Consider the following 64,349-nt stretch of genomic DNA (forward strand, 5'->3'; position numbering starts at 1 on the left):
AAGGAAACTGTCCCTGTACAGTGTGGGTGGGGTCCTCTCGATGGGATCCTGAAGGTACTTGTATGTTTCAAGCTTCTATTTGTAGATGGCCTTCTTGGACCGAAGACCAGAGGTGGCCTCATACTCTCCACTTGGCCTCATTTTTGATGTGGCACAGATTTCACGACTGAATTGAGCCGTGCCCACTGAGACCTTCTTTAAGATGTGGATAAATATGCAGGACATACTTGTCAACAGAGTTTGATCACTAACGTCACACATCGCTCAGTTTAGCATATATCCTCATGGCCATCCGACACTTCAGAAAACAGCATGTGTAGTAAGATTACTATACTCTAGCAGTGATATTGAATGGAGGACACTATTGGACACTTTACCAACCAAATGAGAGTGCACTGAGAATGCTTTATTTGTGAGAGAATAAAAGATGTCAATCTGCTGCTGGGTTAAAAGGCTGGTACTGTTGGTTAACAAACCAGACAATTCACCAGCAGTAAAGAGTAAAACAGTAAAACACCATCTAACCATGAGCTGATAACATGACCCTACTGTGCTCTTTGGTGGTAAAGCCTTCTTGTTCTGCTGTTGAAAGGAGTTCTTTGCAATGTCTTACTTGGAACCTTCCCTTCAGGGTGTCGTCAAGACACTATGGCCAGCAGAGTCAGAATAAAGCCCACATCTGGAAGGGAACTGAGCAGGTAGGTTGGCGGAGCACTGCATTATTAATCTGCATTATCAGATTTGAACCTGAAAAGAAGTGGCTTGATCTGCTAATACTCCTCTGTGAACTGAGGCACTGCACTGCAGAGGAATGCAAATGTCCTTCGGGCGCTGAGAGGCCATTCGAAAATGCCAAAGGAAAAGCCAAATTAGGACGTTTCAAATGTGCTCTAATACAGCATTTGTCGAATCCATAATAATAGATTGAATGGCACAAAATGAATGAGTGACTAAGCCGATTAACATGTGTCTAGCGTTTTCAGAACAAGTTCGAATATATAGCACATGTCAAAATCTCCATAATTAAGAGCACTTTGATAAAAGGCTCAAGACCGCAATCCAGAAATAACGACAAAGCCGATTAGCATGTTTACATTAGAAGTTTAGAGATGGAACTGTTCGAATCTGTCAGAATACTGATGACGCTCGCCTTGAAAAATCATTAGAAATGCTTTGTTTATCTGAACTGCCATTTGCAAGAAACTAACCAAAGATCTACCAAAAATAATGACTTACCATAATATTGTACACTAAATTACAGCTTCCTAGAGTTGCTTTAATTCGTCCAGCCCCAAAAGCCATCACAGACCATTTTTACAGAGCGTCATGGTCAGAGCTGCAGGCGTTAGAAAACATTATATTTAATAATAACATTCAGCAATGACTCAGCAACTGCCAGAACTGCAGTGACACTGACGTGGTGGTGTTGTGTGTGTTGTGTTGATACATGTGGATCAGACACAGCAGTGCTGCTGGAGTTTCTAAACCTCTCAGTGACACTGAACTAAGAATAGTGCACCAGCCAAAAACATCCAGTCGACAGCGTCCTGTGTCACTGATAAAGGACTAGGGGATGAGCAACACAAACTGTAGAGCAACATATGAGTTACTGTCTCTGACATTACTTCTACAAGGTGATATAACACAAAAATAATGATTATAAACTGCTGTGTGGGATTCTGCTTTAAAAGCTTATGTTCCTCAAAGCATTCCATAATAAAAGTCACATGTTATTGTTCTGTAACACATAGTGAAGTCAGAGCAATTCTAGTGGAGCGCTGGATCAATAGTAAGCCCTGTTCTTCTTATCAGATTTCTGATTATGTTTTTAATAACCGCAGTCAATGGGTGGGTGCGTTGTGGCTGTTTAGTTTTTGTCTGCTTCGTCTCACTAAAGCAGTTTTGTATCGATGTTGTTTTGCTCTGTTTTGTGTTGTTGGCTGAGTCTGTGCCACTGACAGAAGCGAACAGTGGAGTGAAGAGTGTTCATTAGTGTTATTAAACATGATGTGATGGCAATGCGATAGAAGCCAACGCTGGTCGTATTGTTTTCCAAGAAACTGAAAATAATTATCTGTATATAACAGAAGTGATATCAGTACACATCCACAGACCCCCACTTAATAGCAACTGCAGTGGTGGTGTTTTAATTTCTAATGGTAAATTTGGTCAGTTCTGTCTGCTCCATTTTTAAATGGTGCATTTATGTATTTGTAACATTTATTCATCTTTTCATCAGCTGCCGAATGGTGTAAACATTCCATGATGAACTGAGCAAAATGTAAAGACTAAGTAAATAAGAACATACGGGTACTGAGTATATATAAAGCCTATATAAGCATGGAATAATATGTTTATTAGGCATATAATAGTAATTAATTACATATTAATAAAGCATGCATAAGCATGGGATAATATAATCATGTATTTGTAACAAATAGCATATTATAAAGCATTTATTAGTAATGAATAGCAAAATTAATAAAGCATGCATAAGCATGGAATTAAATATTTATAAAGCGTATCTAAGTAAATTAATAAAGAGTGTAATAGTAACAAATAACACAATAAAGCCTGCTTTAGTAATAAATAAGTAATAATTAAGAAAACACAAAAAAGCTACCTACTGACCCTCACCTGGTCTTAAACTTACAGGACCTGAGAGAGAACCTGAGAAACCAGATCATTGCACCCTTTATTATATTCCCTCATGCTAATGTCTGTTAAACATGAATTAATGTGGATAGTTTAACACCGGAGAGCAGCTTGTGAAAAGCAGCTCTGTAGAAGCATTCACCCTCTGTCATTTTCTGAGCTACTGCTCCCTTTCGATATTTATTGGTTGGTGATGAATGCGTGTGAGCAAAGGCCTGAGGTTTTTCCGAATGTGAAACACTTATTGATGTGGTGGGGAGCAGGGGACAAGGCCTGAGAACATGAAACCAGTGGAGAGTGGACTGAGACATACTTTTGAAAATGTCTTTAATTGATTTAAATGTCGTTTTATGGATTTAAAGCTCCTTTCCAGGACTGGACAAGCTGTTTGTAAAGCTCTGCAACAAAAAAGGTCAGCAATGATCAACAACCCCAATTACAGGGCCTTGGAACGCTTACCTTGTCAATCTGCACCAGGACCATTATGGAGCTCCTACCCTGCACTTTTCATGTATGTTATTTTCCATTTGTGAATGTGGTTCACGCCACATCCGTACTCTTTTTATATGAGCATTTTCTGGCCTCTCCTTTGGGCCTAGAGAGCTGTTATATGTAAAATAGCTTCATATTGTGCTTCATTCATGATGTAGTCCAGTCTGAAACACTCCTTATAACTTCATCACAAATGAGCGAAGTTGAGCTGCTAATGGCTAAGCAGAACAATCTGATCTCGATTGGATTTCAGACATCCAAAGGTCCGTTATTAGGATTCATACAATGTGTACAAAATACCTACCCAGCCTATACAATCAGCCTTAACCCTAACCCTTTATTTTATTAGCCTAACTTATTCTTATTTAAGGGTTTTAAAAATAGTGGGATATAATGTATTGTGTATGATTTAATTCTTAATTGCATGCTACAAATCTTTGATCCTTGTGGTATATTTACTGAAGCATGTGAAGACCTCAGAAACTCATTCATTCATTCATTCATTATCTGTAACCGCTTATCCAATTAGGGGTCGCGGTGGGTCCAGAGCATACCTGGAATCATTGGGCGCAAGGCGGGAATACACCCTGGAGGGGGCACCAGTCCTTCACAGGGCAACACACACACACACACACATTCGGACACTTTGGAGTCGTCAATCCACCTACCAACGTGTGTTTTTGGACTGTGGGAGGAAACCAGAGCACCTGGAGGAAACCCACGCGGACACGGGGAGAACACACCAACTCCTCACAGACAGTCACCCGGAGCGGGAATCGAACCCACAACCTCCAGGTCCCTGGAGCTGTGTGACTGCGACACAACCTGCTGCGCCACCATGCCGCCCACCTCAGAAACTCGTGAGTGTCATATTAATAATGAACTGCTACACCTTGCTTTTTGGAAAATATAACACACACCATACTAAATGCTTCAAGACCATTTAAAGGTACTCCACATTTGTTATGTGTACTGTATATTGACACCTCGGGCGAAGGCTAGTGGAAGAAAACTGTTTGTAAGGTGAATTCCTGGGTAAATAATGGGATGTGACCTTCGCTGTGGCATTGATAAATAGTGAAGCTGTGGATAGCATTGGCGTGAGGGAAGTACCTTGTGGGACCCATCCAAACATTCATCCAGCTGATCTGCCCATAATGTCCTGCTTCTGAATGGGCCCTGGGATGGACGAAGGAGGGAGGGATGGAGGGAAGAAGGGAATGTGAGAGCTTGTATTTCATGTCCGAAGGCAGTGGTGTGTGGTGGCCTCCTTGATTGTTTCTCCCATTCCCTTCCCATTGCCGGCTGGCCCCATAGCACAGAATTTAAATGTAAATAGATAAGTCATTTCAAGCCAAGGAAGTGGAACCACAGATGCACTCGCTCAGATCGAGAACTCCGAGAGTTCCCAGGGGCCAGGAGACTAATGTCCTCACATACTGTACAGGAACAGGGCTCGGGACTGAGAAGTAATTTGGTCTAATTACTAAAACTGCCCTCAGCCTTAAGCCAGAGAAAGGGTCCTTGTTATCTTTGCCCTGCAGAGGAAATTCATTTGGAATCTCAGGCAGAGCTGGAGCCATTGATTCTACTTAAAGAAAGGCAAGCAGCTCCTTAATTTGGGTTCATTATGTTTTGTTTGGCAACCTCAGCTTGGCCAGGTTCAAGTGCAGCACTCCTCACACTCTAAAGCTCATTTGCCTTGGTGTTTTTTTACCTACAGACTCAGCTCCAGCTTCTACTCTGGACTGCATTTCAACACAAAGACTTCAAACATATTATAGTGGACTATGCCCAATTTACAGTGATGAGACTCTCCCAAGGCTGGTGAATGCCTAATGTCCCACAGGATCTTTCCATTCTGATTAATTGCTCATAATATATGACTTTCGTTCAAGCATCTGTGTCCTACAGAGCTCTGATAGATGTGCTGCATTGTCATGTGTTCCCAAAGCATCACCTGCCTTCGTTAGAGACAGAAACATCGGAATAATTTTCTCCTTCCACATATACATCAACCAAGCCACTTGCCAGGGGACACTGCCTGTCCTGTAAACGTATAAGCCTTTATTAGACCTGTTGTCCTTACTTTTTAATCAGGTGTTCTGAAAGCCATGTGTTCTCAAAGATTCTGCATAATTAAGGCTTAAGGTATAAACAACAGATTTCACTGGAGTTTTGCTTCTTGAATTCTGGTTCATCATGCACTTGGGGTGTTTTCTCTTTTGAGTTTTAGTCCCTCAATGCTTTTTCCTTTTGAGAAGTCTTGGTTCCTGTTATTGCCTTTTTCCACCAATATGGAATAGGTTCAGTTCCTGTTCGCAAACCTAATTTGAAGGCATTCTATTCATTTCCACCAACATAAATAGGTTCCTGAGCAAGAAAATCTGTTGCCAGCTGGAACCAAAAATAGACAGTTATTTAATGTGAAATGTGATGGCGCCTGGGAGCATGTCGAGTTTAAGGAAATCAAGAAAGAGCACAGAGCCTCAAATAAAGCATTATTGTGCAGTGAAGCGGAATGGGTCTTTTCCAGCATGTTATTTTGCTGTCAATGCTGTGCTGGTCAAAAGGCCATTGAACCAGATGGTCTTTGTTTTTTAAATGGAAAATAAATGGAAGGTGGGAAAAGGTGGGCACTGTTCACCAGCTCAGCCAAACCATATTCTAAAATACTCAGACATTAACAGACAGAAGTCTACATAATTTCCATGTGTATCATATCATACTCTGATCTGACCATGCTGTAAACAATGGATAAACCATGACCTTGACTCTATCAATTTATCTATGGCTCTGGCATTGAATTCAGCAACAGGAACTGAGGGACCCTACAATGATGATGATGTACCCTTGGTTTACATCAAAACTGGTGGAAATATGGGACCAGAGTCCTGGTAGAAATGGGTTATATGAGAGCCTTGGTTCTTCTTAGTGGTGGTTCTTCCTCATGTTTTAAGGGAGTCTTGGTTCCATACAGTGTTTAATCCGTAGTCTCTCTTCATTTTAATGAAGCATACTCTTCATTCATTAATTCATTATCTGTAAGCGCTTATCCAGTTCAGGGTCACGGTGGGTCCAGAGCCTACCTGGAATCATTGGGCACAAGGCGGGGAATACACCCTGGAGGGGGCGCCAGTCCTTCACAGGGCAACACACACACACACACACACATTTACTCACACACTCACACCTACAGACTCTTTGGAGTCACCAATCCACCTGCAACGTGTGTTTTTGGACTGTGGGAGGAAACCGAAGCACCCTGAGGAAACCCACGCGGACACAGGAAGAACACTGAAGCATAATCTTGGATAAAATAATTAGATACGATACTAAAAAAGCCAAGCTGTTCCTCATGGCAAAATGCACACTGAAGGGCTACAGAGACCACACCCCCTGCACTGTTCATTCCTCCATCACATGTACAGCATATGTCCAAATGATTTTTAGAAACCTGACACTCAGCACTACTGAAAGCACACATTTGGGTTCATATATTTATTGACAGTAATAGCATTGAAACATTTAAGCAACAATTAATGCTCACAGTTGCTTGCTATCTAATAAATCAGAAAAGCTTAATGAGCAATTACATTTAAGACAATAGTTTATTTATTTATTTATTTTTTGCCTCAATGTGTTTTTGTAACCCATCATTGATAATGTATTGGGGTTAACCGAGGTTAAGGAAGAAGCCTGAAACTATTATTAAGAAACTATTATTAAGAAAAAAAATGCAGAGGCCAGGCTTCAGAAGCTTGTGGGAAAATACCTTATATTTATAAAGTTCTGTATGCAACTAACTATGTGTCATGGTTATTATTTGTATTGTTATAACGTCATGTCTGATGTTGACAAAAAAGTGTAAACTGGTGATAGTATATGATATAGTCCCTAAATTATCCAACATTTCCTATTAATTCCAATAAATTCCCAAAGTTCCCAAAATTTTCAAGGAAAGTTTATATTTTGGAATATTTCCAAAGTTCCCAATCTAAAGTTCCCATGGAAAGTTAACAGTAATTTACTGAAAATTTACTGGAAGTTTATCCACGCCTTCGCAACCCTAGCCATAATCCTCTGAGAGATAGAGATGATGACTTATACCTATGATTTGCACACCCCACTGCAGAGTGGCTAGGCCTTCCATTGACTGCAGTCATAGGCACAGTGAATATTAGCTGTGATGCGAAGGACGGAACTCTATAAACAGGGCCTAACAGCCCATAAGCCCATAAACATAGAGAGAAGCCTGTCAAGGCAATGAGGGGGTAATATATGTTCAAGCATTATGGTGTGTATGTGAGGAGTATTCCTGAGACTGGGCGCCTGCCTTTCTCACCACTTTCTGCTTTCTGAAGTGCATTTACACCAGAGGCACATGTGCTGTGGACCTGTCAAACAGCTCTCTTCAAAGCAAGTACCTTTCGCTTTCCCAAGCTCCTTGTTCATCCTGCCACCGCGGTTCACCAAGTCATATTCCACACTGTGCATTTAGGACTCCAGTGTTCGTCTGACAAGTCATGTAAGTAGCAGAGGGCTTGATGGATGACTCTTATTTTCTTGTCAGCCTTGAACTACTTTTATGTTTATCTTGATATGTCTCAGATGGGCTTTCATTTGTCTCGTACAGTGCTGGAAAGAGGAGATTTCAGAGCTGAGGGAAAGGGAAGAACAGCATCTCAATAAATAGACTCGGAGAAAGAGAGTTCTCTGAGTGATAGCCGTGCATTGGGAGGATGCCACTTCAGCACAGACACCCAAATACAAATGAGAAATTGCCTGGGACGAGGACAATTTATCAAAACCTGAAACACAAAGGGTTCATCCAGAACCTGAACAAAACAGAAGGAGTCAGGTAACACTGTTTGTTTAGATATTAACCCCGCAATGTTATCCAGCAGGCAATGTTTTCTTTTTCTCAAGTTGGTTATCTTTGGAATTAGTCAAGACACACATTGAGCTTGAAGCAAAGGAAGTGCCCAGGTGGCCTTCTCAGTTCAGTCCAGACTGCTGTGAGTGGACAGTGTCCTGTGGCTAAAGTGACAAAATCGTTCCCCTGAAATTGTTTTTCAGTGCTTTCTCTTGGAATTAACCTCATGCTCAAGCAGTGCAGACACCAGACAATAGTGGATCTCGCCTTCAAGGTGGTTCATTGCTGATACGCTGGAGTTTTCAACGGTCTGAAGGTATACACCTAAAGATTCTCCACAGTCATATTTGGATCCAATCCTTCAGTGTTTCACATTTTAACGATTTGTTCCAATTTCAAAAGTGTGTTTCTCAGGTTCTGGGTGAAGGCCGTTCAGTCTTACTGCCCATTTGTCACGTTTGTTTGTAAGACTCTGCTGTAAGATCAGGATTATTTTTATTTAGATTAGTTTTATCAAATATGGCGGTGAACCGTGATGATTAATGTTTTCCAGTTAACCACAGTCCATCCTCAGTCTAAGAAGATAATACAGTACAACATCCCCAAACTCAGGATTGTTGATTTGAAGCAGAGAAACAATTCAAAATTAGTCAATATTCATGTGTGCAAAAACATCGTACAAATTTTGGCAAAGGTCTTTCATGTCTGGCCCACAGTACAGGAATGAAAAAATTCTGACATTTTTCACTGATTTATTTATTTATTTATTTATTTATTTATTTATTTATTTATTTTTGTTCTTGATCGTTGGTCCCCACATTACATGATCCACCCTCAATCAAACACCACAGATTTGTAGATTTGACTCACTCCCAACAGACTGCTACATTGTAAGAACAGGCAGGAGATTCTCTCACTACATATAAACGAACACAGCGGATAGTTGTGGAACCATAAACCCAGCTTGGCTCTCATTGTGTTATGGTCTTTTAGGCCTGATGGTAATGTCCTGTTTCACACCTGAGAGAGAGTCACCATCCACCCCACACTAATTTGAATCGTAAATATTGAACATATTTTAAAAGTAAAAATCACAATCAGAGGCATCAACGTTGGATTACGTACTCCACACTCTACAGGATCATCTGGGAAGATTATAGTTTACGATCAGACTTTTTTCGCAGTTTTAGAGAGCAGCAAATTGGCCTCAAAATCAGCCAGATTGTCACGTAGTGTGGGCCATCAGAAAATCTCTATATTTGGCCTGCAGTTGGCAAACAAGAGAAAGAAACATCCTGATAAAGCCTGAGTAGACTGATAAATCAATGTGAAAAGTTGGTTATTTAGATAAGAATTTGAGTTCTTAACAAGAATAATAGGGGCTTATAATCTCCTCAGTAAGTTGTGAATGGTAAGCATCAGTGTTGAAGAACTCACCAGTAAAAATGGAAAAGAGTGGATGAAGTGAAGTTACAACAGCAGTATTTGTGTTGGTGCTTGATCGATATGTTTTTTATTCTGATAGTATGTATGAGAGTACGTTATGTTTTTAAACACGCTAACAGTTCACCAGCTTTCAGCTGCCACTTATTATTCAGAGTAATTTCCGGCTGTGTTCAGCTACACGACAGATTTCCATTTATTTAGTGAGTTCACATAAAAGAAAGAGTGCTGTTCTCGTTTTTCACCTGAGTCTGAGCATATGCAGGAACACAATTACCGCCCACCCCGTCTCTTACTGCGAGAAAATCTTATGCCTCATTTATCTAATGTCATCACCTGGGTTCTTCATGACAAGGCACTCAGATGCTAATGAGCTGGACCGGAGGAGATGGAGAACGGCCGTATGGGGGCCACAACTCATGCCACAGAAAAACAGCTCAAATCAGCACCTGGGAATGAGACAGATGTAGAACACAGCAGATGGGTTTAGAGAGTTGTGACTGTGTTATCATTTAAATATGAAAAAAAAAATAAACTTCCTGAAGTTCTGAAGAAACATTTCTGCAAGCTGTAGGTTTCTCATAAAGATAGGTTTATCTCAAGCTCCAGACTCCTATTTCTCCCCTTGTATCAATTGGTTTTGTTGGTTTGCATCATATAGATCCTCAAACTATTTCTCTAGAGGTGGATTTTGATCTACAGATTGGAAAAAAATCTCCTCAGAAAGCAAAGATGAAAAACAAAGTTTTCAGAAGTTCACTTTGTGGACTAGCTGTGGGAGGTAAATATACTTTGTGGACATTCAACATTTCTTCTGAAGTTAGGGGAAGGCTTTAGACTGCTGGAACCTTTCTGTGAGGACTGAATGGCATTTGCCTCAAAGAAAAGTGATGAGGAATAGCACTGATGTTTAATGATTAGTCCTGGATCACTGGATTAATCCTGGATGACTTCAACCAGTCACAAGGTTTGATCACATGATCAGTGACTCTCGAGGGCTAATGATAAGGGTATTGGCAAACTTTGGGAAATGCAGTGCCATTCGTCTGCGTTGCTAAGTGTAAAATATCCTTCATGCCTCGATATGGTGTTAATCTACATATTATTCTCTGATATGAACCAATAAATATCTGTCTGAGGAAGTGAATAATCAATAACTGCAGCCACCTTCTATTTTTTGTGGCTTGCAGTACATGCATTACAAGAGACGTAGCAAAACTTTTCAATTCGAACTTTACAGCATATTAACTTCTGTAAAACTGTGTAAGTGCCTAAGCTGGTTGTTCAGAACTAATTCTGCTCAAGCCAAAATAACTTCACTACTGCCCTATTTCCCAAGCGACATGGAACAAGGCGTCTAGCTGTGGAAGACTGCTTCAGTTCCCAAAGATCAGGGATCAGTTTCCCGTACCCATTCTTAGCTTAAACCACTGTGAGCTAAATCACAACAGTGTTTTCTCAGATCACCATGGAAAGCAGATTTTACACACTCCTGGGTTTAATCGGGTGGTGTGTTATACAGCGCAAACAGCTGCATCGTCTGGAACGACCTTGTCTCGGGAGGCGGCGGTTCGCTGCTCCCACCACAACAGGAACATCAATTCTGGGTAGCCGTCTGTGTCTGTTGTCTCCACATCTGCACACTCTGAGCCTTACAAATCTGACTGTTAACAGCTAACACTCTGCTTACTCTGTTTAACCTGAGGCTTCTACTTTGGTGGAAGTTTCACTCACTGGGCAGAGACTGAGAGGAGATATGGAACATAAGTTAAAGAGGCATGCCAGCTAGAGGTGGTATGGTACAATTCCTCTTTTTCAGTATCAGATTGCTTCCTTCTCTAAAACCCACTACAATTGAAGTTCACTTAATATGATCATCTAGAGACAGACCGCCTTGCCGAAACAGTCTGGTCACAACATGAGTTGGTATATTTTTAAATAAAAGGCCATTCCCATTCCCAGTATTTGTAAAATGTGCCCACTTGATGATCTACATGTGAATTTCTGATAGCTAATGGCCCAATGATAAGCTGCCTTTAGCCATAACCCTAACACTAAACCTCTACCTAAGGCCAATCTTAAATGCTAACAGGTTAGAAGCAGAAGGATTTTCTCATGCAACATCCTCGCACAACACATTTACAGCACTGTTTCTTTGATTGTAACTAGAACTAGAAATATATATATATTTTTAAATGTTACGAATAGCTGGGTGGCTCCTTTTACTAGTATATGTACCAATTCTTGGATAAAACTCAGATTAAAATATCCTACAATACCTCACAGGAAGAACATGCGCACAGCTAACCACGACACACCACACAGTGACAGGCTGTGCTATTTCAGAACAGATTTGTTATAGGAAGGACTGGATCATAAGACATAAGAATAGACATCTGAAATGTCCAAAGTACTGTCTGTGCACGATGCATGAAAAGTGACCTATAAAATGTTTTATTCATCCTAATGAATGGTTAATAAATAGCCTGCTCTCAAGGTGGCTTCATACACATTAGTCTATAATTCCCAGAATTCATACAATGTGTGCTAAATCTGTTTGGTCCTGTATGAAGTGTGCTATTCGTAATTGTGAATATTCACTTTTAGTTTCTTAGAACACCTTAGAACGTTTTTTGAGTTTCTGATTACACGATGTGAGAAATCAATCTTTCCCTAAACCTAACACTAAAAGCCAATGTAAAAATAAACCCAACCCTAACCCTACAGCTAAATTTAAACCATAAACAATAAGCTCCAAAAGGTTAGAGACTGTGATGCTTTGTGCTTTGTGCCCTAAACGTAATCAAAACCCTAAATTTAATTGTAAGTTCCAAACAATTAGAAATAAAATGCTTCTAAATTAGTGCAATACAGTTACCAACAGGAAACAGATGTTTGACTGAATATGGCACAACAACTGGAGCACTCTCTTTAGTAAATCTTGCACATTTTTTGAAGATTTTTTTTTGTAATAATAACATGCAGCCAAACAGTTATGGCAGTTATGGATGAATATTAATAAAACAATTATAAAGGTTTCACAATGCCCCTCTAAACTGAAGTTTCACCTTCTGTTTTACTGAAATCAAATGAAAAATGATTTTATTTAATTAATTTGAAATTAAATCATAACAGTTCATAACCCCTACACATTTGTGATTTCCGGTTAGAGTCAGACCACCGTACAAGATTCACTGGATATGTTTAGACTGCCTTCCTTCTTGCAGCTGAGCGCACAATAAACCTTTCCCTCTCCTCCTAACCATGCAGGAAAATGCTACATAGGAAAGAGCCTCATGCTTTTGTCTTTGCTTACGAAGGGTTTGTTGCTCTCTGTGTCATATCCAATACTGTGCTGTCCACTAGCATTTTTTCCACTTTGTTTATCAGAATGTGTTTTCATTATCAGACTCCCTTACCTCTGAGCAGCTATTGTTTTTCTTCTCTTTGTCTTCTCCCTGGGCATGACAAGCTCGGCAACTAATAAAAGTTTAAACGTGCACATAAACTTTTAAATATTTAAGGTGTGCAAAGGTTAGCCTTCAAAACAAGATCAGATATGAAGAGGAGGGTGCCTGATGAATACTGATTAAAGATAGTATGCATCCAGTCTCCTACAGATCACATAATAGACACAGTGGAGTATCTTGGCTTCCTGTGCAACAAAGGTAACTGTCTTCTAGTGGAAAGTACAAGAGAAAGTAAGATGACACAAGAATACTGTTCTCAGGTTTCAGCTTTGTTTTTTGTTTTTCTGGTTTGGTATGAACTGAATACTGCTGTAAACGGTTGATAGTGAGCAGCCCTTGTAAGCTTCTTCCAGGTGAGAGCATTCTGGGGAAGGTGATACAATGCCCAATTGCTTCTGAAGAATCAAATCTATTAAGTGGCCTGTAAAACTCAACAAAATCACTGAGCTGTGATGAAAACGTTTGTTTTGGTGCACTGATTAATCCCTCAAATGCTGGAATAAGCCATGCATCTCCAAAGCACTGGCAGAGTGCTAACCGGCACCTGATTCATTCATTCCTTTAGAGGCCAGCTGATGTATTGTTGCCCAAGCGAGTGCTACTCAAGGACAGGTAGGTTCAAGGGAAAGCAAACCCCACTGTTCCTCAGACAGATTTCAGAGCTGCAGCCAGAGTTTCACAAGAACACACTGTAAGATCAGGAAGTGAAGTATGAAGTATTGTGCGAACTTCTGTAACTTTATCCAGCCATGGTGCACATCTCTGTTTATGTAGTCATCATAAGAAGTGTCCTCTTCAAGGCCTTGGATGGCTCTTTTAACTCACAGGGTCACGGCAGAGACATATGCCAAACGTCACATCTGAAAGAAATGAAACATCAGGGCTGAAGTTTTTCTTCTGAGATATTGCTTTGCAGTCAGACTGCAGCTGCCAATCATCACTCCAATCACTTCAATACTTGAACAGTATCAGCTGTTTGTGGAGAATTTCCTCAAACTTTGGATTATAGTGGTAAGGCAGTTAAAAAAATATATCACCTCGCTCATACATATCACTATTGATTTGAGGATTGAGTGTTTCAGGTAAGGCTGGTAATATTTCATGCAGGACTTTACACATCTTACACATATTCCCTTCTTTTTCAGGAGAAGAGAATGTAATGTACCTTTAGGGAACACAACTGGATTTTAAAGGTACATTTATTCTGTTTGAAACTTTAGTGACAAATAATGTACCTCTACTGTACCTTTTTTTCTGAGAGTGTATAATTCCATCTGCAAACACCAAGTGGTCCTTGCCAAGGTGTAAGTGCCAAGAAAATAACTCCCTCAGAAGATAAAGAAAATATCTTGAGAGCAATGGAAACTCAGAAGGGGTCTTATTCACCTCTGATAGACACCAAAGCAAATCAAACAAAGAGCAGTGTATAAACACTGAGCAGTATAAACAAAGAGTTAATTGTTAGATTAGTTAATTGTCTCAAGTTCACAAGATTGCTTCTTAAGAATGCTGAGTGAATATAATCATACACACACTAGTAGTCATTTCAGGAGGTCAAAACATTAACATATTTAAACATTACCCTCTTCTATTCTGTATCAAAAAGGTATTGAAATGCAATCTGTAGAGCACTGTGTACTGGCACCACCATGCATACAATTGAGCTTAACAAAACAAAAAATACAGGGCAAAAGAATTGCCAAATGCCATATGCCAAACGTCAGATCTGAAAGAAAAGAAACATCAGGGCTGAAGTTTTTCTTCAGAGATATTGCTTTGCAGTCAGACTTCAGCTGCCAATCATCACTCCAATCACTTCAATACATAATCACGGATGGTATCAACTGTTTGTGGAGAATTTCCTCAAACTTTGGAGTATAGTGGTAAGGCAGTTAAAAAAATATATCACCTCGCTCATACATATCACTATTGATTTGAGGATTGAGTGTTTCAGGTAATGCTGGTAATATTTAGAGACTACCACCAAAGATTTTGCATGTCTCTTCAATTCAGCTTTATTTATAGAGTGCTTTTGTCTCAAGCATGGCCAAAAAAGGAGCTTTATACACTGTCAGAACAGCACTGTACCCTCAAGTCCTCATATGCAGTACCTTTAGTTGGAGAATGTAATTGTACCTTATACTGTTATAACTGTAGATATTAAATTTGTGTTGATTTCACATGCCCCTTTTCATGCAGGACTCTACACATCTTACACACATTCCCTTCTTTTTCAGGAGAAGAGAATGTAATGTACCTTTAGGGAACACAACTGGATTTTAAAGGTACATTTATTCTGTTTGAAACTTTAGTGACAAATAATGTACCTCTACTGTACCTTTTTTTCTGAGAGTGCATAATTCCATCTGCAAACACCAAGTGGTCCTTGCCAAGGTGAAAGCGGCAAGAAAATAACTCCCTCAGAAGATAAAGAAAATATCTTGAGAGCAATGGAAACTCAGAAGTGGGTCTTATTCACCTCTGATAGACACAAAAGCAAATCAAACGAAGAGCAGTGTATAAACACTGAGCAGTATAAACAAAGAGTTAATTGTTAGATTAGTTAATTGTCTCAAGTTCACAAGATCGCTTCTTAAGAATGCTGAGTGAATATAATCATACACTAGTAGTCATTTCAGGAGGTCAAAACATTAACATATTTAAACATTACCCTCTTCTATTCTGTATCAAAAAGGTATTGAAATGCAATCTGTAGAGCACTGTGTATTGGCACCACCATGCATACAATTGAGCTTAACAAAACAAAAAATACAGGGTAAAATAATTGCCTATCTACACTTAAAACTACACCACTGAAATGCAAAAATAAGAATGTATCCATTTGAAAAGGAACAGGTTGCCATGTGTTGTAACATATACTCAGAATTGTATTTGGGTCTAATGATCTAGCTGACCTTAGCCAGCTAAGGCAGTAAGGTACAAATGTGGAATATAATGATGCTGAGGTCATGCTGCCTGTATTGTTTGGGGAGCAAAACAGCAAAGTGAGGTGCATCCCAAATGACCCATAATTGCAGTGTCTGTGATCTCAACCTATGCAAAGGTCTGCCCTTCACACTGCACAAAGCATAGTGGCTCATCTTTTTCTTTGGCCCTGGACTGCCTGATTTCATCAGCCCACAGCTGTGCTGACAGCCAGAGCCTGAATAAACACAGCACACGTGGCTGCGATAATAAATGAGACGTCAGCACCTAGCCACGACTTTGGAGAATAAACTCGCAGCTGTAGCTCTGCTCGTAGAGAATGACTCCTAGCTTGCAATATCAGAAGGTAAGGTCTTACCCCCCCTCTCCCGCTTTTCAATGCCTCATCCCATTTTCCAAGAATGAAAAATGAGTGAGCATCCATTTGAGCTCTGGGGGCGTACCAAGCGAATTCCTCGGCCGGCCGCTGATGCTTTATGATACGCTCAGCCGGGCTAGTCATTGCTTTTATCGCCTCTCATTTGAGTTGCTGTTGTTGCATTTCCTTGCCCCTGTATCTTTGCTGTCACCTGCCCCAGAGCACCCCCACTTTCCTGCTTCCTTTACTCTCTGACTTCTTGTCTCCCACCAAAGCTCCTCTGATACCGGCCCAGGCTTGCTGCTCCAAAGTGCAGTGAACTTAAACAGTATTGATGAGTCCTTAAAGAGCTGCAGATTAAGCAGTACACCGGGATTGCTCAGCGTTATGGACAATGCCACAGACTCGGTATGTTAGGATGGTCCTCCAGTGGCAGATCATTTGAGGGCTGAACCATCCATCAACTGACTATGAGTTGACTTGTTTTTCTGGGTTATTTGTTTGGTACTGCAGTGCAATAATGGAGTGGAGGCCATTTTGTTATTGAGCAGAACCAGTTTCAAGCTAGTTCTGTAATATACTGGTGATGCAAATTAAAAGTGTACAGATTTTATGCCCAAGTCTGAATGTATTATGCCAAATAACCCTGGGAGTGACTCCGCCAATGTGGTATAAATCAGACTAGACACATTGTAGTATTTTGTTTCCCTGAGCTTCACTTCATATGACATTTGTATGGTTTTATGTTCCAAAAGCAGTCACCATTCATTTTTACAAGACTTCTTTTATCACCTTGGAGATAAACACACTGCTTTTGTTACTGTGTCTTTGCTCTGTTCTCTGTCAGGAAAAAAAAGTCCTATAAAGGTACATTCCTGTTTGCTGAAGGTGCAATCAATGTAAATGTACCCTCAAAGGAGCAAAAGAGGTCTGTCTTGTACAAAACATGCTCAGTGAGAGGGTGAAGGTCTGCCAGCTTCCCAATCAGAACTGCTTTAAACAGTACGACAAAATAAAGGTGCGCAGCTGAAAGGGTGTGTATGCAATCAATGCAGCTTAGAATTCTTAGAGTAAAAGTGATTTAAAACTGTACTATTATTCTCCCTCACTGAAAGTACTGAAGACAGGCACTTGAGGGTTTCACCACAACGACAGTTTTTTGATAATTTATGAAAAAAATGTCTTGGTTTCAGTGTAAACAGACAGGGCTCAACCGCCAGTTTAGTTGTTTATTGTGACATCACAAAGACAATTCAACACAAGGTGGTTTGCAGCTGAGTTTCCATATTTGTACTGCGAGTGAACTGTACCTTATTGTAACATCAACAACTCAGCCAGCACCCACATGGGTTCAAGCTGGGCTTGGGTTTGGGGTTGGAAAATTATCTATTTTGTGGGACCCAGGTGGGCTGCCTTCATCAGATGAATGTGGGCAGCCCAGTAACACTGGACATATGAGCCCCATAATAGGTTGTCCTAATTTAGAAAGACTGTGTTTTCAGTGTCCAGCCAACCTTAACTCATCCTGGTCTTTTCAGCCAAAGAACATGTAAATGTAAATGTTAATCTCTGCACAATTTGACAGGACCCAGCTGAACTGCCCATGGGGGGTGTTGGCTATACCTGCTGTGTCCCAATATTTTAGAAAAAGGGATTGCATCCATGATATTTCTTGCATTTTTATGCAACAACATTTAATAACTTGACAGATTGCAGATCACATGTTTGAATTTCAACAATGAATTTGGCTCATATTGGGTGTACATATTTATTACAAACACAAAATTGTGTCAAAAGCTGCCTCAACAGCCAGTCAGATATGGATCATGTCTATGGGGTTTAATATTCCTTAAGAGGACTGAGATTGCACAAGAGTTCAGCACTGATCCAGTCATTGACTCAGTTGCAGCTTTGGCATTAATATCGTAAGACAATATTGTCTTGGGATTTATTGTATCTTAAGATTTATTGCTTTCATTCTTTCTGTCATATGCTGTTGGGGGGCAGTGGTGTGGGGGGAGACACGTTGGCTCGTCCTATCCAACATGCCAATACTATATTTGATATTACCTTCGACCTCAGATTTAATGAGCGTCCCTCAAGAGGAATGGGGCGAGTCTTTGCTGAAACCAACTGAGTTTGATTAAATATGAGTTAGATGAGGAATTAAACATAACACAAATATTATTTTGTCCTCTGGGTAAATCTGCAAGTGAGATAAACAGCATGGCTATAAGAAAAAACATTAGGTGTAGGTCTCAGGCAACAATGATCAATGTATTGAGCTCTTGAAATAATTTAGTGGGAAAGACATCTTTATACATGTAAGACGGATGATAAAGTTGTGACATTACTGTCTATTGAGAGTCCCTCCAAAAATGTTGGTATATTTGTGGTTAGATGGAGTATCTTGCAAAAAATTACAATACCTTGGTAATGGTTTTCATTATCAAATTGCTGTACAGATTTTATGAGCAGATTTATCTTGTTTTCACATGTATGACTTGATGTGTATAAAATGTCTAATTCTACTAGTGGATAATATTGCTTTTTAGATGTGAAGCACCTCGGTGATCTGGCTTTCTTTCTTTCTTTCTATCTATCTATCTATCTATCTATCTATCTATCTATCTATCTATCTATCTATCTATCTAATCACTCACTCACTCACTCACTCACTCACTCATGTTTAGCAGGCTGAAGATTCCCCACAAGAGGGTGCTATTATCCCAGTAGTTTTTGGTGCTTACATTTACATTAAACTTTGGCCTTATCATTTGAAGTTTCGCAGGTGTGATCCAGTTGATGCATCAGCTGTCCAAGGCTGGATATCTAGAGTGCCTCAAGCTCTGAGTCTGTAATATGGTGCCCTTGTCCCCTATCACTGCCCAGAGTGCTGCTTAGCACAGATGTCTTGTCAGCTGATCTGACAGATGTGCATCAAGACTCAGTGATGGAGGAATTAGAGATGACTATTTGATTCATTAGGAAGTATGAATATGAGCTATAATCACTAGATCTATTTTTTTTTTTTTTGTTTGTGCCAGTTGCTGATATTTTGAAATAATTCAAGTGGCCACCCAGCATGTGGGAGTACAAGGTCAATAGTTTTATTAAAGTGGGTTTTATGTCACTGAGGGACACTTATTTTTGGGCAGTTTGGCTGATTAGTCTGTATCGTAAGGACATGTTCTGGAAAGAAGAGCAGAAAGCAGAGAAGATGAATGTCAGTTTTGTTTATCAATTCACGGCAGGGATTGGTGAATTGAGGGCGGTCAAGGGGACATGATTACTGCCGTAGCCCCAGAGGTCCAGTGGCTGGCCCGGGTCACTGAGGCATGTCTCTCTCGTCAGCGACAGTGTCAACTCCACAGTCCACCACAGGCCCAGGGCACGCATCAATGACTTTGTTGACTAAATGGAAGTGTTTGGTGATTGGCTCAGAGGCCAGATTGGGAAGTGCTTTTAAGACGACATCATTTAGGAGGGGTCTACAAATGTGCAGCCGGCTTGAAGGGGGCTTTTGTGGAGCTGGTCTGGTGGCAGATGATAACCCTCTGTAAAACATCAAGAGTGTTTACTTGGATGTGCACTCACCAGAGACATTTATGTCCATTTTAGATGAACTCCAACCTGTTGTAGCAGCCCCCCACTGTCCCCCACACATACACTGGCCAATTTATTAGAAACACTTATTTTACGGGCTCACTAGTGCTATGAAGTGTATATCTTTTGCTGCACAATATAGCATTGTAATCATTGTTCTGTTTCTGACAGCTGTTGTCAAGATATTCTTTGGGAGGTGGACCATTCTCAGAACAGCCGCGACAGTGACATCTCGATTTATCTGATTGTTATTCGAGCCCAGCTCATCTCAAGGGTGTTTACACCCCCAAAAGTGAAATCCGAACGTCATCCGATTACCAAAAAGTGCATGTTAAAGCCAGGTGTAAACAAACCCTTAGTAAACAAGACAAGACGTTGTATGCACATCTGTTAGCACAACATTAGAAGCCATAACAAAATATAACACAGTAGAGTCTGGAAAATATCCAGATATATCTAGCTGCCAGCAAATATCCTCCAACTACTAAAAGCAGAATGAGTGTATATTTCAGCTCAGACTTGTGTAAATGTGTTATTAATGAACAGTCATCAGTTGCTTTGTGTTGAGCCACAGGCTTTTGTATGGTTTAAGGGAAGCTTTGCATGTCTTCACACCAGCTTGTCTCTCCAGGGTAAACTCTGGGATTGTTGGTGTTTTTCCATTTTATGTTATGGCAAATTATTAAAGTCATTAAAAATGCATGGGGAAAAAATGTGAAAGTGAAGCCACATGATATTTCCCCGTAAGTAAAAGTCTGATGGAGGTTATTAAATCCACTTAACATTCCGCCTGCTTTGCATCCAACCTCTGTCAATCTCTCTTTCTCAAAACAATGTGGTAAACTCCATTTCTATACTCCTTGTAAATTGCATTTGGTGGGCCTCTAACCTCCCCTCTCTTTGTTATGGTGATATCAGAAGGGTGTGTTAATTAGTAAGTCGGGGGGCAGCCCAGGTTCACTGCTTACCCTTATGTGTAAATTAAGCACTACATTACACTCCTGTGTGCTTTAATGAACACACGGAGATCATGGAGCTTGGCTCACTGTGCCATCGCTACTGTTGAGTGTGTGTTTAGTCCAGGGGTGGACAATCTTGTGGCTGCTGGATTTTAGTCCATTAAGCCAGAGCACCCCTGATTTCACTCCTTTAATTAGTTGGTCTCAGTAAAACAGCTGATCAGGTGACCTCCTGCCTGGTTGGAACAAAAACCAGCAGCCACTCCGGCCCTTTGCGGATAAGATTGTTCACCCCTGGTTTAGGCAGATGTTGGAGCATAAAGCATGGCGAGGAAGACCTCTTCCATCTTCAATATACAATCACACAACTCCAAATCAGGCTTCGTGTTGGTTTGATTACTGAAAAACACAGTGAAGGAGGTTGACAAAGTGTGCAGAGCAACAGATTGGCTACAATGTGAAATTGTAGAACTACTACAGTTACACATGCTTCTGTATGGCCAGTGGAGCGGTGAAAATGGACAGTGAATGTTTTGTAGAAACACAGAGGTGGTTGAGAAGTGTACACTTCTGTTTTTGGAGTTCTCATTCACAAATAAGTTGCTGCTCTCTGTTCGTAATGTGAACAAATCTGTCACTGAAACAGCCAGCATTTGAACATTAATATGTTAATGCACATCATCTCCAAAATGAAACAACAAAAACATTTTATTTTTGAGAAGACTACCTGCATATAATTTTGTAGGTTGTGTGCATCACATTTTACTCTGAAGGAGACTGAAAAGCTTGTTGACTGTATGTGATTAGGCACGGTGGCGCAGCAGGTAGTGTCGCAGTCACATAGCTCCAGGGCCTGGAGGTTGTGGGTTCTATTCCCGCTACGGGTGACTGTCTGTGAGGAGTTGGTGTGTTCTCCATGTGTCTGTGTGGGTTTCCTCCGGGTGCTCCGGTTTCCTCCCACAGTCCAAAAACACAAGTTGGTAGGTGAATTGGAAACTCAAAAGTATCCGTGAATGTGTGTGTGCGTGTCTGTGTTACCCTGTGAAGGACTGGCGCCCCCTCCAGGGTGTATTCCTGCCTTGCGCCCAATGATTCCAGGTAGGCTCTGGACCCACCGCAACCCTGAACTGGATAAGCGCTTACAGATAATGAATGAATGTATGTGATTAGAAGAAGACAAAAAACACAGTTTGTTTCTGCCGTTCCACCAAGGGATCAAACGAATCTTCCTCCACCATACATAGTGCACAGTGTAGGTCATAAAATAACGATTTCTGCACACACACACAGTGCATAGTATATTAAATTATAAGCTTCACATATTCCAATTAAACTGGTGCCCTATTTTGGTGTAGTATTTCTAGTTTTATAACCTGTGGATTGCACTATGTAGGGAATATGGTGCTATTTGGGACGCAGCCCAAGCTGGTGATTTGCTGTGCTGCCAGTGCTGCATACAGGCAAAAAGACATGTGAAATCCAATCTTCCCATTCACTTTCATGTCACTTGCCCACAAAACTAGATACGTATCTGATGTAGGACCACATATGAAAGTGACTCAAATTTGATTTGAAGAAATCTGATTTGACATGTCCACACAGCTCTAGAAAAAATCTGATCAGTGTCACATTAAGGAAACAAAATCAGATTTGTGTCTGATTTGAGTCATTTCAGCCTGGTAATGCAATGAATGACACCACTATTGACTGTGGTACAACTCCTGCTGGTCTTGAGAAATGAAACCCTGACCTGCTGTCCGCTCGTGACTGGACTAATGTCGTTATCATTGGCTGCTAATGTGAAGCAGAGTAAGATGGACGTGGCAGGGTCTGGCAAGGGCTTCTAGACCTTGAGCAGGTCCATCTCCTCCGTAGGAGTAATGTTTGCTCAGAAACAAGCGTTGGACATTGGACGAGAAAAAAAAAAAAAAAAGAATCTCAGCACATACCCCCACTGTTTAAATGGAGCATCAGCATCGGGGGGATTTATGGATCAATGAAGATAAAGTGGGCCATCTGTTCCCTGGGCACTGTCCTGTTTCCATGTGATAGGAACTCCATCTCTGGAATTCCGGGAATTCACAGCATTCATTGCATTACAGAAAGTGATAAAGAAGGAGCTGAGGGTGGGTTGTAATCTTAAAGGCTTTTGTGTTACTGCTTTTATCCATGGATAATTAGCTTTAGCTTTGTCCCAGAAGCTAACGCAATGTTAGGAGTCTTACCCAAGGATACCACCGGTCTCCCATATGAGGTGACCTTTCATACTGGGGTAGGCCATGGAATTTCACCTGTATACCCATAGACATTGTTAGACATTGTACAGATCCATTGTGACTCTCTGTGAGAGGCAAGTTGGTATGTTTCCAACAGATGTAGTGATGGCTGCATATTGCATTTCATTCAGAGGGAGTGGAACTGGAAATGTCTCACAGATTTAAATGGAAAGATATCCTTCACATTCTTACATTAGCATTTGTAGGAAATCCAGCAAAATCCGATGCCTTTGTAACAACAGGTCTGATCAGGTTGGTGCAGGTGGATGCTCACTGGACCGTGGAGAACACCAGGAACATTTTCTTCCCAGACAATAGATGCTACAATGAACAGAAGCAGCTTGGAAACCATTCTGTTGGAACAACAATCGTTCATTGACTCAGGTATTCAAATCCAATTACAACCCAAAGCGAGGAGTGGGCTGGTCAGTTAAAATCATCGATTTGACTCTGAGGGTATCTTTGTTCTGTAATCTTCTTTAGCAAGCCAAGCAGGAAAGAGATAAGGCCCGTGGTCAGCCTTTTTCACGTTGTTAGATCCACGTGTGCGAATCTGTGTCTGGAATATGAAGATGGATTGCTGTTATTAGCCGAGGTGAGGCGTGATAATGCTTCAGCCCACAGCACGTCTGATGTTAAATTTCTCAGATGAAGAAGGCCACCGGGTGAACTTTGAACACGGGATGTAATTATAGCTAAATCTAAACGGCTAAATGAAGTGGAACTGCATTTTTAGCACCGCTGAGCATAATTAACACACTTTCTCAGCTTCATTTTAGGGCTGTGTTCGAAATGACTCCCTACTCACTATTCCATACATTACTTACTACATAGTGCACTAGAATAGGGAACTGAATTCAGAAGGGTAGTGAACAATATTGAACACTATCTCATGCGGGTCAATACAGGGTATGATAGGTGTCCACAAGCTGCTAGTGTGTATCAGTTGTACACTACTTGTTTACTTGAGTGGTGCATTGTGGGATTGTTTGAGTGCACTGTTTTCAGACACCACTCCAAAATGGTGGCACCCCAAAACAGGGAACTATACCTATAGCGAAATAGGGCACTATTTCAATCACAGCCAGTGTTCACACCTACTGTGTTTGGTTCATATGTGCTGTTTGTTTCACATCCAATTGTGCAGGATTATTTATAGAGGTATGTGAGGATTTTTGGATTTGATGGCCTCAGCACTTCAGCCTTCATTAACCCAGTACAGTTCCCTGAGGAGTTACACTGTCACAAATTAGCCACTGACATTTACGCTAGGTATAGCCCATTATGTTTTCCCTCTTTATTTTTGGCTGTTGACAAACTTCCCTCTCCGTCTCATTAGAGTTGGCACAGGTGTCTTGTTAATGCCCAGAGAACAGTGACCCTACGTCCCCAATATATCAGCTCTGCAGACCAACCGTTGCCTAATGGTTAGGGAAGCAAGCTTTGGATCAGAAACTCATTGGTTTTATCCCCTGGAATGGCAGGAATATCAGGGTTGGGGCTGGTTGATGTGGGAACAGCACATTCTCCTCCCTCAACATTCACAACTGAAATGCCTTGAGCAAGGCACCTAACCCCCAGGTGTTTCCTAGGTGCTCCAGCTGAGGTGGCTGCTCACCATTCAAGATATGTGTGTGCCCACTGCCCTCTATTGTGCTAATATGCTAATATAGTATTGTGTGTGTTTGTGTGTGTGTTTGTTGTGTCCAATACCTTATATAAGTGTCCATCCAGGCATTTCACCAGAAGCAGGACAGGGAGCTGAAAAACAGGACTCTCCATCTTAAAGCTGGACATCTGACCACTCTAAGATCCTAAGGCGTTGGTGTTTTTTCTTTTCCTCCTCAGCTTCAGTTTTCAACTCAGAAAGTAAAATGTGGCATGGCTTATTTCTCTCTCAGTCTCAGGTTGAGATGCAGGTCACTAGGAGGTTTAATGGAGAGCAGTGAGGGGTGATGTACTCTTTTAAACATGGCTAAGACCATCTCCTCAGACAGCGTATGTTTCTTTAACAAAGAACAAGACAGACATGGTTTGATTTACAAAACCATCCAGAATTTCTGGCCTTCGTTGAAGAGGATGTAGAAATGATGAGCGGCACTGGAGGAAATGTCCATTCGGTGGAGATTCAGGGGAAACGTTGTCCGTCTGAAAGATGCCATGACCAACTGCATTAATCCCAGATTAAAAGGAAATGAAGTCTTTCTACTTTTGGCCTCCAGCGGGAATTATTACACTGTTTACGGCAACTTTCCCTCAGTCGCTGGCACTAGGCCACTGTAATCAAAACAGACTGGAGCAAAAAAGACTCTAAGAAGGAACTGCAGACACCACAGTGGATATTTCTACCAAGTGCAGTTAACAGTAATTGAGGAAACAATTATTAAATTTCAGGGGGATGATATTTAAGCTGAGGTTTGTAGTTGTATTTCTAAGACTTTTTATAATTATTTTTTATAAAAACCAGGCCAACTTTTCCATTGATGGCAGACACTCACCCAGAGCAGCTGTTACAGATCCTGCCCATTGCAGCATTAGGACTCTTGCCCAATGACTCTCATTGACATAGTATTCCTGCTTGATTTGTGAAATGAACCCAAGTCTATACACTCGTATACTTGACTAGACTTAACCTGTTTCTTTCCTGGTGTAATTTACCAGATAGAGGAATCCTGGCACGTGAATTAGAGCTCTCTGTGTGTTCCACATATCCATCACTGTAGAAATTATTCACAAGGCTTTCTCTCCTAATTGCTCTGAATAAGGAAGCTTATTTATAGCAATTAGAGCTCATCCCTGTTGTGTTTAATCAGAATTATATATTACGTTGTTAAAAATGACCTTTTCTGACCTCATCAAAATAAACACCTCATCTAAGACGTGCACAACATCAGTGACACCTCACAGTGTTAATACTGGGCCTGAGGAACAAAGCTACACTGCTCTACTCACTTTTGCCTGGCCATGGGGGTCCTGACCATGGTGTAGACCAGAATGAATGGGACCCATAAAGTATGCAGAGCAACAGGCTGTTTTTGTATTGTGTGTATAATTATAGAACTACACTGCACCTATATGGTCAGTGAATTTGATCAAATTAAGGATGTAGGAGGTGGTTTAATGTTTAATGCCAGTCAGTTTACAGCAATCTTAAAATGTACAGTAAAGATACAGTAATATAGCACTCTCATTCTAAAGGAAAAATGGAATGGTGTTAATATAAATTACAGTGTATGTACTCAAAAAAAAGGAACTTAAGTGGAAGCATTTAAACAAATACCACATTGTAGTTATGCATATGTAAATTGGCTGGGTTTATAATTCCTCTGAACTTAGTGAGGTAGTGTTAATTATGTGCGGTCCTGGCTTGGAGTAACTTTCTTCATCATTGGAGCTACAGCTCCAGTGTCTAGACTGTCTTTTTCAGTTCTCAAGGGCCTTAATCTTATCTAGTACGCCTTTATTAGACTTGACGTCTTTCATCTTTCTGCTGGATACTCCTTCTTTAATAAGAGAGACATGTTTTTTCTCACATCAGTCTCAGAAATGCTCGTCTCTCACTCTGGGAACAATTAGGAACTTACTTACATTTGTATCACGTCCTGAAAGAGCGACTGAATGCTACCAGCTGCAATTCAGCTCAGCCTTGAGGAATCTTTAGAAAACAGTCGGACTGAATCATCATAACGTCCAAGAAAACCCCTCACACCAACGACGAGTGTCCATTGTAATGCATTGGTGTATTTGGGTCATGTAGTTTGGCGCTGTGGTATATTTGGGTCGAGTAGTTTGGCAAGGTAGTATATTTGGGTTGTTTACTTTGGTGCGGTGGTATATTTGGGTTGTCTACTTTGGTGTGGTGGTATATTTTGGTTGTGTAGTTTGCCATGGTGATATATTTGGGTCGTGTAGTTTGATGAGGTGATATATTTGGGTTGTGTAGTTTGGCGCAGTGGTATATTTGGGTCGTGTAGTTTGATGAGGTGGTATATTTGGGTCATGTAGTTTGGCACAGTGTTATGTTTAGCAAGGTGGTATATTTGGGTTGTGTAGTTTGACAAGGTGGTATATTTGGGTTGTGTAGTTTGGCATGGTGTTATATTTGGGTCATGTAGTTTGGCGCTGTGTTATATTTGCATCATGTAGTTTGGCATGGTGTTATATTTGGGTCATGTAGTTTGGTGCTGTGGTATATTTGGGTTGTGTAGTTTGCCACGGTGGTATATTTGGGTCATGTAGTTTGGCACGGTAGTATATTTGGGTTGTTTAATTTTGTGCGATGGTATATTTGGTTCAGGAAGTTTGCCATGGTTTTACACAGCAAATTCTCCAGTGTTAAATCAACACTATTAGTTACACCAATTTTGTTAATTTAACACTAATAGTGTTGATTTAACACTGGTGAATTTGCTGTGTATATTTGGGTTGTGTAGTTTGATGAGGTGGTATATTTGGGTTGTGTAGTTTGATGGTATACTTGTGTTGTGTAGTTTGATGTAGTGGTATACTTGTGTTGTATAGTTTGATGAGGTGGTATATTTGGGTAATGTAGTTTGATGAGGTGGTATATTTTTGTTGTGTTTGATGAAGTGGTATAATTGTGTTGTGTAGTTTGATGAGGTGGTATATTTGTGTTGTGTAGTTTGATGAAGTGGTATAATTGTGTTGTATAGTTTGATGAGGTGGTATATTTGTGTTGTGTAGTTTGATGAAGTGGTATACTTGTGTTGTGTAGTTTGATGTAGTGGTATACTTGTGTTGTATAGTTTGATGAGGTGGTATATTTGGGTAATGTAGTTTGATGAGGTGGTATATTTTTGTCGTGTAGTTTGATGAAGTGGTATAATTGTGTTGTGTAGATTGATGAGGTGGTATATTTGTGTCATGTAGTTTGATGAAGTGGTATAATTGTGTTGTATAGTTTGATGAGGTGGTATATTTGTGTTGTGTAGTTTGATGAAGTGGTATACTTGTGTTGTGTAGTTTGATGAGGTGGTATATTTGGGTCATGTAGTTTGATGAGGTGGTATATTTGGGTCATATAGTTTGATGAGGTGGTATATTTGTGTTGTGTAGTTTGATGAGGTGGTATATTTGTGTTGTGTAGTTTGATGAAGTGGTATAATTGTGTTGTGTGGTTTGATGAAGTGGTATAATTGTGTTGTGTAGTTTGATGAGGTGGTATATTTGTGTTGTGTAGTTTGATAAAGTGGTATACTTGTGTTGTGTAGTTTGATGAGGTGGTATATTTGGGTCATGTAGTTTGATGAGGTGGTATATTTGTGTTGTGTAGTTTGATGAAGTAGTATACTTGTGTAGTTTGATGAGGTGGTATATTTGTGTCATGTAGTTTGATGAGGTGGTATATTTGTGTCATGTAGTTTGATGAAGTGGTACAATTGTGTTGTGTAGTTTGATGAGGTGGTATATTTGTGTTGTGTAGTTTGATGAAGTTGTATAATTGTGTTGTGTGGTTTGATGAAGTGGTATATTTGTGTTGTGTAGTTTGATGAGGTGGCATATTTGTGTTGTGTAGTTTGATGAAGTGGTATACTTGTGTTGTGTAGTTTGATGAGGTGGTATATTTTTGTCGTGTAGTTTGATGAAGTGGTATAATTGTGTTGTGTAGTTTGATGAGGTGGTATATTTGTGTTGTGTAGTTTGATGAAGTGGTATAATTGTGTTGTATAATTTGATGAGGTGGTATATTTGTGTTGTGTAGTTTGATGAAGTGGTATACTTGTGTTGTGTAGTTTGATGTAGTGGTATATTTGTGTTGTGTAGTTTGATGAGGTGGTATATTTAGGTAATGTAGTTTGATGAGGTGGTATATTTTTGTCGTGTAGTTTGATGAAGTGGTATAATTGTGTTGTGTAGTTTGATGAAGTGGTATATTTGTGTTGTGTAGTTTGATGAAGTGGTAAAATTGTGTTGTATAGTTTGATGAGGTGGTATATTTGTGTTGTATAGTTTGATGAAGTGGTATACTTGTGTTGGATAGTTTGATGAGGTTGTATAATTGGGTCATGTAGTTTGATGAGGTGGTATATTTGTGTCATGTAGTTTGATGAGGTGGTATATTTGGGTCATGTAGTTTGATGAGGTGGTATATTTGTGTCATGTAGTTTGATGAAGTGGTATAATTGTGTCATGTAGTTTGATGAAGTGGTATAATTGTGTTGTGTAGTTTGATGAGGTGGTATATTTGTGTTGTGTAGTTTGATGAAGTGGTATACTTGTGTTGTGTAGTTTGATGAGGTGGTATATTTGGGTCATGTAGTTTGATGAGGTGGTATATTTGTGTTGTGTAGTTTGATGAAGTAGTATACTTGTTTTGTGTAGTTTGATGAGGTGGTATATTTGTGTCATGTAGTTTGATGAAGTGGTACAATTGTGTTGTGTAGTTTGATGAGGTGGTATATTTGTGTTGTGTAGTTTGATGAAGTTGTATAATTGTGTTGTGTGGTTTGATGAAGTGGTATATTTGTGTTGTGTAGTTTGATGAGGTGGCATATTTGTGTTGTGTAGTTTGATGAAGTGGTATACTTGTGTTGTGTAGTTTGATGAGGTGGTATATTTTTGTCGTGTAGTTTGATGAAGTGGTATTATTGTGTTGTGTAGTTTGATGAGGTGGTATATTTGTGTTGTGTAGTTTGATGAAGTGGTATAATTGTGTTGTATAATTTGATGAGGTGGTATATTTGTGTTGTGTAGTTTGATGAAGTGGTATACTTGTGTTGTGTAGTTTGATGTAGTGGTATATTTGTGTTGTGTAGTTTGATGAGGTGGTATATTTGGGTAATGTAGTTTGATGAGGTGGTATATTTTTGTTGTGTAGTTTGATGAAGTGGTATATTTGTGTTGTGTAGTTTGATGAAGTGGTAAAATTGTGTTGTATAGTTTGATGAGGTGGTATATTTGTGTTGTATAGTTTGATGAAGTGGTATACTTGTGTTGGATAGTTTGATGAGGTGGTATAATTGGGTCATGTAGTTTGATGAGGTGGTATATTTGTGTCATGTAGTTTGATGAGGTGGTATATTTGGGTCATGTAGTTTGATGAGGTGGTATATTTGTGTCATGTAGTTTGATTAAGTGGTATAATTGTGTCATGTAGTTTGATGAAGTGGTTTAATTGTGTTGTGTAGTTTGATGAGGTGGTATATTTGTGTTGTGTAGTTTGATGAAGTGGTATAATTGTGTTGTGTGGTTTGATGAAGTGGTATAATTGTGTTGTGTAGTTTGATGAGGTGGTATATTTGTGTTGTGTAGTTTGATGAAGTGGTATACTTGTGTTGTGTAGTTTGATGAGGTGGTATATTTGGGTCATGTAGTTTGATGAGGTGGTATATTTGTGTTGTGTAGTTTGATGAAGTGGTATACTTGCGTTGTGTAGTTTGATAAAGTGGTATACTTGTGTTGTGTAGTTTGATGAGGTGGTATATTTGTGTTGTGTAGTTTGATGAAGTGGTATACTTGTGTCATGTAGTTTGATGAAGTGGTATAATTGTGTTGTGTAGTTTGATGAGGTGGTATATTTGTGTTGTGTAGTTTGATGAAGTGGTATACTTGTGTCATGTAGTTTGATGAAGTGGTGTACTTGTGTAGTTTGATGAGGTGGTATATTTGGGTCATGTAGTTTGATGAGGTGGTATATTTGTGTTGTGTAGTTTGATGAAGTGGTATACTTGCGTTGTGTAGTTTGATGAATTGGTATACTTGTGTGTAGTTTGATGAGGTGGTATATTTGTGTTGTGTAGTTTGATGAAGTGGTATACTTGTGTCATGTAGTTTGATGAAGTGGTATAATTGTGTTGTGTAGTTTGATGAGGTGGTATATTTGTGTTGTGTAGTTTGATGAAGTAGTAAAATTGTGTTGTATAGTTTGATGAGGTGGTATATTTGTGTTGTGTAGTTTGATGAAGTGGTATACTTGTGTTGTATAGTTTGATGAGGTGGTATATTTGGGTCATGTAAGTTGATGAGGTGGTATATTTGTGTCATGTAGTTTGATGAGGTGGTATATTTGGGTCATGTAGTTTGATGAGGTGGTATATTTGTGTCATGTAGTTTGATGAAGTGGTATAATTGTGTCATGTAGTTTGATGAAGTGGTATAATTGTGTTGTGTAGTTTGATGAGGTGGTATATTTGTGTTGTGTAGTTTGATGAAGTGGTATAATTGTGTTGTGTAGTTTGATGAGGTGGTATATTTTGGTCGGGTAGTTTGATGAGGTGGTATATTTGTGTCGTGTAGTTTGATGAAGTGGTATAATTGTGTCATGTAGTTTGATGAAATGGTATAATTGTGTTGTGTGGTTTGATGAGGTGGTATATTTGGGTCGTGTAGTTTGGCGAGGTGGTATATTATGGTTATGTAGTTTTGAGCGGTGGTATATTTTGGTCATCTAATTTGACAAGGTGGTATATTTGGGTTGTGTAGTTTCACGAGGTGGTATATTTGGGTCATGTAGTTTGATGAGGTGGTATATTTGGGTTGTGTAATTTGACGAGGTGATATATTTGGGTCATGTAGTTTGATGAGGTGGTATATTTGGGTTGTGTAATTTGACGAGGTGATATATTTGGGTCATGTAGTTTGATGAGGTGGGATAATTGTGTTGTGTAGTTTGATGAGGTGGGATAATTGTGTCGTGTAGTTTGATGAGGTGGTCTATTTAGGTTGTGTAATTTTACAACAGCTTTGAACACAGCTCAGTCAAATATTTTAGCCCTCCAGCTCTTCTCAAATGTACTGGGTCCTCACTCAGTCCAGAGGACACAGCTCCTCCACTACACAGCAGGATGTGTGGGGCTTTTACACTCCTCTCACCAACACTGTGGTACTGGGCGTAGCGTTATTATCATCACTGGACTTATGCCCACTAGTATGTATCCCCTGTTAATTTCTGATGCATCCTCTGGGATTTTGTTCAGAACTGGTTCTAAATAATTCTCCAACTGCAAATCAATGGTGTTTTTCAATAACAGGATACCAGTAACGGTGCTGAAGCTCCTTCAACATGAATTGTGCTCAAGTTAACAGCATTAAAACTAGGATCAGTAGGAATCAGTCAAGCTTCCTTTACTGAAACAGACAGGGACAACTCTACGCAAGACTAGCTTCGGAAATCTCCACAAATGTTTTAATTAAAGGAAAGACAACTCCATGTCACTTCCACAACCGTCCGTCAGGCCTGTCCTTTGTTCTTTTCCACTGCTGTGTCCAGTGCCCGTCTCTACACAGGAGCGTCCAGCTCTCTGACAGGATATTATATTGGATTTCATGACAGCAAATCAGTGCCGGCGCCAGATGGAGGATTTTGGGTCACGTTTTATAGAGTCACACTTCAACAGCTCTTGTTATCGAACTCTACACTGATGAGCTGTGTTGGGACAGAGCCCAGAGCACGACTCCAGACTCAAGCTGGTAGCAGAAGTTTCCTCAAGGGCTCTTTAATACAAGCAATGGCTAGGTCTAGAACCCTGACTGTATCAGAACCATCAACACATCAATGTTGTTGCAGCACTTAGAATGAAACACCACCCAAATCATAGGGAGTTATGAGGGGTCATTAATAGGGTGAAAGGGTTTACAAAGTATGCATAGCAACAGATGTAGTACAGTCTAAAATTGTAGAGCTACATAGTGCTCCTTTATGGTCAGTAGAGGCAACCAGTGAAGAAATGTTGATGTTATGGGTGACTGGTGTTTAGTAACAATGCTCCACAAATTCAATCAATCATAGAGCCCATAGAAATGGAGTCTAAATCTAAAGGAAAGGTTCTTTAAGGATTGTTTAAGCGTGTGCTGCTGCTGGGAGTGTAGATCTATGTCCAGATGTTCACAGGGTAATTACACACGCAGAGCTGAATCACGGTCAATGCTGGCAGTAACGAGGACATTTACGGCTCCAGTCGTCTGAAGGACTTTTATTTACTGAGCGCCAGTTAAAAATATTCAGGCCATAACAACAGGCCATAATGCCATGGCATTTTCACTTTCATTAATGCACCTCGGATAAATCCTGTCACAGCAAGAAGGATCTGTAAATTCAACACGACATCCTTGCATGCTCTTGCCTCAGGCAGCCAATTTAATTCATGAGCCACACACTGAAAACACTCGGACACTGGAAACACTGTCCACGGTTTATCACTGAAACTTTCTCCTCCTCCTTCAGACATCCTGGACTCTTATTAGCAGCTCGGTGATTTAAAAACGTCATGCGGACAGCGCTTTGGTCAAGCTCTGCTGCGTAACATTGAAGTTACAATTAGGGCTGGCCCTGAATAATTCCGATATTCGTTTGTTGGGTTGGTATTTGATTTATAATTTTGTATAGATTCATATGTTCGTTTTTTAGATAGATGTGGTGATAAAGGCAACCCTCCACTCCACATGTAATTAGCCTTGTCAACATAAAAGTCTTGAACGAAACCTAAAACAGCCTAACATGCTACAGCAACCTACGTACAACGAAGCATGTCAATTTTGTCAACTTGTCAACACCTCAAATTGGAACACTTCCACAAAGCTCTGGTTTATTTGTGTACACTCTGTGCCCTTAGCGGCACTGTGTATGCATGAGTTAGCTAGCAACTCGGTGAGCGGAGCCGTGCTGGGAGCCAGAGTGCAGCTTTAATTTTACAGCAGGCTCTGAGAGCTGATTTTCTGAACAATAGGGCTGGCCCCAAATATTCGGGTATTCAGATATTTGTTCACTGGGTATGTAGTTGGTTTCTTATTTTGAGATTCTGATATTTTTGGATAAATGTGATTATCAATAAAGGCAATGCTCCACCACATTCAGGCTCCAGCAGTAAACACAGTGCTGTCCCCACTCCACCTGAATTCAGGCTCAGCAACATAAAACATTGTCTTTGTGCAAGTGAAGCTTAAAACTCACTTAAAACACTAAACAACACACTTACAGCTAAGTGAGTGGATGCCACAGTTCATTTTGTCAGCTTTGTGCCTGAAATTAGAGCACCTCCACTCAAACTGGTTAAATTGTGTATACTCTCTGCCCTTAGTTTGTGAGCTAGTTTGCAGGTTAGACAGCGTAGCCTCACTTTGAACCACAGTGCAGCCTGGAGAGAGGGATATTAATGCAGGGGTCGGAAGCAGATTTTGCTAATGACAACAATATACACCACCCCATTCTCTGAGTATTGGAATATTTGCAGGATATTCCGGCCAAAACTCTGAAGCCCAAAAAAATGGCTTTCAGGACAGCCCTAGTTACAATGTAATAAATATGTAATAGATATGATAATAGATATTGCAAGCTGCCAGCTGCAAAATGTTCATTGCCAAGGCCAGAGGTGAATAGTAACTAGTTACATTTACTCAAATACACTGGAGTGAGCAGTGGAACTGGGATGAATAGGATTAGTGTATGTGATTGAATACTAATCATCCACTAGACAACTCTAAGTAAAAAGCAGCATGTGACATAAGCTGGTATGACAACAAACATCACAAACAAAATCCATTATGGCAACTTACTGTGATATAAAGCACTTGTTAATACACATTTATAAAATGGTTATTTCACTCTGAGATGCAAAATTGAGTGCACTCTGAGGAGACACGAAGTATTAAAGTAAGTTGTGTAAGTTCAAAGGAACAGAAAAGCATCTGATTTCCATTATATCAAGCGTAAAGAAGTCTTTCAAAACAGACTTTTTTCATAATTCAGCCACGGCTGGATTATCTCCGCTTTTCAGAGATGATATCTCTCTCATGAGCCTTTCTATTAACAAGTGGAATATTACCCAATTCTCCGCTCCCAGAACACATCAGATTATAAAACTGCACAGTTAGGCTCATACAACAATGAGGCAGCAATAAGCAGAAGCCATTAGAGTCCTGTAATGGCTTATATGGATGGGTGAGTATAAAGAACTATAGGAACAGCCAGAAATGTACCTGTCTAACAGTCAGATGCTTTTTCCAGAAAGACCCAGTATAAAGGCCTTTATTTGGACATCAAGGTATTAATTCAAATCGGTCACAGTGGGTACCCTTGGTCTGCTTGTGCTCCCACAGACTGAGCAGTGTTATGAATGTATCAGCTTGGAGACAAAGGCGATCAGTGCAGTGGGTTCATGCCACTTCCATCTGGAGGAACAGGGAGGCCTTGCCCTTAAGCAAGGTAATACTTCACATCCTGTGGAACCTTGCTCCTCCGGATTGGAGTTTATGAGTTTCGGGAGTCCTGGGACAGTTCTGAAGTAGTCCATCTTCTTGAATGGCTTCATTAGGGTAAGTCCAAAGCCTACCTGGAGTCAGTGGGTGCTAAGCAGGAATATTCTGTGACACTGACAGTGGAGGGTTAAACCCAGGACTGTGTGGAACCACCATGTTGGCAATAAATGATGTACTCTTGATAATATAATTCACTAGAAACTGATTTAAAAGGCAAGAGGAATAGGGCTTTTAGGAAGTGTTGCCAGACTTTTGTTGTTGTTGTTAATTTGTCTCCTGGGGAACACTTTTGTAAGTAAGTATTTATTTATGAAGCACATTAAACCCAGAAGTGCTGTACAAGCAAAATACATTTAAAAGGACAATTTAAGACAACATTTAATTTTCAGAGCAAATAAAAAAAGGTTGTTAGCCTGGACTTAAAAGCATCAACAGAGGATGCAGATCTAATGTCCTGGGGCAGACTGTTCCACACTCACACTGCAGCAACAGCAAAGGTTTTGTTGCTGTATAGAACCATATTTAGGTTACTCCATGTACCTTTAGGTGTTTAACTTAATGCTTAGTTGTATTCACACAGGGCTTTAAGAGCAGTTCTTTGAGTCCACTTTCACACCACATCAAGAACTATTCAGGAACGTTTATTTGTCCATTACTTACAATTACATAATCTTTAATCCACTGCTATAATAACATCCTTATTACATATTTACAGCACATTCTATAGAGCTATGTGCATCTATGTGTTTTCAGGTGACATAAATGTGGTTTCTTGAACATATGAGATATGAGTTCTAATGGAGGATTATCTTGAGGAAAGAGTGACCCCTTCTGGTGAAACAGTGCCACAGTTCTTATGCCAAATTCATTCAGCCAGACACACTGACCCAAAGGGTTGAACCGGACCTGGTACTGCTCCAGAGCCCAGTGCTGGGGAAGAGCTTTATACTTATTTAGGGTATCTTAGCTTTGGTTACTGTGGTTTGAGGCTCATGTGCAGCTGCTCCAGAGCGAACCTATTTCATTTCAGTTTTTGTATGAATATTTTACGGCCCATTAAAGCTGTGTCCAGGTGGCTGCCACTAAAAATAGATGAATTTATTGATTCTAAGTGGGTCTAGAAACAATTGGCACTGGTAAATGTCCTTAGGTTTGACCTCACAGTGTCTCAGGGAATGTCCAATACGTCTGAGGCTTGTAATGTGTGTATATAAAAAAAGGTATCTCCCCAGACGTGGATTCATTCTGGAAACCCAGAAAAGCTACAAGATTTTATAAATAATCAGATTTAATGATATATTTAATTCATTCATTTATTCATCTTCCATAGCCGCTTCTGCCTGTTTGTGTTCACAGTTGTCTGTAGCCTACATTTACTGTGCAGAATCATTGCTTACGAGAGAACACATTCTAGACAAAATATTTTCAAACAGTTCCACACACTCACCCAGTCACTCACACTCTCACACCTGTGAACAGTTTCACACACTCACCCAGTCACTCACACACTCTCACCTGTGGACAGTTTCACACACTCACCCAGTCACTCACACTCTCACACCTGTGGACAGTTTCACACACTCACCCAGTCACTCACACACTCTCACCTGTGGACAGTTTCACACACTCACCCAGTCACTCACACACTCACACCTGTGGACAGTTTCACACACTCACCCAGTCACTCACACTCTCACACCTGTGGACAGTTTCACACACACACCCAGTCACTCACACTCTCACACCTGTGGGCAGTTTCACACACTCACCCAGTCACTCACACATTCACACCTGTGGACAGTTTCACACACTCACCCAGTCACTCACGCTCTCACACCTGTGGACAGTTTCACACACTCATCCAGTCACTCACACTCTCACAGCTGTGGACAGTTTCACACACTCACCCAGTCACACACACACTCACACCTGTGGACAGTTTCACACACTCACCCAGTCACTCACGCTCTCACAGCTGTGGACAGTTTCACACACTCACACTCTCACACCTGTGGACAGTTTCACACACTCACCCAGTCACTCACACTCTCACACCTGTGGACAGTTTCACACACTCATCCAGTCACTCACACTCTCACACCTGTGGACAGTTTCACACACTCATCCAGTCACTCACACTCTCACAGCTGTGGACAGTTTCACACACTCACCCAGTCACTCACACTCTCACACCTGTGGACAGTTTCACACACTCATCCAGTCACTCACACTCTCACACCTGTGGACAGTTTCACTCAGTCACTCATGCTCCCACACCTGTGGACAGTTTCACACACTCATCCAGTCACTCACACACTCACACCTGTGGACAGTTTCACACACTCACCCAGTCACTCACACTCTCACACCTGTGGACAGTTTCATACACTCACCCAGTCACTCACAATCTCACACCTGTGGACAGTTTCACTCAGTCACTCACGCTCTCACACCTGCGGACAGTTTCACACACTCATCCAGTCACTCACACACTCACACCTGTGGACAGTTTCACACACTCACTCAGTCACTCACACTCTCTAATATGTGGACAGTTTCACACACTCACCCTGTCACTCACACACACTCACCCTGTCACTCACACACTCACACCTGTGGACAGTTTCACACACTCACTCTGTCACTCACACTCTCTAATATGTGGACAGTTTCACACACTCACCCAGTCACTCACACACTCACCCAGTCACTCACACTCAGAAAAGTTCAGCTTTTGAAGGGCGTGTCATGTCCGTGGGGTAAACAGTGAGCAATAATATTTTTCAGAGATCCTCTAAGTGTACACTCTCACACCTGTGAACCGTTTCACGCACTCACCCAGTCACTCACACACTCTCACCTGTGGACAGTTTCACACACTCACCCAGTCACTCACACTCTCACACCTGTGGACAGTTTCACACACTCACTCTGTCACTCACACTCTCTCATATGTGGACAGTTTCACACACTCACCCTGTCACTCACACACACTCACCCTGTCACTCACACACTCTCACCTGTGGACAGTTTGACACACTGACCCAGTCACTCACACACACACCCAGTCACTCACACTCTCACACCTGTGGACAGTTTCACACACTCACTCTGTCACTCACACTCTCTCATATGTGGACAGTTTCACACACTCACCCTGTCACTCACACACACTCACCCTGTCACTCACACACACTCACCCTGTCACTCACACACTCTCACCTGTGGACAGTTTTACACACTGACCCAGTCACTCACACACACACCCAGTCACTCACACTCTCACACCTGTGGACAGTTTCACACACTCACCCTGTCACTCACACACTCTCACCTGTGGACAGTTTGACACACTGACCCAGTCACTCACACACACACCCAGTCACTCACACTCTCACACCTGGGGACAGTTTCACACACTCACCCAGTCACTCCCACATTCACACCTGTGGACAGTTTCACACACTCACCCAGTCACTCACACTCTCACAGCTGTGGACAGTTTCACACACTCACCCAGTCACTCACACTCTCACACCTGTGGACAGTTTCACACACTCATCCAGTCACTCACACTCTCACACCTGTGGACAGTTTCACACACTCACCCAGTCACTCACACTCTCACACCTGTGGACAGTTTCACACACTCACACTCTCACACCTGTGGACAGTTTCACACACTCACCCAGTCACTCACACTCTCACACCTGTGGACAGTTTCACACACTCATCCAGTCACTCACACTCTCACACCTGTGGACAGTTTCACACACTCACCCAGTCACTCACACTCTCACACCTGTGGACAGTTTCACACACTCATCCAGTCACTCACACTCTCACAGCTGTGGACAGTTTCACACACTCACCCAGTCACTCACACTCTCACACCTGTGGACAGTTTCACTCAGTCACTCACGCTCCCACACCTGTGGACAGTTTCACACACTCATCCAGTCACTCACACACTCACACCTGTGGACAGTTTCACACACTCACCCAGTCACTCACACTCTCACACCTGTGGACAGTTTCATACACTCACCCAGTCACTCACAATCTCACACCTGTGGACAGTTTCACTCAGTCACTCACGCTCTCACACCTGCGGACAGTTTCACACACTCATCCAGTCACTCACACACTCACACCTGTGGACAGTTTCACACACTCACTCAGTCACTCACACTCTCTAATATGTGGACAGTTTCACACACTCACCCTGTCACTCTCACACACCCACCCTGTCACTCACACACTCACACCTGTGGACAGTTTCACACACTCACTCTGTCACTCACACTCTCTAATATGTGGACAGTTTCACACACTCACCCAGTCACTCACACACTCACCCAGTCACTCACACTCAGAAAAGTTCAGCTTTTGAAGGGCGTGTCATGTCCGTGGGGTAAACAGTGAGCAATAATATTTTTCAGAGATCCTCTAAGTGTGCAGCTGTTGTGAGTCTGTGGGGGACGTCCTGGGCTAATGAGATCGAGGCTGGTTTGAGTGGCAGCGTGACATGGAGCGTCCGCTCTGACACAACAGCACTGTTGTTTAAGATTAATGAGCTGTGAATAACTTTGGATGAAGGTAAATATAGTCTGAAGAGCCGCGGGTGATGGAAGATACACTTGTCGAGCAGTTACAAAGAGAGACCTTCTAACGTCGGCAGAAGGAGACACACGACCAGGTAACAGGGCTTTAAACAGCCACAGGCTTAAGATCATTTAACATCAGCCAAGGACCTAAGGGTCAGGAAGTACTGGTGTATTGCCTCAGTGTGTGTTAGAAATGTAGTGCTTTGTGTAGCTGCATTTCTTCATATCTATCATCAACTCTCATTCATTTATTCATTCGTTCATTTATTCAGTCATCGATGGCCACTTAATACTAATTAGGATTTCAGTGGGCCTAGGGCATGTGAGAGTGTGGCTGGGTGAGTGTGTGAAACTGTACACAGGTGTGAGTGAGAGTGAGTGAGTGAGTGAGTGAGTGAGTGAGTGAGATGCCCTGTGATAGACTGTCACCTTGTCCAGGGTGTGTTCCTGCCTTGCGGCCAGTGATTCCAGATAGGCTCAGGATCCCCCACAGTCCTGATCAGGATGACGTGGTTAGGAATGAAAGAATGATTGATGTGTATGTATTTATCTGATATCACTTCATTGATCTGTTTATCATCAGCATTTTTATTTGAACACAGAATCCTTTCAGAATCCTTCAAATGGTCATTCATTCATTCATTCATCTTCTGTAACTGCTTCATCCTGATCAGGGTCATAGTTTGCCCAGAGCCCACCCCAAAACATGGGGCACAAGACAGGAACACACCCAGGACAGGGCAGGAGTCCCTCAAAGTGCCTCACGCACTAATTCAGTGCTGTTTATGTTTCAGGAGATAATCATCATGCTGTTGTGTTGGAGGCTGTTGCTGGACGAAGAACCTGATGCAGATGAAGGACTGAGATCCGATGTTGAGGTGGTAGAAGAGGAAAGGACTAAACCTGAAGAGCACCTGGTGAGAAGAGACAGGCTGGTGTTTCTGGTCCTCGGGAGTTCCCAGGGACCCCGGGGCTGAAGGGAGCACAGGGAGAGAGTGCTCTTTCCTATCACTCAGCTGTTAGCATGGGCTTCACCAACATGGTTCCATCCGCCAACTTCTCCATCCACTTCAACAAGGTCTTCTATAATGACCAGCACAACTACGACAACGTTGCCGGAAAATTCAGTTGTGTCCTGAGAGGGGTCTACTTCTTCACCTACCACCTTACTGTCTACACCAAGGATGTCAAGGTCAGCCTCTACCAGAATGACAAGACCGTCATATTCATCTATGACCAGTACCTGGACAGAGATGTGGACCAGGCGTCCGGCTAGAGGCGGGGGATGAGGTGTGGCTGCAGGTGTATGGGGACGACTCTACATTCTCTGGCTTCCTCTTGTACCCTGACATCCCAAAATCTGACCACAAAGTTAATCGGTTTAAAAACAATTTTGCAGAAAAAAAAAATAAAAAATGCCCTCCTCACAGCTTTTGTAGATACACTGCCCCTTATTCATCAAGGCTGTGTAAATGTGAGAGTAGATCTGACCGCGCTAAATGACCTACAAACTCTTCATCATGTGGTGAAGAAACATAGAGAGATTTGAGCGCAGTTGATGAATAAGCCCCAACTGACCATATCTTATTTACACATCATTTACATGAAGAACGCCCTAATTCATCTAGAAGATTCAGCAGTAAGTCAATGAACATATGATGTACAGAGGCTCATGAGCCAATGGCTGTGCTCACAGGTGGAGTTTGAGCTGGAGTGGTGAGTGTACTGCACCCCCTACTGGCCAAATTCAAGTTAAAAAGACAGCCTCTAATCCACTGCAGTAACACACTGTTTACAAGTGTTTACACAATCAATCAGTTATGAGAAGCTATTGGCTCACGACTCTCAGATTCTTTCACATTCTTTAACATTCACATACTTTCACTGGGTCACTATTAAAACATGCTCCTGTTCATACAGATGTTTAATGTGATCAATATATAAATGAGGCACTGGTGGCTGATTCATCAACTGCGCTCAGATCTCTGATTGTTTCCATGTCATATGAAAGTTTCATGTATCAGACGATGTAAAAATCTATGCCCCATATGATACAGTCAAATCTGTGCTTGTTTTTAGGGTTAATGTGCGCTTTGCTTCATTCCAGAATTGGGCATTATTTCCAAATGAATATAAGTTAATTACATGAACCCAATGACCATCAAATACAAGCTGAAATATTTCTCCATTCCCTCAGAAGTGATTTCAGCACAGAAGCTGGGGTGTGTTTGAATGATCAGTTTTTAATGGAGACTGGGATCTAAAGCTCTTTAAATTTAGATTATTGTCTTTGATGTTTATACTCTGTGTAAAAATTATTAACGTTGTGAACTCTACTCATTCATTACATATATATATACACTTATATAGTAGTTAACAAAAATACAGCTGGAAATCATGGGAACATTAAGGCAGCTGTTGGTCGTCTCAGGCCTCTGTGGTCCACTGGCCGATGTCCAGTCCTAGCAGTTGCTGTGGCCATGTTTATAGAGTATTTATGGTTTGATGAACAAGGTCAACAGAAAGGAGAAGGGCTTACTAAGGCAAATAGTTTAAATGGATACAGTGAGGGAATTATGCTAAATGAGTTAATGTTATGTTTAGCCATTTCCATTTATAGCTGAGGTTTTTCTTCTTTTTTTACCTCTTTCAGTTAAAAACATGGTCAAAACATTACGTCCAGATCTTGTCCAAAACAAATAAACTTGGTGAAAGGTTTTAACTGAATATAACGAGTGTGAGAGACTGTGTGAGTGTGTGAAACTGTCCACAGATGTTGGTGTTTGAGTGACTGGGTGAGTGTGTGGGATGCACTGGAGCTGTGTCCAGTGTGTGTTCATGCTTTGTGTCCAGTGAAGCCCTTGATCCGGATGAAACTATTGGAGAATATGAATGAACTTCCTCAATATACACTGACTATACAGCATGGGTCTTCAAACTACGGCCTGCTACTTCCATTTCCCCAGCCCCTTTAACTACAGCCGGTGGTCTGCCCAAGAGCATTTTGGGTGCAAATTAATATATTGGTCTCTCAGTGTCTAGTCAATGTATTTCGTACACACAGTTACGATTGGGTCTTTTACTCCAAGTCCCACCATGGCCTGGTGGTTAGGGAACTGAGCTAGTAACCAGAAGGTTGCTGGTATGATCCCCAGAGCCGCCAGATCATGACTGAAGCGCCCTTCCCTGGGCGCCCACTGCTCTGGGCTTGTGTGCTCACTGCATGGGTAATTACACTCACTAGTGTGTGTAAATGTGTGTTTCACTGCATGGATCGGGTTAAAGGTGAAGAACAAATTCCTCAAACACAGTGGCCAATAAAGTGAATCTAATTCTAACAGGTGAGAGGCGCTCATGCACATGTACCATAAAATGAAAAGCCACCCCGTACTCCACTGTGACTTTACATTTTCAAAATATTATGACTTTAATCTCAAAATAAAAACAACTAAATGTTTTTATATTTTGATAATTATTTATGACTATTTATGAGGTGGTGCAGCAGGTTAGTGTCGCAGTCACACAGCTCCAGGGACCTGGAGGTTGTGGGTTCGAGTCCCGCTCCGGGTGACTGTCTGTGAGGAGTTGGTGTGTTCTCCTAGTGTCTGTGTAGGTTTCCTCAGGGTGCTCCGGTTTCCTCCCACAGTCCAAAAACACACATTGGTAGGTGGATGGGCGACTGAAAAGTGTCCATTGGTGTGTGAGTCTTTGCCCTGTGAAGGACTAGCGCCCGCTCCAGGGAGTATTCCCGCCTTGCGTCCAGTGATTCAGGGTAGGCTCCGGACCCAGCACGACCTTGAACTGGATAAGCGGCTACAGACAATGTATGAATGAATGAATGACTATTTATGACATGGTATATAGTGTTTTTTTTTTTTTTTTTTGATGTTTTCTTTTCTGGTTGCAGCCCAGCTCCCCCCAAAAAACTGTGAGCTGGCCCGTTGATTACAAATTTGAGGGCCCCTGCTATGCAGAAAACACTGTAGTGTTGATCCATCACTGGTAGTTCTCACAGCAAAACAGAAGATGGCAGCAAAAGCCCATTTATTGGTCAAATCTGAGGCGTTTAAATGCCTCGTGTTTCAGATCTCCCAAAATGTCCTCATACCTCCTTGACATTTATTTTACACCTAAACTTAAGCTAAAGGCCTGTAAACTGAATATGGAATATTATATACACCACCTCTGTTCTAATATCGCTTCATCCTGTTCAGGGCTGCTGTGGGTTTAGCTCCTACTCGGAACACACCCTGGACCCAGTCACTTACACATTCTCACCTGTGGAGAACTACACTTCACCTAGCAACATGACACAGAGGAAACCTACACAGACACATAGAGAACACAGCAAACTCCTCATAGACAGTGGCCAGGGGAAAGGATGAAAGCCAGGACCCCAAGGACCCTGGAGCTGTGTAGCCACAACACTACCTGCAGCACCACTGTGCTCCCCCAGTACCAGGCAAGTGTGTGAGTGACTGTGTGAAGCTCTGATGGATCAACACCCTGACCAGAGTGTGTTCTTGCCTTGGGTCCAATGATACCGAGAGGGCTCCTGGTCCACTGTGGCCCTAAAGAGGGTCAGAATATGCAGAATATGGATGAACAGATGTCCCATCGCATTCCTAATAATGCACAAAGCACTGAGAAAAAAAACATATTTCATAGTCAAAGTAATTCTGAAAGCACGGAAAAACATTTGTTTACCATAAGTCCCCCTCAAAGCTTACTGTCTTCTTTCACGCTGAATGTAGAAAGGCAAGCACAGCCATGCTCCAAGCACACATTCCGTAAATGCACAGACAAGAAATCAGCCCTATCTCTAAAACGGCCGTGTCCATCACTGCGCGCTCCTCTCCGCGGCCGTCAGATAGCATCTGAAGTATGTACAGTACATTTCCAGCAGGCCACAGTTAAGAGTGTGGGGGTAGACCTGTGGCTTCAGACACGCTCATCAAATGGCTTTTAGAGGAGGGTATAGCTCCCTTCGGGTCACAGTGGCTCTGACAGATGCTCTGGGAAAAGAAAGAGAAGACATTAACCCAGTCTTACATTTATCTTCATCTCAGTTCCATTAAACTGATTAAAATCTGCCCCCGGGGCAGTCGGCACACACTTGTCCACAGCAGTCATAGTAAAATGGATCTACATGAGGAAATGGAGCTTTCTGTGGATCTGCTATCAGCGTGTAAGTCTGAACAGGGTCACCAGGTCCAACAACAATCTTCAGCCCAAACTGTGCTTAAAAAAAAAGATTAATAGCCTTGATTTGGGAGAAAAACAAAACCCTGACAACGCTGAATTCTGCTTCTAATATTGGGTTCATTACTCCACCCGGACACACACACCTCAGAGCACGGTTTGACACACAATTTCATACATTCACCCAGTCGTTCACAAACTCACATTCACTAATTCTCTGTAACAGCATGTCTAGTTCAGGGTCGCGGTGTCGCTGAGCGCAAGGCGGGAAAACACCCTGGAGGGGGCGCCAGTCCTTCGCAGGGCAACACACACACTCACGTTAACTCACACACTCACGGGGTTTTTGGATTCTGGGAATAAACCACAGCCCCCAGATCCCCTGGAGGAAACCCACTTAGATACAGGGAGAACACACTACTCTCTTCACATATCAGAGGAGAAGACAGTACCCTCAGACCCTGGAGCTGTGAGGCAATATGCTGTGGTTTACACAAGCAACGGCATAAAACGTTCATGCTTCATTCTATCCAACGGTTTTATCCCGGAGGGTTTTTAAGGTGGATCAAATTGTTTGGACACAGAATATATTTTTTTTTAACCACAGCACATTTGAACTGCCCCAAATATCCAACATGTGTAAGCTCTCGTGAAAAGTCCCCAAACTACTGCCGAGAATCCAAAACAATGACGGAGCTCCACCGCCCCCAGAAAACAATAAACACTGGTGACAGAGCCTGTCTTCAAAGTTGGTGTCGAAGGTGCGGTCAGCTTCAGACCCTACATCGATGACCCTCAGACGCTCTGAGCCTGAACAATGATCTTGGATTAAACCTCTGACCTCATTCGGAGGCAGATAAATAACAGCTTCAGTTTATTGAATCAGCTCTTTTCCATCGTTCCACACGTGGCCAGAAATAGACAGTTTCTATTTGCAAGACCATTTTACTGGGCGCCCTAGAGACACACCGGCAAAAAAAAAGACACACAAAAAGGAAACCATCCCTTCCTGACCACAGTCATCCCAAAACCTTGATGCTGACTTATTGCATCCTCTATTTATACCACAGCTGGCCACAATCCTCTGGACATTATGTCCATGGCCTCAGCAGTGGGACATAAACGGCTTAAAGGCAAATTTAACATGACCATGCAATGTTTACCGTCAGGGTACGCTCCACCTTTATGCCCTCTGTTGAGGTCAGAGAGTTGAAAACAATGTCCTGGACATGTGTTTGACTGGTTTGGCAAAGGTGGGCCTTTAGAGGGACTATATAAAGGAGTGTTTGAGGGGCTCATTTTCTCCAGTATTTGCATGGTCTTGAAGATAAAACTGTATCAACACGGGTAAACCAAGAGGGAGGTTGTTCTATTTTGGCCTGCTACTATGAATGTACCATGGGAAGATACAAGCTTAAAACAGAAACCTCAAGGAGAATACCTCACTGACCCCAGCCTTGTCCTCAGTGACATCTAGCTGGCCTGGTTAACCTTCCGTGCACTTGCTAAACATTTGGTCAGAAATCCCATGTGGCTTTGTAGCTCCATGTACAGTTCCAAACTATGGTGTTTCATTAGCTATCTTGTTTTGCCTGTGTTATTCTTCACACTTCAGATGTTGTTTTGTTTTGTTTTGTTCCCAAACTTGTCTCCAGAGGTTTACTCTTGTTACAAGACCCCACAAGACTATGTTTATGTTGGCCATAGCTCTTCATTAATGTCCAGATTCTGACCAAAGATCTGCATTACCCTGGTTATTTTTCGGTGACCAAATCTCTCTTGCATTGGTTGCAGTGACAGCTAAGGTGACTTGTTCAATGGGTAATTTTAAGAGGTAGCTATTTTGACAACTAGCTCATTGTATTGTACAAATTAATCAGGAAACTAACTCGACGCTGTCATTTAACATTGAAGAGTTTTATTTTTCTGGTCAGCTCATATAGCAATATCACAAGTAACCATGAGAGCATAAAGCTTTGTCTTTTTGTAGGGAATAGTGTAGGGGTTTGGAAGACACCTCAGTTCATTCATTCATTGTTTGTAACCGCATATCCATCTCAGGGTCATGGTGGGTCTGGAGCCTACCCAGAATCAATGGGCACAAGGCAGGAACACACCTTGTAGGGGCTTAATGTGAGAGTCTGAGAGCAGTCTAGGGCAATTTTCACCATCTTGAAATCGCCCAAACAGAGGCAGGACTGTACGGAACAAAATCTAGTGGACTGTGATACTCAGAGACAGGACAAACTGTCTGGCAGAGCTTGGTTAATACTGCGGTAGAATGAGAGAAAAAAAAAAAATTTTGCTAGCGCGTGGCCCGTCGCCCCAATGATGAGCTGCCCATGTGTAAACCTAAAATAAACCTGCGTGGTGTTTCTGATAAAATGGCCAAACAGTGGAAGCACAATGTTTCTAATAAAGTGGCAGCTCCCTAGTCTTGTTCATGTCCTTTAAATGTTAATAGAACCCAGCCCACCAATCATGTCAAACTATCTCTGCAGTCCATTTTCATTTCAAATATTACATTTGTGCCACTGGGGTTGGTGTTTTTTCCTGAGCCAGCGGGGTCTAACCGAGTTCCCGCAGCTGTACAATCACTGAACCGGCCTCCATCTCCGCTGGGATCCAGACGGCAGGATGCCTGAAGTGGCCGTTTCTCTGGAAGAGACGGAGAATAGAGCTCTCTGGTTTGGCAGCGACTCTTCGGCAGATTAGAACTCAGTCTGCCAGGTTCAGGGTAAAGAAATATTCCTGGGAAAACATCACTAGCAATTAGCATCACATATCGCCCAGTCTGCTTTGCCCTCTCTGTAACACAGCGGAGTCCCAGCAGTGATAAGACACATGGCCAACGTGGACGTTTGTAAGTAGTTTCTCCACAGCTCTGATGTCTTGGTTATTTGTCTTTTTTCATTAGAGGAAAACTTTCCACTGTTTCGTTCTGGGATACGGATAAGTGCAGAAATCCTTTTGGAATAGTTCACACAGCTTTTGGATCTGAAGGACAGTTATCATACGAGTTCCAGTGAAGAGGCTGACATTTCCAACTGTACAGCAGTGCTCATAGATCATGTAATAACAGCAGAAATGGTCTGTGTAAGGAATGTGCATCAAAGACTACAATTATTTTATAGAGTAATAAGTCATTACCACATCTGTCATGACTGCAACCCTTACATGAAGTCCAGCTCTGGTTCTTGAAGCCTTTGTCAAAACAAATAAAATAAAAATATGCAGCGGGAGTCATAGCCTAGCGCTTAGGGAAGGGGCTTGAAGGACTGGAAGGTCACCAGTGTGATCCCCACGTCCAGCAGGAAAAGTGAAGGAACAGTGTGGTCTCCTCCCTCAACATCCACCTATGGGTTGACCTTGACCTTGATGACCCCTCAGTTGGTCCCCACCATGTAAATCATAATGTTTTAAAGTTGGGTTAAGGTTAGGGTTAATCTAGTAGGTATTATGCAAATGTTAAATGTAAGTCTCTACAAAATGAAAGGTAGGCTATGTGCTGTTCTCACAATCACCCAGTCAACACACACACTGACAATTCAATTCCCAATCACATTCTAATTACATTCATATTCTGCAATTGTGTAACAAACTACAGCCAGCATTTTGAAAATTGTGTAAAATACACATTACATTTGTGAGATTTTAGTGATTTTAACAAAAGCTATGGCTCCCCCTTGTGGAGAAAATCCAGCTTGCTAAGATTGAGTTAGTGAAATGATTACAAAGCATGATTTTTTGTTTATTTGTTTGTTTGTTTGTTGTCTTTGACAAATTTTGACCCAATCTTTGGTCAGCTCAGTTTCCCTGTTTTATCTGAGCTTCCCTACATCTGTTTTCATCTTAATCATTGGGTTCTGCCCTTGGGGGCTTTGTCTTTTTTTAAAACTTTCACAGTGGTTCATCCTCAAGTTTCTGAGGTGCCAATATATATGGAGATCTGTTTTGGGACACTGTCTGGGGTAGGAGCACTGTAAATATAAAACCGTATCAAATACCTCTCAATGGATCCAAGAAACAATTCAAACAATTCAACTTTACCTTAGTTCTACCTTGTAGAAGACCACATCTGTACTCTCTGAATAGCACTACTGTCCTCTCGAAATCTGCTCAGCCATCTACCTTTGCCCCCCTCGACTCTGTCATCTCCTCCTAGTGGTCTCCACCTGAGACTGTGTTTAACCCTGTGGTGGTCTGGGGATGTTATCAGGACCCCCTGAACCTTGATGAGTGAAGGACGAAATCTGTGGTGTGAGTGTGTGGCCCACAATACAAAGGAAATACAGACCTGACTGAGGAGGACCCACTACAAATGTCTCCACGCTGCACATTTCCCTTTGATTGGTCCGATCACTGGACAAGAGTGACCTCCCACACATGAAAGGGCAAGTACTCAGCTAAAACATTCTGGAAGATCAGAGCGTAGTGATAGCTTCTTTGTTTTGAATTGATTTCTTGGCAGTGATTGCATTGTAAGGTATAACCTTAAGTAATATTCTACACTAGATGTGAATGTTGCGGTGAGGATTTGATAGCATTCAAACATAAAAGCATCAGAGAGGTTGGGTATTGATGTTGGACTCTATTACTGCACAGAATATATATCATTTGCTCCACTGCCCAGTGCTGACATTGGGCAAGGTGGCTCATTAAATTGCAGTGTCCCTCTCCCTCACCCCCTCCGTACTTATGGTTTTACCTTGTTTTGTATTGCATTGTATTGTATTGTACTGTAGGGACATTGTTTTGTATTGTTTTGTATTTTCTTAGCCATATCTTTTGCACTTTAATGTGTGTGCACTGTTTTATGTTGCACTGGATTTGTACTAGTTGCACTTTAATGTTGTGTATTGTTTTATGTTCTATGTCTTTTGCACTTTAATGTGTATGCACTGTTTTATGTTTGCACTAGCTTTGCAGTAGTTGCACTTTAATGTTGTGTATTGTCTTATGTAGCACCTTGGTCCTGGAGGAACGCTATTTCGTTTCACTGTGTACTGTAAACACTGTATACTGCTGAAATGATAATAAACTTCTTGAACTTGAACTTGAACTTGAACTCATGTTCAGCTGCTCCATAGCACCCCATTCCATTTGTTTGTTTTGGCCATTTCAGCATGCAACATTTGTCCAAATCGAAACCAATGTTATTGCTTCATCCAATGCAGATTGACTACAATGTTGGTCAGAATAACACCACCTCGTGAGAGCAGGAGTTAACACTATATTTTCCATTATGGACAAAACAAAAGGATAAGGATCTAGAGACGTCAGTTTGTTGATGACACATCTGTGTCATTAAACGTTGCTGTCCCGTAAATACGTCCACATTAATTACAAAGCACAATCTGACCAAACAGGTCCAGCAACGCACACTTTGGTCCAGTCGTGTACACTCCAGATATTGTCAGATTTATAGCTCTGGTGTTACGGCTAGTTTAACAGCTGTACAGGCCTCAGTGATTGTATCTCATACTAGACAAACATGAGCACAATATTTATCAGGACATTTATCAGCTGCATTTCTACTCTCACAGTCCATCGGCTCCATCCTCCCTCCTTTTAGCAAGTCACAGACAGAGTGCCAAGTTTGACAATGTGCTTAATGGGATAGTTGGACAATACAAATGATGAAGTTGTGCATTGTGTCTTCTTTAATAAAACCAATGTACTGTTAATGCAAAGCACCCCTTGCATTGAATGAATAAGTGACTGAGTGAATCACAATCCAGTTCTACTATATGCACAGCATTTGGGAATACAGGCAGTAAATTATAAAAACTACTAATTTTAGAAATATATATTGATCCTGGTGGGGGTAAATATATAGCTGTATTCATTAAATATATTGTGTTGCATTCTGTGAAAATAGTATTCACATTAAGGCCAAATTCAGGCAATTTCCAATTGAATACCCATGTCAATTATTCAGGGTTTTTGTTGTTGTTGTTGTTTCAAAAATAGTCAGATTTATGTCCAAATTCCTCATTTTTACTGGGACACAATCTTTGGACTGATTTCAGCTTCTTGTGAAGTTTAAGCTAATTTTCGGATTCAGATTTGTTTGCCGGACCCGGTAAACCTGCATATAGACGATGGGAGGGTGGCCCAGCCCAGCTTCGTCTTGGAGTCACTGGGCCCTGCCCAAACAAAGACAAACAGTGAGAGCCTACAGACATGGATCTTATCTGGCAGCAGAGGCTCAGATATATCACAGCGATGTCTACAGTTCCTCTGTGGCCATGAATCGACACATGCTGGTGTCTTTTCAGGAACCATTTTGAAACAGGAATACAAAAAATACCTATGAGGTTTATTGTCACGCAAGGCTAAGGCCAGATACTGATTTCCTGGTTTGATTGGAAGCTGCAGCCTGTTATCTGTAATCAGCTTCTGCACTTTGGTCTGAGGTACAAAGTCTGTAACCAGATTTCATAACTAACTGCATGACTAGCATAACTGCTTTACATGCTAGTGTACAATTAGCAGTAGTATTTTGGTAAAACTTAACACAATATTTCCTTTAATACATGTATAGGCCATTATACGAAACATAAGTTTACATATATTTTATATATTTTTTTCCCTCTAGAACAATGTTGCTAACAAGTAAATCAAACATATAGCATCAAGCATACTGCTTATCAAAATTATTTTACAGTTGCCTAAAGCCATGTTTAGGTGTAAAATACTTTCTTATAGATTCACTTATGTGGTTTCTGACACCGTATGACATTTGACGATAAAACACAGACAACAACATAGCTAACAAATGAGCTTCAGTCTCTAACTATGCACCAGAAACATGGAGCTACAAGGCAGGTGTTTCCAATAAAGTGGCCAGAGAGTTTATGTGCATTGTTAGGGTTCTACAGAGATGAAAGTACTTGGATTCATAATTCAACCAGGATCATATGTCAGAATTCTTGATTAAAGATATGATCCAGTGTAATTATATAACCTTTTTTCAAACGTTGCATTATCCACTTATATGTTGTTAAAACAAGTTATCGCCATTCAGAGAAGCGTAATAGGGTTAACCCTGAGTTCATCTATCTGAAACTCAAGATAAAGGTCCCTCTCTGACAGAGGTCAGCTATGGAGGAGTCTGCAGAGTGAGTGGATGCGATAAGCAGAAACAGATGGAGTTGCTGGGGACCGCAAAAACAACATGGACGAGACGCCATCGCACTGCTTTACATCATCCTTCACAATTCACAACAAATCCAATCACGCACTCCTCTCACAAAGCAACCGCCTGGCTCTGAAAAGGAGGCACTTTCAGCAATGTTAGAGGGCAGAAGTAACAAGGCTGTAACAAAAGCCCACATCTCGGCCAGACTTTAAGTAATAAACTAGTAACGTTGTAGAGTTTTGCAGGAGCGCCATTGGCTGCATATCATTTGTCATACAACCATCACCGATATTTCAGTAACGGGGATTCAGTCATTCATATGGGTCCAATTTATTCACCTTTCTTATTAGATGTCCTTGAGAGCTTTTGACTCTGGGTAAGTTCCGGAGTTTATAATTATGGCAAAAAATGTGACATCTCATTAAATGTGTCTCATGCAACATTTAATGTGCCCTGCCTAATAAAGTACACAAGGGTGAAACAGGAAGAGAATGTATGATAATATGAAGAAAATTAGCTTTGTTTCAGTAGAAAGTTCAGTAAATATTTAAATACATTTTCCATAAAGTTTGAAATGTAGAAATCTTATTGAATATTCACCAGGTTTGAAAATGTGTCTAAAAAAAAAAAAAAAAGCTTAAACTTCTTTTTCCAATCAAAACGTGTCTTGCAGAAATGAATATACGTTTCATAAATATGTTTTTCCAACAAATTAATATATTGCTTTGTTTTAATTTTCCCATGTAACAGACATGAGAAAGGTCAGTTAACAAGAATAAACCAAGCCGACTCGTAGGACTGGTCTTTTCTCTCCTCTGCTCCACAAGGACGCCCTAGACCGAAACGAGAGAGGAAAGAATCCTGATGTCTGCTGGCATGGAGCCAGGCGGAGGCAGGGAGTCGGGTTTAAAGATAAACAGTAATAAGCCAGACTTTCCTGTGGCTGAGCTTAATTGTATTTACCTCAGTGTCACATTAGCTTTGAGGCCGGGCCCGGGTCTGGATTTAGTTTGCAGCCGGAGCTTGGAGGTGACCTGCACGCGATGATGAACAGATGATGAATGGATTCACTGGAAGCGATGCTCTTAGAGCCATGTACAACACGACCCTGTAAAGAACACTAAACCTAAGACAGGGGTGTGCTGGGTTTGCTTTAACCTGGTGTGGGAGTTTGAAAAGCCGGTGGAGCCACAAAATTCTCAGATGTTTGCTAATAGATACAGAAAGCACATTTTATCTGAGTCTTACAGCCATTTATACAAATCATAACTTCAAAATATGTACAGAATTATAGGCAAATTCCAGTAAAAAAAATAATATTAAAGAGCAGTGATTAAAAAATTGTGTTCACAAATACCACATTTACAAGTTTGTTTCGCATCAATTCTGTTGTTTCATGAACATGCTCATTCCAACTTGTTCAAAACATTTGGAACGGTGGAAGGTTACTAGCGTGCTCCATCACCTCCTATTGTATCCACAACTCATAATCATCTGGGGACTGAAGGCACCTAATTAATCCAGCTCTGAAAGTAGATTTTGGCCATTCATCCACTCATAAGTCTTTAGATTTATATCTGTACGGGGCCTTTGTCTTCATATTTTGTCTCATGAACTTTACACACACAGATTTCTCCAGATCCCTTGAATCTAATGATAGCAGGAGCTGTAGAGGGTGAGAAAGCTGAAACCCAGCAGCCACACATTGCAATTAAACTGCACTGGGGCATTTTTTGGCCAAGTGTCGGGCCTTAAGCGGAGGTCTTTCTTGGACAGTGATTTTATTCGCTAGCCTGATTACATCATCTGTTTAATGTGTTTATGAAGCATTTTCTAATATTTCTAATATAAAACTGCTTCTGTTCCATCTTTGAAATGGAATGTATTACAAGCATCTGTATCAGGAGAAGAAATAAAGTTGGTTAAATATGTTTAAAGATGACATAATTAGTGTCTTGTTTTGTGGTGGATTTGTTCAGTTACAGTTCGAAATGCATTCACAAATCTATCAGTGTTTGTTTGAATTTCACCTAATTTTCTAGTATTGGCTTTGTATTTCAAGTGACCCCCGCAGCCCTCACGCAAAAGCCAGAATGTAAATCCGGGTCTATTTTTTGCTTTGCTGAACCATATGAAAATATGTTCTTGTGCTAAAAAAATTCCCCCGCTCGTACTCTGTGATTATCTCTGCTAGGCTTCAGGAATTGGAAACCATATTTACGTCATGATGGTCACGCTTTAATGTAACTTAACCAAACTCATCAGCGCTGGCGGCTTTTCAGGGATAAGTTTAACCCTGGCTGCTGGGCTAACGGATGAGGAGAGAGGAGATAGGCTTGAAGAAATAGAATCAGGACATGGATACAAGACTCAGAATCAGACATTAAGGAATTTTTCACGCTAACGTTAACTGTAGTATCAGAATGATCAAACAGATGGAACGTTTCCTCTTTAACACTGACCCACATCAGTCAGTTAAGACTTGCGTGGTAGTAAATTTGCTTCTTCTGGCATGACATAACAATAAGAGTTAATGCTAGTTTTAGGTGAGAGTTCTTAGACTTGATACAGTTTTAAAGTAAGTGTGTAGCTAGCACAATGCTAATTGGTGAGATATAAGCCTCCATGACAGGCTACATTAGCTTTGTAGCTCCAACTATTACTTTAACTATTTATGCTGGTCACATTCAATTGTATCCGATGACCACCCAAATTTTATTTTATTTTTTTTATTTCCGCCTAAGCCCAAAGTATGTGTCCGTTCCTTACGCATCGATTCCCCACATTCTGTTTGCAGCCATAACATGAAGTGTATATTTTCCCCCAATGAACAGAAAAGCCCTTCCAGCTGATGAAAAGCATTCGCTGAAACCTGAGCCATTTCCCAATGTGCCCAGCAAAACTCTGGAAGATGTAGCTTTCTTCACTGAGCTGGGCTGGCCTGACCTACGCTGTCACAGCTCTGTTTGCAGAAGGAAGTCGGAGGGCCATGTGGATCATGTAACAGCCTCTAAATTGATCCATATCTGAAACTGACCAGGAGACGACCGACTCTAGTGTCAGCATGTGAGTCCATGCCTTGTCACTGTGAAAGAAAATAGAAGGTGGCACTGAGTTTGTTGGTCATTCTTGGCCTCCAAAAAGGCCTGAGTGTATCAAGGGTGGTGCCACAGGAACGCTAATGTGGATGCTATTAAGTGAAGAGCTACTACACAGGCTTCACTGAATGTTCATATGGTCACTGTCATGAAAAAGTTAGCTTTACAGGAGAAGGAAAAATCCTACTTAACTTTCAATGGAAGTCAATGTAAAAACATTCTGTTCCAAGTCATTTTGAAGCATTTCTATCTGTCCATTCATTATCTTTACACAATGTGAAGGACATCTGCTCAACAAATGCTCAACAAATTTGTGTCAACAAGTATGGAGATACAGGTTTTTCATTGGGTAGTGACAATGTATGTAGACACCCCATATAGTTAGTGAATTCATCTACCTCTGGACAGAGATATTCAATTGTGTTGTGTCCCAAACTTATATTGTATACTGTTGCATTGTTATAGCGATTAAAAATAACAGTGGTCCAACTGTGCCCAGTTATATACGGACTGTAGAAAAACCTGAATCAAAACAGGCTGCATAAAATATTTGAGTGCTGAGTGCTCAGTGCCAAGCATTGATTAGAGGGTTATAAACCTCACAGCCACCCACAATTTACTTCCCAACAGTCAGCAACAGCATAACATTTATTCGTTTAAACTTGCACTGTCGTCTGCATTAACAGCACTCAAGCATCACTGTCCTAATTCTGATTCAACCAATCTGAGGCCAAATGAGTACGATTGTGACATCATAGTCATTGTTATGAATTTAAAACAAGTTGTTTACAGTCTGTTTCCGTGTATGAACCTACACCATTCACTTCGCCAAGTCTGTATGTAATGTTTTGTCATTTCAAAGTAAGGAGCTATCCCATAATATAGACCTGGAGTTTCAGAATTAATTTTTAGATTTCCCAAAAGATCAGGTTTGCGGTCAGATGTTCTCAGAGCTAGTGCTGAATGAACGTACACAACTCCAAGGTGAGGAGATACCATTTCATACCGCAGCAAGCAAAGTGGTTTGTTTAAGGAACTAAACATACCAAAAATTATGGAAAGGATTGAGATTGTTGGACTGGTCCACACTGTATTAACTGCAATTTCTCTCCATCAGAATTCTCTGGCTGGCGACACACCAAAGACACGAGAGAGAGGTGGGGGGGCAGAGCCATGTTTTGCTTCTGAAAACACAGAGTTGGTTTGGTTTTTGCTTGCATTCTGGACAGGTTCAGACCCAGTTCAGAGGAACCTCCCCATTTAATGACAGGTAACAAAACAATTTAACATTCATTAAAATAGGATCTGCCTGTGCTTTAATGACAGCTGACAAAGTGAAAAGCGTTATGGCTACGGTGAGCAAGGGTGTGGGAGACACTCGAGGAGAACAAAGAGATCTTACATTAAAAAAAAAGCTTAAGGCTTTAATATGCTATTATGGAATTAGAGGACTCTCACGGTTTGAAAATATCTCAGCAGACCTCTGAAATAAAGCCTCAGCGATCCTGCACTAAAATCCATGTCCTTAACCACTCACATAGTGTACATAAAAAACATTGTTATATAGCTTTAACTAAAGGTGGAAGCTAAATAATGTCTGTGGGTAAGCATTACAGTTTTTATATTAACATATTAGCATTGTTATAGACATGTGCATGAAAAATATTAGATATTATCAGATGTCTCATCCTTTAGAAAGCAACAGTGATCCATTCACTTGCTGAAAGTCAAACAGCATAACATTTGCTTAGTGCAAATATTACACTCCAACAACTCCGCCACAGACTGTCTGCAGTTAACAGCATTCATCATTACTTCAGCAGTAGTGGGCGGGGCTAAATTAGTGTAGGATTAATGACTGGGTGAGTGGGATTATGTAAATATATTTATAGTGTGACATCACAATGATGATGCTTTCCAAACAGGCTGTTTTTGCCACTCACGTATATACACAAATATATATATTAGTCAAACCTACAATAAGTCTCTGGTGTTTTAAGGGGCCCTTATCCTGAAAAACATTTTTCTTACTTTATATTTATAACATAATAATAATATGACACATTAAAAATAGAAAATAACTTGCTTATACTTCCCATACTGGTTCATTCCCAGAAGTCAAGCACTAAAGTCAAGGAAAAGCTCAACATGGGTGTGATGTTATTTTGTACCTGTGCCCTTCATCAGCTAATCTGAGAAGTCAGGTCATTAATCAAAGACGCCTAATGCTTTACAGGCAGTCGTTTTTAAAGCAAAGTACTGTTGGGGGCTTCTAATGCTGTGTGGTGGAAAAGTAAATGCCAAGAGAATTACTGAATTATGATACAAGAACAACAATGTTGCAGTTAGCGCAGCGAGAGGGCTTTTATTAGCCTGGATCAGTCATCACCCCCTCAGTATTTATATGGAAGGGGAGCGGAAAAAAAAAAGACATGGCAAGAGAGCACAGAACACCACCCCAAAAAAATGTGTGTGTGTGTGTGTGTATATATGTGTGTGTCGGGGGAAGTGGCTCTTCACTCACTCTCACGAAGTAGCTCCATAAACCAGCGCTTCACACTCAGCACAGACTTCGGCCCAATGAAAACACTGTAAAAGCAGGAAAATAAATGTTCCAGTTGTTTCCTCTCGACTAAGGTGGGGGTAAAGAGGGTACACGCTGTTCTCAGGATTGTTCGCTCCAGTCAACCGAAAAGTTAAAGGACACAGGAGCAGGGAGAAGAGAAAGAGGCATAAATAAATAAACCAAAGAACAGAATGTGCATTCCAATACTGAGGACCAGAGAGAGAGACTGAGTCACCAAATGTGACTGGCATTACCAGGCACGGTCATCATTCTCTACTTTCTCAGAGAACAGGGGTACAGTGACAATCAGGGGCGTCGTAGTGGGGTGAAAAGTCGGGGGGCAGAGTTCCCAGGGCCCCAAGTTGAGGGACGGCCCTTGAGGAGTGGAATTTTATTTTCCTTTAAATATATAATTTAAAGATCACAATAAATGGTAAATGTAATGTTTCGGGTAAATAAATCAGTTGATTAATGGAATGTGTCCTAGCCTACATATAGTGTCTGAGGACAGGCACCCTCACCTCAAATGGCTTTGTCCGCCTTCCCCGGGCTTTTTAACTAGGCGCATTAAACTTGGCATTTACTCTACTGAAGTGGCACCCTGCTGAAAGACAGCATGCCCAGCTTGCATGTTTTAAGTTAAATGTGATGGTTTAGCTGAACTAAAAGCATGATTAACCTGACCAAGCTGGACCATGCAGGTTGACCCCCCATGACCAGGCTGGTTGACCAACATGACCAGCACCACCAAGCATGACCAAAATCAAATGCAACATATGCTATGCTGGTCAAGAGCTGGTCAACCAGTTAGCTTATCAGTATAGGGTATGTTTTCACTAAATCGCCAGCTTTCCCACCACCTTGACCATCAAAGACCAGCTCAAGACATCTGAAACCAGCTACCTGATCTTAAACTGGTCTTATGCTGGATTTTTCAGCAGGGCAGTGCGAGTCGTATCCGTGCTATGGAAGACGATGCCCAAGAAAGCTAAATCCGGTTTTCAGAAAAGAAACAGAGGCAGGAAAGAAGAAGGGGGAAAAAAGAAATGAGGAAAAGCAACTACCAACAAATACATTCCCCAAGAAAGTTGAGCCTAAATGTGAAAGCAAATAGCCTACATTAAATGAAGTCTTATGGATATAAAACGCTTCAATACCACCGCCATAGTCAGTGCTAAAATCTGCATGACACAAATTCGGAAATAGCATGATGCATTATCTGTAATCTGAGGTAAACACTAAATACGTTTTTGTTTGCATATATTTATGCTGTAGCTAATGTGATTAGCAGCACTAAAGTCATGCTCTGTGTTTTACAGTGGCCTATGTTTGGCTATAGCCTAATTAGAACAAGAGACTAAAGGCAGTTCCATCTAATGTTGACTTTCTTGTCACAGCCATAAGAAAAATATAATACCACATAGTTTTTACGATGAAAATGATTATATGAAATTTGCGGAACACTGAGGAAGTGGTTGAGGGGGGCCCATAGGCACCGCTTGTGCATAGGACCCAGAATTTGGTGCTATGCCCCTGGTGTAAATAACCCCAATAATGACAATCAAGGTTCCTCCAAAACTGTCTCTGCTTATGCTTAAATGGTTCTCCTCCATGATGGACAATCTGCTGTATATGTTTTCTTAGGTGATTTCAGTACACTTTTTATCAAATTCAGGGGAATGGTTCCTCACCATTCTGCTGGTCTCTGGTCTGTTTGCACAGTTGAAAATGGCCCTGTATTTGCGCTACAGCTCTGGATCAGTAAATGGGAAAGAAATGTGTCTCAGACCAAAATAGCTCTGCTTTTCTCTCCAATTTATTGTCCACTCAGGCGTGACGGATAAATGGCATCTGGGGGTGTTTGGATGGTGGAGAGACCGCTGAATTTTTTAAATCATGAAAAGAGATTAGGATGTTGCTCTATTTCTCCTCAACAGGTGGGTAATATTTACTTATTTTACTTTTATTTTGATGCATAATTAATGTGGAACTGACTCCAAATTTGGGGTCACTCAATTTGCATGAAAGTAAACACAGTCTGAAAGTGCTACAAAACTAAACAGCTCGGGTTACAAATGAGTTTCCAACAGTGAATAAAAACTTACAGACAAGTTAAACTTCAACCACCAACAAACTACAGTTGGTTCCTTATTGAAACATACTGCTCAACCATGAAAGATAAATAAATGCTGTAAGAAAAGTAGCTTTCCAGAATCACTTATGATGCCTTTACAGTAACTTTTTTCTAAATGATCACTTAAGAACTTGCCCCACTTGAACACTTCTTATTTGTACCACTCATTTCTCGCTAGCAGCTCAACACCATGGCACAACCTTTCAAAAACAAAGTGCAAACATTTCTCGAGTGAATGTGAGACCACAGTAATGAGGGAAATATTTGAATAGTGCACTCTCAGATCTTGACACTGATCTTGGAGCGTAAAGATCTGAGCGACTTTGACAAAGGCCAAACTCAGTGTTTTGGTCAGAGCATCTCCAAAAAAATAGGTCTTGTTGGGTGTTCCAGTACAGTGTGCTCAGTACGTAACAAAAGTGGTCTAAGGATTGACAACTGGCGAAGCAGCAACAGGGTCATGGACACTTTAGGCTCACTGATGCATAAGTGAACTGAAAGCTAGCCTGTCAGGTCCATTCCCCTAGCAGAACTGAGTTATCACAGGTTGTTATTCACTTCTCCTATCAGTGGTTTTAATGTTGTGGTCGATAAGTGAATAAATGGCCGGTTTCCAAGCTGATGTTACTAGATGATCTGGTTATAAACTGTAACCATTGAATGGTAATTTAGCCAACAAAGAAAAGCCACATTAATAAAAGACATCATCTGAAACAACACCTCAGATAATGTAACAATTTCTGGATTAATGCTATTCACACTGATAAACGATGGCACAGCAACTGTACTGTACCTTCAGAAAAACACCAGCGCACTGAGTGGCGTAGACCTGCTGGGCACTGAGAGATGCCACATGCAGAGCCCACAGGTCCAGACATGCCGTCTGCAGAGGTAGTTGTTTGCATTCTCAGTAAACAGCAACAGGAAATAGCTATGGTATGAAACCCGAAGAGCCTGGCACTCCACTCATCCAGTGTGGTAGGAGTGCCAGGACTTTACTGGCGTGGTTTATTTGTGGGTTACACTTAGGTGCTTTTCATTTCATTTTTTTATATTACCTACGAATGTAACCTGCTATTAAGTTTAGTGTAGGTTCACTATAAATTGGGACCTTCTGAAATAGCTGCACATAAGCTTAAGGTCACCATTCCCAATGCTGAACTGTGCCTACAATCATTAAATTTCAGTCATTATCTGTTGGATGAGTTGGTGTGGTGTTTGTGACACAAAATTAATCATCCGACATCAGTGCCTGAGCTCTTTTTTTTTGGCATGGGTGTCATATTGAGGACTGATTGTCTGGTTACGGAGCACAGCACTATGTAATCAAACGGGGAAGACAGATCAATTTATATCATACACAGCTCCTCTCTCTGCGCTGGAGAGATTCTCACAACACATAGAAGCACATTGCATAATGTGAGGTTAAAAACTGTTATATTTTGTTAGCCACGTTAGCATTTTCATCAAAGGATCTAATGGAAAACTCTTAACACGTCAGAGTATAACAAGGGTGACCAGATCTGAGATGGTGAAAAAGAACCTTTATTTGCTACACAAAACATGGGAATTTCTTTTTTAATTCACCCGAGAACTTACATTTATGTTTCGGCATAGCTGCTCGTGATGAGGGTGGGTACATGAGCTTTGCCTGATGTAAACAAGGACTACTGACGTGCAGACTGACCAATTAAATGTTTACAGAGAAGGCTATCGACCAATAACGGTAGCTCTACAGTCAGACCGTCCAATCAGAAGATTTTAGGCTACTTCACCACGACCCCTTCTCACTCAAGCGAACCAATTGGAGTAGGGGAGGGCGGGACTAGTTTGTGAACAAAACGCTTCTCGAAGTTCTATGTAAACTCTAGAAAAACAAAATCCTGGACGTTTGTGAAATTCTGCCCGACATTTTTTTTAAGTCTTAAAAAGAGGACATGTCCGGGTAAAAGAGGATGTCGGGTCACTCTAAGTATAACTCGCTACTCTCCTCTTTTGTCTGAATGAGTTATTCATACACAGATCATATACAAGCTTCAGTAATCATGTTATTTCACTCATGTTTGTTTTAGAGTCTAAGAGATTACAGATGCAAACCAAGAATTGTTTTGTCTCAGTCTTTTCCCCTGTTTACAGGTAAATAATCTGATCCCACTGTCCCTGAGCTCAGAGAGTGGAACAGATTCTTGGAGGATAATGTTTTATTGCAACTGTCTGTTTAAATGATTCCTCTAATTTGGCTTAAAGTTGAGTGAAATGGTTCTGCTTGTCTGAAAATGTATGATCAGTGAGTGATGTTCCTGCACCGCAGCAAAACTGAGGCTGAATCTAAAATGTCTCTCTGCAACCTTCGTAGGGCATAGTTCATTCATTCATTCATTCATTATCTGTAAGCGCTTATCCAGTTCAGGGTCGCGGTGGGTCCAGAGCCTACCTGGAATCATTGGGCGCAAGGTGGGAATACACCCTGGAGGGGGCGCCAGTCCTTCACAGGGCAACACAGACACACACACGCATTCACTCACACACTCACACCTACGGACACTTTTGAGTCGCCAATCCACCTACCAACGTGTGTTTTTGGACTGTGGGAGGAAACCAGAGCACCCGAAGGAAACCCACGTGGTCACGGGGAGTGAGGTGAATGCGACACTACCTGCTGCGCCACCATGCCGCCCGCATAGTTTCAGACATAAATTAACAGTGTCTGCACTCACATAGGAACAGAGCTCTGTTTACAAATGTGACATGCACAAATGAGTTAGGGATCCATATTTATATTCCTGTCATTTTAATGACCGAAAGAGGACTAAAAGTGTGGAGAGCAACAATAAAACTATATAGATATCAAAGTTTTATTTGGGTGGTGTGTTTGAGTAATGAGTAGGTCTCCAACATGGCTGCCACTGTACACTGTGATGTCACCTGCAAATTTAAATAAAAATATATTATATATATTATATATTTTATTAAATATTATATATTTAATAAAAATATATAAAATGAAAAGCAAAATAGATGTCCATTTTAAGTAAAGCCAGGAGCCACATCTTTACAGTCCTACTTACAATAGGCATGACCTGCCCTCAGGGCTCCACCTCCACACGCTGCACAAGGAGTCCGTCAGTCATTCCGATGCTGATGAAAGTGTCTCAGAGGTTCACAAGCGGACCTTTGTTCACAGAGCTGGAGAGAGCGGTCTTCCTTCAGACCACCAGGCAAGCAAAGAGGAGGCGGGGCAGCGAGGGACAAGAGGGTCCTGATGACAGGCTGCGATAAACGAGTGTAACTGCAGCTCTTTCTCTCTCTCTCTCTCTCTCTTTCTACAGGCCCAGACACATCAGCCAACATCAGAGAGAGAGAGAGAGAGAAAGGTGGGGGGTGGTACAATCAAGACTAAGTGTGTAGTACCATTTCCCTGCCCTCCCCAGCCTGGAAAGAGGTAAAAATGTAGGAGTTACGTGGCTATTCTGGTACATCTATTCAACATGTAGTCATCAGTCTTAAAGAGGGAGAAATAATTAAAGGGCAGCCTGGAATTCCACTGCATCATTATGAGTTCAAAAGTGTGGCAAAAGCATGTGAATAGATTTATTCTGTTCTTCACGATAATATTGCTGTAGTTCAGATGAGTTAAAGATGAATGTAGTGTATTAATACTCAAACGTTAGAATAGTTTAACCCAATATTTTATTTTTATTTAATAAAATTAATTAATTCATTCATTTTTTCATTGTCTGTAAGCGCTTATCCAGTTCAGGGTCACAGTAGGTCTGGGGTCTACCTGGAATCCTTGGTCACAAGGTAGGAACATACCTTATGGACACTTTTGAGTGTCCCCTTACACCAACGTGTGTTTTGGAACTGGGGGAGGAAACCTGAACACCTGGAGGAAACCCACGCGGACACAAGGAGAACACACCAAACTCTTTACAGACAGTCACCCGGTGCAAGGCTCAAACCCACAACCCCAGGAACTCTGGTGCTGCCCCTTTGTTGAATAAAATGACAAATGTAATTTTTATTATACAGCAGTTAATATAAAATGACAAAACATTGTGAGAATGTTTGAATTAAAACTATACACAATAAAACACATCATACACATATTTGTAACACCTTGCATTGGCAGTTTGTTGGGCTCCACTTAGAGAGTGAGACAGACTGAGCGCTGGGATGAGAAACAAGGAGAGACGACTGCTGCGATGCACATATTATTCACACAATTCATACAGCGTTCATACAAGTCCCTGATGATCCCTAAAGGACACACCAGCCAACTGCAGACACGACACACGTAGTTG

At 41.2% G+C, this 64,349-nt stretch overlaps 1 protein-coding gene across 1 annotated transcript; it reads left to right on the forward strand.

The window, feature by feature from the left end:
- The first annotated feature begins 7,889 nt into the window (after window positions 1-7,889).
- LOC136675450 (adiponectin-like) lies at window positions 7,890-55,277 on the forward strand. The gene is given in 5 exon segments (XM_066652003.1): window positions 7,890-8,008; window positions 40,811-41,172; window positions 41,175-41,253; window positions 45,814-45,864; window positions 55,082-55,277. Coding segments are annotated over 5 exon segments (807 nt in total).
- Window positions 55,278-64,349: the final 9,072 nt, after the last annotated feature.

This window comes from Hoplias malabaricus, chromosome X1 (assembly GCF_029633855.1).
Source record: "Hoplias malabaricus isolate fHopMal1 chromosome X1, fHopMal1.hap1, whole genome shotgun sequence".
Lineage (NCBI taxonomy): Eukaryota > Metazoa > Chordata > Actinopteri > Characiformes > Erythrinidae > Hoplias > Hoplias malabaricus.